Raw genomic sequence first — 72,089 nt, 5'->3', positions numbered from 1 at the left:
CAAATACTGGCATCAAAGGAAAAAGAGTTTATAGGATATGTGATGGCAGAAGATTTGGCTGCAGGGGCAGCCAGCAGCTCTAGCAGACACTGGCCTATTTGACCTCATAATGATGTTTAAAACTAAAAAAAAACCTAAAAAAATCTGACTATAGACTTAAAAAAGAAAAAAAAAAAAAAGATGAAGTAGACCTGAGGGAAGAAGGCTGCCTCAGAGGACACTGGTGGGATTCAGAGAGAAAAATCCACCATTGGTATTTATTCCATGCTTTAAGAAAACAAGGCCACTTCATGTTGTCCCTGGTGGTGATGCAGGAAGATGATCAAGGTGTCAGAGGCAGACCATCGCCTGAGGGCAGGAAAACAAGCAAGAGTCTCCTTGGCAAATTCACTCTAACCTTTAAGGGTTAAGGGAATATCAAATATAGATCTTATTCAAAAAACATCTAAAGGCAGCTGAGGAGAGCAGACATATGACCATTTATGGGGAAAGGGAAATGTCCTCTACTGAATAAATCTAGAGTAGCTTTCCTGATATCTCATTCAAATTAAAGAAAGATAACATATTTATCAAGAAATTGATGTAATTTGGTCTTAAAAACAAATCAATAAAAGACTTGAACACAAAAGAACCTCATCCTTATTTTTTCAGAACTTAAATTTTCATTCTACAAGAGAACAGTGTGTGTGGGTGACTAATAACAATCTAGCCATCTGGACTTCTCTCAGACAAACTCATGTTAATTCAGACTACACAGGCTAAAAAATAAAATATATATTGCCTGCCTCAGAGCATTTGGGAAAGTGTTATGGTCTGCAGAACTGTCATGCACTGTCAGCAAGCAGCAAACTTTAGAGCACCTTTAATGTTACACCACAGTGCTGTTGTAGTTGACAATTAAAATAGTTAATGTGCGAGCCGGCCTTTAAACGTTACACTAATCAAAATAATAGATTGCTTTTGTATGATGACCCCACAGCTGCATCAGCCAGCGCTCACTGGACAAAAAGGAATGTTTTAATAGTGCCCAGTTGTGGCACTTGTAATGGTGTGTTTCTGTGGTGGTAATGAGGAAGGATGGGACTTTTTCCAGGCTCGCTGAGGGCGCGAGCGTGTCGGGGATCTGGGCAGATATTATCTGGGTAAGAGTGACCCCCACAGTGTCATATTCAACCTCATGGCCTTCCAGACCCAGGGGCAGCAGGAGGGATTTGGTCCTTTAGCATTGCCTCATTGCTCCCACAGGCACACAGTGTTTCCAGCCTCTCTTGCTAGAAATATTTCTTGGCTATTTAGAGAAAGAGCCTTCCCCTGTGCCTATGTTTGTGTGGATTTATGGGGCATAAGGAATGATAGGGCTGAACGTCCTGGCCAGTTGTTCAAGGGCAAGTGGGAATTCATGTTTTTCTCCCACTTACCTGTGTTCTCTCCCACTTACATTCAGCAGCACAAATAAATTCAGTTCATTCTCCTTGCCAAGAAATATTAGTATTACCTATGAGTTGGAAACAGGGCAGATTGCATTTCAAGTAATTTTCCCCTTCCCCAATTTTCCCCCTGCCTCCAGCTTTTTATTTTTTTTTAATTATTCAGATTAAAAATGAAATGCAATGGTTACATTATGATAATATCAAACTCATTAACGTTAGTCAGAAAAAATACAGGAGATAGCCTGCCAAAATCTAAACTTCCACTTTTGCATTCATTGACATGGGAATTCATCCCTTTACTCTGGATTAGAATTGAACTCCTGGTGTATTCAAAGAGCTGTACAAGCCACACTGGCTCAGAATATGCTTGTAGAAAAGTAGTATTCAACATAACTGCCTTATTAGAATTTTAGTTCTGTGACCTTATACAGAAAATTCCTTGTTCAAGCTCAAGAGCACCTAAGCAGGAACTTTGTCATGTTTATCAGTGGGTGAGCAGGTGTGCTCCAGCTGACAGAGTCTAGCACTACAGACCATAAACTTGTTAAGAAATATGTTGAAATATCTTATTACCATTTAGTACAACTGCACTACATGTACAAAATCATAGACTGGCTGCTCATTTCCAATCCCCTTTCCAAGACAAATCCCATGGTTCCCCTTGCCTGCCTCTTGCATTTTGTCTGAAAATAGGACTCACCCCCTTATAAATCAGAGCAAAGGACCGTTTTTAGGAAAAAAAAAAACAACAATAACCTTCTAAAGTTATCTTTTTCATACAAGTTTCTATTTCTAGTGTTTAGCATTAATTTTTGCAGAACTTAAAACAACCAGGCAGGATGTGGCTCCCAATTCCAACATTTAATTACAGGGACAAACACTTCCATAAATTATTAAATCTTTACTGGGAACAATTTTTGACCCCATGGACAACAATACTGTCATTTTAGTTATTTCATTATATCGGTCTATATTATTGCCACATATTATTTCCCTTCCAAAATGTTTATATAAAATTTATAATGTGATGAAAAGATCTTCCCCCTAATTTTTGTATGTAAATGTAAAATCTTGTCCATTTCCTCGCAGTATTTGTTCTGTTTAATTGCATTTTAAATGAACATAAAGTAACTACCCCAAAGACATTAGCATGCTTCTGCCAGGACTCTGCAGATTCTGCTGGCACGTGTTGAGAAGCTGCTGCATCTCAGATGTGAGCTGATCTTCACAGATAGCCTGTCCTGAGGGTGGGAGCAGAGCAGTCTTACAGAAAAGCTTTGGAGAGCTTGCCTCCCCTCCTCTTTTCTGATCTGTTTCCAGCATTAGAAAATGTAAAGCCTAGCAATGGTTTGGAGAAAAAGGGGCTTTTTCTGCCATCACCAGTTCCTCCCTCAGCCAAAACAACTTCAAAACATACTGAAGACAGAGTCAGACAGAGTTGGTTTGCTAAAGAAACTGCAGGCTCCAAGAGCCAGTAATATTGAGGGCACTGGCAGCCATTCAGCTGAAATAAATCTCAGAATGAGAGAGAACAGAAGACAGCATAAGTCTGAACTGATTTTCAGAGGTGCTGTGTTTGCAGCAGGGCTACAAGCCCTCATCTCTCAAAGCCACCTGTATTTATTCCCCCAGTGTTTGCCCAGGCTGTCTGTGGGTGAGCAGTGAGTGCCAGCTGTTCTTGGATCTGGCTGCAATGAGGGCAGCAAATCCTACATCCTTTGCTCTTTAATGATCATTAGGAAAATACTTACATTTTCCATTTGTAAAAGCTTTATGTTATGACATAATTTCAGGGAAATAAGTAAATGGTCCTCATTTCGATATTTACAGAACCTTGAAAGATTCCTAGTTTATACACAAATATAAAGGGATTATATACCTCAGGGAAGGCGGACAGTTAAACCAAAAACCACCTTGCCATGAGCAGGTAGGTCATTTGAGGTTGAAGGTGAATTTCTTGGTTAAATAAGATCCCTGAATCTGTCAAAAACCTAAGAAATTCTCTGCAGTTTTGCAGAAGACTAAACATTTGGAGAGCTTTAATAACTGCTGGTAAGAAGAAAGTTCCACACTTTTGAAGTTGGTTTTCTATATGAAATGTATGTAGTGATATTTAAATAAGAGATAAATCTTTTTTAGTAAAAGAGAAGAATAAGAAAAGTACTGAGGAGAATTAGAAAAGTATCAAGGAGATTTTCCAGTGGCTTCTTATCCTGAAAGGGACATTTCTAGTTCTAGTCAAGAAATTAATTTGATCTATAGAACCTTTAAAACTAATTTTAATTCTTCAGAACTTGAAATATATTCAATTATTTAAAATATTAATATATGTTCACTTTTAGCAATATTTGAGATTGTTATCTGTTCCTCTTCTTCAGACTTCCTGGCTTTTTTTTTTTTTTGAACAGTATAAAAGGTTTCAGGCTGGATTTAGCAGGCAGCTTAGAGGTAGAGGGATAAGAAGTATATTCTAGAATGTACAGTCTACAGGAAATAGAGTCTGGGTGGCCAATAAAAAGGCATACTACAATCTTATCTCCTCCAGAGTAATAACCCTTTACAATGTGATTCAGTCCTTCACAGTTAAAAGGGTTAGAAATGTCAAGTATCCTCATTTATGCCAGAGTACCGTCCCCAACATGCAACACTGAGAAAAACCAAACAGCAGAAACTCCAATCACTTAACACGGACTCCTCTAAGTAAAAGTAATGCCAATATTTACCCACTGTATTATCTGGAAAGAAGAGGATCTTAACTCATGCTGCTCAAAGACAAATATTAATAAAGATCAGAATTTCAGGCTCATGGGAAATTTCTGACTTTTCTCCCTGAATCAGGATGAGAAGTTGTTTTCCTTCTTACAGCCTATTTATGTTTAAAATGGAAAACAGAAATTTGGAAATAATGTTTTGGGTTCTTTTTTTTTTTTCCCAAAAAACCAAATATCACATTCCAGCATCAAAATGTTAAGAATCAATTAAGCTAAGCAAAATGGGGTTGTTTCAGTATGAATCTGTGTCATTGTAGTGCTATGTACATCATTAGCACACAAATGGTTTATTATTCCATTTTCCTTTTTCAGGATGACACACCAGAAACCAATATACAAAAAATGGTAACATTAAAATATTGCATTTTAATTTATGTAAGATTGTGTGGTAGTTCAAACTGACAGCTGTGTCAGCTTGATGAAAACCAAATGTTACTGGGTTTTGGTCGTTTTTTTCCCCTCAGTTTTGATCTATTGGACTAATTAGTTTCAAACTATGTATTAATTTTCCTACTAATAAAAAAAAAAATTCTGTAGAATCCCATTTTACTCAGAGAAATGCAGTTCCCCTGAATTACAGAAGAAAACAATTTAAATTAAAAAGATCCCTGGTGACTTCTTTGCATTCACTGCACTTCAGTCCCAATTCTCCTTTCTGCCTCTGACTGTATTTGCCGTGACATGCTAGGACAAAAACTGTGTCGTTCAGTGCCAATTCTGCATGATTTGGAGGCAAAACTGTTAGGTGATACTAGTTTCACACCTACACACTGGATTTACATTTGAGATGCTGCTTTTCCTGGGATCACTCTTACATTTCTTTAAACATTTGATGACATTTTGCATCTCTTTCCTAGAGAAGGTTTCTCAGTTGTCTCCCTGCACAGGGAATACACCAGTGCTTACAGGTGTGTGCAGGCTCTGAAGAGTGAGCCCTGCTGTGTGACCCTCAGGTTGCTTGGAGTATACTCACTTTCATAGCAGATGAGTTTCCAAGAGGGATTTGAGCTTGGCAGCAGCATCACACGAGATTTAGACAACCATATCATAAATCAAGTGTATCTATTTCAACAACCAAACCCATCAAGTCACTCTGATGATGTTTTTTCTTACTGTGTTACAGACATCAATATCACACCCTCAACAGAGCCCAGCTGACGTGTAAAGGTGTCAGATTGCTCAGGTTAAATGGACACGTTTTCATCAGTTTGTTTTCATATTGAAAGCCCCTCTCCTCTGCACAAAGCCAAATTATAAATGATTACCTACAAAAGTAGTGGTAAAGTCAGAGTGGACTGAATGTTAACCACCCTCTGAATCTGAGATCCTCAAAACTTCTGACCTAAATCTCAGCTGATGGGTTGGGAAAGTGTCTGATACTGTTTCCAGAACTGATGGCAGAGTTTCTGATTGCTCAAGAGAGAAGCAAACACAAGGCAGCCAGAGAAAATATTTGCTGAATGAAGGACAGAAATGCTAAGAAAGAAATTGCATTTCCTAGCTCAACCCAAGCCTTGTAAATGCATAAGAAAAAAAAAAAATTAAAGTAGCTCTATCACTTTGTTCTTTTATTTGCTGTCAAGAAGATGCCCCTCTTTTCCCTTTCAGGTCTCTACTTTCTATACTTATGGACATGCCCTTTCTTGTCTTTCAGACTGAACCTCTTGACTCCAGAGCTGCCAGGTCACTGTCTATTTACAAATACTTCCCTCCTGACTTTCCTTTAGACCATTTTATTTCACACACACACTTTTTTATTTTTTTTCCTTGCTGGCACTTATAAAACATGAATATGTTCAAAAGCAAATAAAAAAAGGTGAAAAAGAGGCAGCTAACAGAAAAACTGCAGGTGATAAACCAGATGAGAAGAGGCTGAGCTTTTTGCAGGGTTTGTAAGACTGTAAACTTTGTCTATACAAGGGATCTGATAGAAGATTTATTTATCCCTGACAGATAAAAATTAGTAGAATGGCTAAATATTATCTCACTATAAAACATAACTTTCTATGTCTGAAATGCTTACTGAGAGCTCATTATAGTCAAAACACAGAAATTAGCAGTTCTATAACTGTCTTAAATCTGACCTAACTTACCCTCAAGAGAAGCTAATTTTTGTCTTATTTATTTATCTTATTTATCTTACTCATTTATTCTTTTTAGTTTTAAGTGGAGTATGGTTAGCTAACCCAGGGATGTTATTCCAGAAGTGAAAATTAGACAACATGAAATCTTCTGGAGAAGATTTCTCCAGCCACAGCTGTAACAAAAACAAGGTAGTTTGACAAGGTGTTTTGGAAAGGAGAGGAGGGACATCTAGGCCATCCAGAGATCACTCAAAACACCTCAAAATAATTATTGCAATGCTTAAATCCAGGAGAGAGATATCCACTGGCAGCGAAAACATAAAGGTGTTGGAATGGCAGATCCATCCTGACTTGTGCTTAATATTCTATTTAGCATATGGTTTTGACTTTCTGATTTTAAAATAGAATTTGGCTTCCTCTGTCCACAGGTCAGCACGTGTGGAGGAATAGCATACCATAAGGATCTTGGAGGTGAAGATTAACGGTCAGAAGGTGGTGTGAAAATGATAAGGTCAGAAACTATTTCTCTCTCCTCATGATCTTTTCACTAGATGTAGGAGGTGAGCTGACAGAAATATCTACCCCACAGATCATCTGGAGAACCAATCCAAGCACACAGTCTCCAAGACAGGAGACACAGAAGGAGCCTTCCTGGTGCTTCAGACAAAGATTTCTGTTGCAAGACATTATTGCAAGAGTAAATCCAAAAGAAACTGAGCTGAAACCTACAGGATAACCCAGCTTAAATGACTGGAAATATAAATAAATTCCTAGTAGCCTATTACACATGTACTGGGTGTTAATTTCAATCATAGTGGTTTTTCTTATCAGGAAGATTTATTTCTCTCAGAGTTTGTTATAACTATTTTCTAAAGAACACTTTACAAGAAACATAAATGTTCACTTCATATGGCAAAGGTCTTTTAATTTGGGTTTTTCATTTGTTTTTCTTTATCTTTTCTCTGCCCCCCACTCCTACCCTATCTGCACCCTCCTGAACTGAGAAGCACTGAGCAGTGCAGTGAACCTGCACAATCAACACTGGCAGCTTGTTAAGGTTAAATATGACAATTCAAAACCAATTAGGTGGCATTTGGGAAAGATAGAGGGATGGGAAGTGAATATGTGGAATCAGCTGTGGTGGCTCCTTCTTTAACTCATTCTACAGCGTGTCTTGCATGACTGTGAATGAAACTGTAGTGTCTGTTTTACAGCCCATCTTGGAGCACAAGCCAGGTTAGTATTTGTGGAGCCAACAGTGCATATATGTACAGATGCCATGAATCCAAGCATAAAAATTAGGTTTTTGTTGTAATTCTCCACTGCAAAGGTAAGATAACATATATTGCATTATTCACTACATTTTTCACTTCAAGTGTACTAAACTTATATGGTCCTTATAATTTTCTGATTTTCTGTCTAGTAGCATGTCAAGACTGGCATAAAAGTGTTCAGAGTGAAGGTTATCAGACAAAATAGCAAATCACAGCACGTGTACGTAGCAAGTGCTTTATTCATCTGAGTGCTGGGGAACCAAATATAAACGCTTTTGTGAAGAATGAAGACAACATTTTAAATTTCTCATGCCTGTTGAAACCTTTTCATGCCTTCTGAGCAGACAATAAGAAGCTGACCCATCTTTAAAAAGGCAATTAATTTGAGAAAATGTAGTTCCCTCTTCAACCACATCGAGGTTTCTTTCCTCTGGGGATATCAGACTGCTCTCACATACAGTGCCTGACCTCCAGGAGGTATTTCTCTGCAGTTGTTACCATTTGAAAGACTTTGCCCTGTAGCTTGATTTGGGACAGGTACTTACCCTTCAAGCCAATTTTTTTATGCTTTCCCCTACTTGCAATAACAGCCTTGAGATTTTTGGTTCTGGCCTAACTGCTGATCTGTACCTTCACAGGACTTGGCATCTTAGACACATCACCCCCCTGAATTCACCCCCAGTCCCAAAGCACTTGCCATCTTTCCTCTTGATAAATAGCACTATTACATGAAAAATGTTCCTGACAAACTGTCAAGTGATATACACTGAATAGCTTCTTCCATCCTACATTACAGCTAAGAGGAAGCCCCTGAGAAATCCATGCTGTCTCTACTTCCCTGCAGTACACCCCATAACCCAAAGCCAGACTGATCTCCTCTTCAGCAGGTCTTTATTTACTGGTAGGGATTTGAGTCTTCTCTTTCCAGCCTCCTCAGAGGTTGGTGAGAGTTATACTGCCCACGGGTCCCAGAGCTTTGCAGTTGCTCCCATTTCTTTGAGACAATGAAATGGTGCCCAAGTTGCCTGTTCCTCTCAGGTCAGAATAATCATCCTGAGGCTCCCTGGCTTTCCAGATCAGCAGATCTGATTTTTCGAACCTGACCCTTGACCTCTCCTAAAGCAGCTGGACCTTGCAAGTGAGCCTCCTTCCTTGCAGGCAGGAAGCTCTGCTCTCCACGAATCTCTCCTGCACGCAATTGCTTGGAGCAAGGTCTTCCACATCACAGAGGGGCTGCAGAAAGTCTCCCTGAATTTCAGCTACTTATCTACAGAAACTGATATGTAGCAAAGAAAAAAATAAAGAATGAAGGCAAAGAAGGTAATTAAAGCCCCTCTCCAGAATTATGCAGTCCTAAACATAAGAGCTTATGATGTCCACAGGATAAATGTACCCTCTTTGATGGTGTTTTTTTCTGTCAGCCCATGAAAGGAGCTTCCTATATTTGAACTTTTCTCTACTTCTGCCAGTTTTGTTGTTTTTTTTTTTTTTTCCCAGAAGGAGCCATTTCTAAAATAAATTTTCATGTTCAGCAGAACAGCCACTTTTTCTGAAAAAAAATCACATAAATTAATACACATTTAAAGACTATTTGGAGGAGAAAATCCAACAAAACTCCTGCATTTAAAAACCTACCATTCCTCTACAGACATACAGAAAAGTCAGCAGAACAATTAAATAATGAAATAATTAACTACTTTTTGTTTCTTACTGACAGTAAAAGAATCATTTTCATGAGAAAGGTAGCAAGTGCTACCAAGAAAGGCGCTTGACAAACCAATAGACAAATATCTACAAGTAACATTGTGATTAAGCTATTCATTCACTGTAAAGGCTAAGCATCAATAAACACTTCACATGCATAAAAACTCCAAATGCTAGGTAGTATTTCATAATGATCTATTTACCCATTCAATTTAGTGGGTTTTTCTCCCCTCCTACATTCTAAGACAGTCTGTTACCTTCGATTTATTCAAGTTATTTTCCCCCTTTTTACAGTTTAATAGCAAATGACTCAAAAATATGATAATGTATATTGAATCTCAGTGGCACTGGTTATTTGTGGTCACTCAGCTGTGTGAGGGGAGTCTGTTCTGTGCAGTGAGGCAGGGAGTGAATCTGCACTCTCCCTACAAGCGCCTTCCCATGCAATACATAAACATTTGGCCTTAAAACTTGCCTTCCCATGGGATAGTGCAAAGAAAGGCATTAGCCCAAAGCAACTTCATGCACAACTGAAACAGATACCCATAGGTTTCTTATTTTGGAGTATTCTCTTGTGTTTGGAAAGAAGACTTCTATTGACTGGATACACTGAAAAAGTAGAAGAGTGCATTGCAAAAACCATAGGAGGTAGAAGCTTTCATCAAAAGAATATAAAATGGCAGGAGAGATACTCTTGCTGAGCTATTGGACTGTATAATTGTCCAGGGATTTCTGTACTGAAGCTTACAGAAGTTTTTCCAGTGAAACAGTTTTTCCACCAGAAAATGATAATTTGATACATTTGAAACTGTTCACAGCTGTACATCGATTTCTTGTAAATTCCAGATGGATCATGATTGAGACAACTTGCTGAGCTAGTATTTCCACTTGTTTTAATGTAACAAGAGTTGATACCAAGTGTTTCAAATTTTTATTTCTTGAAGTTTTGTAAGGAACCTAAACATTAAAATTTCAACATTCCTCCTTTCCGAGGGTGAAAGAAAACTTTTTATTGTAGCAGCAGCTGGTGTGGAAGGACCATTGCCCCCTGCCGTGAGGCCTCCTGGTGCTGCTGCAATCTGCTGGGGGCCAAGAGAGAGTTTCCTCTGCAGCTCAGCAGCTCTCACCCCTTCTCCAGTGTTTCCAACTATACCTTTATACCAAATCAGGGGGCACTGTGTGTGTGTGTGAGTGCACACTCTGATGCTTGGATATTTTCTTGATCCCACCTAAGCCAGAAAAACCCATTTCAGCTATTCTGTTACTTCACATACTCCAAGTTTGGGAAAAATTCAAAACTTTGAGACTTCAGAATGTTGCAAATCAGGTAGCTTCCTTCTAATTCCTCCTCATATGCTTATCCACAAGTACAGATAGTGTCCCTGCCCCATAGACTCTTAAAATAAAAAATATAATTTACCTTTTTATGGGACAAAATGTCTAGATTCTTTGTTCCTCTCTTTTCTCTCACAGGTTTTTTGGCTTTCAGATTTGGCAAGTAGCTTACCAAAACAAACACTGCATGAATGCTAAGAGAACTGTATTTGATTAACGGCTGGATGTTAATTGTAACCCAATTTAATTTCTATTTTTAAACAACAGAAAAAAATAATCTCCATTAAAAGACTGACCTTTGAAGGCCACAATGCTTGACTTATCTTGAGATAAATTCTCTGTAGCTAGGCCATGACGCAGCTGGCTCTGAGTGACAAAAATGATTTAAGTTCAAGTAAGATATGGTAAGAACCACTGGTTAAATCATCTCAGGGTTTGTTTAACTTCAGCATTTGGCTTCATTGTTTCTGTTTATATCCAAAAATGAAATACTGAACAACTGTCTGCATGCAGAACCCCTCCACAGCCTGCTCCAAAAACTTTCACGAGCATTCTCTCATGAAATTGAGATGCATACATCTGCAGGTGTGGCCTATATAGTCTAAAACTAGTTTATACTTATTACACTTCCACTGTCAGCTTACCTGAGCAGTGTTAAGGAAAATAACATGCTGTATCACTGCACAGGTCTTGTCAATTAAATGCAGAGAGCACTTCAGTATCTGTATTCATAACCATGAGGCTGAACTGAAAGTACACAGAAAGTCTTAGGAAGGGCATGACTGTATGTGCCTTTACTCTGTGAAATACTTCAATATTGCAATAACATCTGCCAGCTGCAACTTGCTGTGCTTCACACCCTTCACATCAAATCAAATGGCATAAGTGTGTGGAGCCAGGACCAGTGTCAGCTATTTTGTGTCAGTTTTTCCTAAGGGGACATACTGACAGACAATCAAAACTTTTCTTTAATATTTCTTATTGTGTGTCTGCTATTGAGACTATCTGTCATGTAGCAATCATTCCTTGTTTGTGATGAGAAATAAAAATAAAAACGAAAGGACTTGGGTTCCTGTCTCAAATGTTTGGACTGAATGAAGTTTGCTCATGTTTGGGTTAGCTTTGAGCAGTGGGTTGCTGTGGTGTGATTTTAGGTTAGGTTAGTCATTTGGGGAATGACAGACACCCTTAACTCAAAATATAAGACTCCCTTGTAAAAGTCTGACTCTTATAGACACGAACTCTCCTAATGCACCACACTGACTGTGGTGGAAGGATGTCACAGATGGAAACGTTCAGCCTGGATGGGCTGAGCATGCAAAATCTGGGTTTTATTTGAACTATCATTGCAGGGCAATGAAATGTGATAACAAATACTTGTCATACCACATTGGTCAAAGTCTCAGCTTCTCTGGTGTAACAGCAAAAGGAAAGGCAAGCAAGCAAGCAAAGCTCCAAAGCTCAGATGAACCCTTCCCAAAATGTGTGGTTGTACCACATTGTGGTAGAGATGACCTAATGCAGTTGTGTCAGCATTACAGACAGACAGCCTTTGTCCTGGGCAGCAACTAAGGTAAACTTTATACTATTAAACTGATAATACACCATCTGCACTTTGTGTACAAAATTGTGGTCACAGTGTAAATTAGGAATCTTGTAGTTTGAGAATCTCAGATCTATACTCTATGCTCTGGCAAAATACAATTTTTCCTGCAGGGTCTATGATGCAAATTGCTTGTTTTTTTTACCAGAGCTGCTAATATTTATATTACTTTAAACTGAAGTATTTTTGAATCAAACTCACAAGGGTGTTTGTTCAACATGATCTGCGTGATACACAGGATAATTGATCACTTTCTAGTTCATATAATAAAATCCTCTTTTCTTGGCTGCAATTCCACTGTCTGTGCCTCAGACATTTTCTCTTCTCATTCCCTTACATACCCATTACTTTATGTCTCTGATCTGAGTTTCCTCTTCAGTTTTCCAACTTTATCCATTCGACCAATGTTTTCCACCCAAAATAATGGTTTATAGAGGTAGTTCCTTTTCATGCACCATACTATCTTGATCAACTTTAGCCCTTTCTTTGCTCAGGAATTGCCAGGAATACAGCTGGGAAGTCCAGACCAGAGTGCTTGAAACCACCATACAACAGACAAAAAGAAAGAAAGAAAAGCGGTACAAGTTGGAGAAGCAAATGAGGCTCACACCCTGACTTGGGAATGCAGGTGGGCATATAATGTTTTCTGTAAGAACCTGGAAACAATAAAGTTGGTTGATGGGAGGATTAGTCTGGATGAGTAGAAAGAAAGGACAAAGCTTCAGCTTTGTGGAGGGCACTGCACAGAAATGGAAAGAAGGAAAAATACATCAAAGGGCTCAAGTAAGCAGTAAGAAATTTTAGGATTAAGCTTTGCTGATCCAAACTTCTAAACTATTGGAGGTTCAACCATCACTAATCTTGACCCCCTTCATTTATGAGAAAACAGGACCAAATAAAATCAGTTACAGGATTCTGGGCTACAGATATATCAAGTTATATCTCCTGTAACAAGATGCGGTGCACTGGCATGGCCTGCATTTCAGCTGTATTAGCAGTCAGAATTTTCCCCTGAATGTCACATCTTACTATAATTTACTATCTGGAAGACTTGTAATTAAAACCATATGTTTCACTATTTTTTTTTTTTTTCCTTGTACACATGAGGGATTCCACATTTCTATAAACTTTGCCAATTGTAAACTCATCCCTCTCTCTCCACTAACCTGTGGCCCAACTGCATGTAATAAGAGTAATTTGGAGAATTATATTTGGTTACACTCTGTTGCTGTAATTTGCTTCTTCCCTCTAATGGTCTGAAGAGTATTGAGCTAAACCAGTTAATCTGAAATAAGCTAAAACCGAAAGATACATTTTAGGAACAGGCAATTATATTCTTTTAATTAATGCACCATCACTTTGCAGTAACTATTTGGCTTTTCTAACAGCAATGGGCTTTTTAGGACAGATACTGATCTCTTTGGTGATGCAGAGTACATGTAAACCTGTCACACCTGAGGAACTTTGATACAGAGAAATCCCTAATGGGATTAATGCTGACATACCTGGCTGCATGCCACCCTTCTGCCCGCAGGTACATCTTATACAGAGTCACTGCTGGAGTAAAGATGTGTCTGAAACATTCCTGCATTTTGGCTGCTGTCAGCTACCCTCCCAAGCACCCAGCCCTGAGCAGCCTCAGGGACAGGCAGTGCAGCAGTGATGGGCACAGCAGTGGTGGGCACAGCCCTGCTTCCCCAGGCACTGACAACAGAACCAGCTTTTCCTAGCCTGTGTGTTAAAAAGACATGGAACGCCCCAGAAGGACTCACACTTTATCTGTCATTCATTGGACTGTACAAAATAATTTGGGTGTTTTTTCCACACTGAATGACAGCCCCACCAGCTGATTTTTTGGCTGGATTCTAGTCACTTGCAGAGGTTTGGCAGGTTTTTTTGGCCCTTCAGCTTTACACCCTGTAACAGGAGCAGAGAGCTGTCAGATAGGGCAGTGCAGGACACAGACATTGAAGGCATGAGGGTTAGACACCATGACTGAACACATTTTGATGCATCACTGTGGCTAACTCCATCTCTCATCTCTGGACAGCTTTCTGCCAGATGTCTCAATAAAGACACGGCCACATAACACGGCTTTTACCACGCTGTCTGTCAGTCTCTCATCAATAGAGATACCAGAGGAGAGCCCTACAAAGATCACAGCTAAACCTTATGGGTTCAGGACAAAGGCCAGTGGCTCAGTTGATGTAACTGAGCTCCACTCCCTCTGCTCCCCTCTGCTGAGGCCACGCCAGGAGTGCTACATCCCGCTCTGGGGTTGCCAGAGCAGGAAGGACATGGACATGTTGGAAAGGGTCCAGAGGAGGCCATGAAGATGATTAGAGGGATTCCTCCAAGGAGAGGTTGAGATGGGATTGTTCAGTCTTGAGAAGGCTCTGGGGACACCTAAACTGGGCCCATAAGAAAGCTGGAGAGGGACTTTTCACAAGGGCTTGTAGTGACAGGACAAGGGGGAATGGCTTCAAACTGAGATTTGGTTTAGATTAGATCTTAGGAAGCAATTCTTCAATGTGAGGGTGGTGAGGCACTGGAATGGGTTGCCCAGAGAAGGTGTGGGTGCTCCATCCTTGGAAGCATTCAAGGCCAATTGGATGGGGCTTGGAGAATGAATTGCACATGGACTGGACAATTTTTCAAGAGGACACTCTTTACAAGTATGTTTATTGAAAATATTCCTTTCAAAATCTTATTTTTATTGCTTAAAATAGTTTCTAAATTAAAACTTGAAGGGTAAACCCCAAGAGAATGCAACAAAATGCTCAATAAATGAAAGCATTTTTGAGGCGGGGAAGTAAAGATTTTTCTTTCCTGTCCTAAAACCTTTAAAAAAGGAAATGTAGTTTTGTTTTAATTAAAACATTCTCTCCTCCCAAACATTCTCCTATATGGCTGTACTTACCACTACATTCCAAATATCACAGAGTCATGGTCAATGCTGACATGAGGCATGCATTAACCTGTGATGGCATTTTTGTACCAGTTGAATTTGCATGAATCGCAAAAATGGAAAAAGACTAGTGGGAAAATTAAAATTACCAATACAGAGAAAAATCACAAGGGAGACATGTAAACCTGTAAAATAAAAAGTGGGCTTACATTCACTTTTTGAGTAAGAAAAAAGACTGAGTATTACTGAATTTCATCTTTAGGGTTGAGATGTGCTTAGTAGCACTATCCATAATTCCAAAGGAACCTTCTCCTGTCACTCCTCATCCCACTTTGATTCTGCCTGGCTGGGAAGGAGCTGATTGCTAAAGGGCAGCAACCACTCCATAGGGTTCTTCTGTAGACAATAGGAAACAACATATATATATATATATATATATATATATATATATATATATACTGTATAAAATATATATACACACATTATAAACACAAGTGGTGCATTATCATAGGTAAGTGCATTTGCCCCACATTTAGTCTATTACTCTCCAGACCCCACTAAAAGTAATCCATAGTTCATGATAAAAATGTTAGGTACTGAAGTTATAACTCACTGCAGTAATATGCTTTGTCTTGAACAGAATATGAAATCAAACAAATTGTGAAATATGGTGCTATTTTGGGGAATATTCCCTGGGGAAAGCTTTTGGTTGTGTAGGGCAAATGTTTATGCACAGCATCACTGCTGATGGACACTGACTCTCATCAGCTGTGCCAGAACATGGAAACCTGTTATCCTTCTTGCTTGACTGAAAAGTTAATATTCCTTGATGTGTTTTAGAGAGCTTGGCTGATGTGCTCTGTTTTACAATCTCACAAAAAAATTCCCCGCGTACTAACCTGTTTTGCAAAACAGCAGATGACCTTTGCCACAAGAATGTCACCTCTGAAACTGCTTCTGAGTGTCAGAAGATCAGTTTTCCATTTTAAAGTGCACAGCATCTTGTGTGCATGGCGGTAAAAACTGGCTAGGAGGTTAGACAATCTTTCTGGATTATTTTTTTTTATAACTTATTTTTAAGTGAATCTCTAAAATGTCCCAGAATGAGGAAATCACCCCAAAAAGAGAAGGCTGAGAAGGAGATCAAAAAATAGGCTCCTATAAATTTTCAGAGAAAAAGTTTTCCTTCTTCTTTGCCTTTTTAAATATCAAGATGTACAAGATGTACATTAAAGGTCACACCATACATTTGGCTGCATTTTTAAGTTATAGCAAGAGAAGTCCAGGTTACAATTTCAGTGAATTAATCTGATGAAAATTAGGCCTCTCTATACCCCTTCTATGTCCTCAGTATTCATCTTGCATTTGAAACTGAATCACAGTTTCAGACTGGTGTTCAGATGGGAAGAGCAATATTATTTTAAAGTTATTGATCCAGAAGATGGCAAGGAAGAAACTCTGGGTTGTTATGCTGAAAGCAACTGAAATGAGAAACCTGTCACAAGGAAAAGGATTATCTTGTGCTTAAGAGGGATTGGAGCCTGAGGGGCTCATGCACCAAATTCACAAGGACCACAGTCAGAGACATCGCCTATAACTATGCCATTAAAGGTGTCATTGCAGAGTGAGGATCTGTCTTAATCCTGGAAGCTGTGGAGAAGTGGAAATACACAGACCCAGGTGTACAATCAAGACTCCTTAGAGCAGCTGTTGACTAATTTGTGCAATTTAAGTTGTCTTACATGTCACAATTTGTAGCCAGCCTCACCCTTCTCAGACTGTGGCGCTGTGTGAGCACATCATGCGCTTGGTGTTGCGTAGTGGGTCTTAAATTTACTTGGATAACACAGAATCAGAACAGTCAAATTGGTTAAGTAGCCTCGAGAAAGGTACCCTCACAGGTACTGGAAGTTAATTACTTTCTCTTTTAATGTAGCAGAGATATAATGTAATCCTTCAGGGGAGAGAAGATGGTGGGTTATTTTCTTTTTTTGGAGTGGGCACCTGGGATCGCCTCAACATGTGTGGCTACCACCCACACCTTCCTCTGAGCAGCCTTACATCTGCTCTTGGTATATATGTTGCATTTTGCATTCCCCTGAGGCCCATGTTAATACATTTCTTGTATTAGGTGTTATCTGTATATGCAGAGAAAGGACAAGGACAACACAAAACCTATTCCCCTGAGAGGAAATATGGCCAGTATATTGCACTGCCAGAGTTCAGTGCACTGAGCTCTTAAAAATGATGGCAAAGAGTGCATCAGAGAGCAGGACCCAGCTCTGTAAAATACATCAAAAATCTATGTGTTTATTTGGAATAAAAGTTGCTTTAAAATAGACCAACTATCAGCATCAGAAGATTGTGTGTTCTATTTGAGCAGTGAATATTTCAGAAAAAATAAACCTCATTAAAAATATTAATCAGTGACTATGTGACAAGACTTGTCATTTTGCATTAAATGCTACAAATTTTCATTCTCTACCAATAAACATAATCTGTTATGAAACTGCATTATCTTACTGTGCTTAAATTAATTATATTAAAATACTTAGAGCAAGTATTTGTCATATTTGTCACTTTATGAGAAACTGACAGACTAGAAGTCATATTATATAAAGACACTGGTTATGATGGTGGTGAACATGATATTTTCAGACTTTTTAAAAACCCAAAGCATCTAGAGGGCCAGAAAAGTGAAACCAAATCCACCCCCATTACTTTCCCTAGATAATTTGACAAATAGTGGGAGTGAGATGAGTTTAAAGAGGTTTAAAGTGCACGGAAATACATGCTATGAGGGGAAAATAAGAGGTCTGTAGCTGTTAGGGCAATTGGTAAATAGCTGCCCAAAAGCCAGCCAGGCACAACCTCAGTGCACAAGGCCCAAGAGGATTTTGTGCTGCCTCTGAGCCATTCTTACCCCAGACTTGGTACAAGAGGTTCTTTGGGCAGGATAATTGCCACCACTTTTCCACCATGGAAAAATACTAATTGCCTCTTTTGGCACAGCAGCAGGTCTAGTTTCAGAAGAGATCACATGCACAGGGTACAGTCACTAGGGGAAAATCCCCCAAATTTTCATACATCATCTTATATCCAGTGTTAGGAATTGCCACACTCCCGAGCAGCAACTTCTATTCACACACTTCAGAACAAATCAGTGGCAAAAGCAGGAGATGGAACAAACACGTCCTTTGGTGTGGTTATGCAACAGAGACACTTCACAATCAATTATTCTAAAGAGATAAACTTCCAAAAACTGCCTAGAGAAATCCAGCATACAAACCAACATTTAAGTACTGAATATGAGAAAACACCCGGAAAACTGAGAGGAGATATATATATTATATTTGTTGTCGATGTTTTAGTGCTTATGCTCCAGTATCTGAAGCAAAAGTTCACTAGAGGAGGTAGAAAAACATATAGATAGCAGCCAAATGAAACTGTCCATTTTCCTTAGATTTCAATGGAAAACTAGATGTATTCATGCTGTTCAGATGTGTTCTTCAGGTACTTGCCAGATGAGAAAATTGGTTACAACTTCCACTGCAGGCACAGCAGAAGAAGCACTCACACAGCTTTGGTCTAAGCAATATTCATTAAACTGAGCAGCTTAGGCTTCCAGAAGAGAAGTCTGAAGGGACTGTATTGGTATCCAAGATAAACCATTTATGGGGGATGTAGGTTTCTGGTTATGTTCTGTATTTTCCATCAATCAGCTCCATTTAATAAATCTTAAATAAATATTGCAAAACCAAGGCACTTTTAGATATGAGTACTGTAAATGGAAGAGGTTATCCCAAGCACATATGTCCATGAACATATTTACTTTAAGTTTATCCATTTTAATAGATATGGAGGGATTTAGGCCACTGTAAGAGAAAGAAGAACACTTTGATTTTCTCAGATATCTTATCAGGGTAAGAACCCCTTCCATCAGAGTCATAATTGCATGCTAGCAGATATACTAAATATATGCTCCCAGGAAGGATTACTGAGTAAGCATTTACTATTAATGTTGCTGATAAAACATGGCTAAATTATTTTATAGCAAAAGAAACACCTGGGGGCAAGGGGAGAAAACTGCTTTTTAAGTCTCCCATGGCACATTAATGTGGCTTATTTAAGTGAAGTGCTGAGTGGTGATAGAAAGGGAATTTTGATGAAGTGCTCAAGCTCTGTTTACTGTCCTCTCTTGCTTTGGGGACAAGAGAATTACTTAGAGAAAAGGAACTGTTAAGAGCATGAGTAGTAGCAGTATAAAACCTGGAATACTTTTTAAATAAATAAAATAAATGCATCATCCAGCTTGCCAAGAATTAACTACTTCTTTCTACGCTTCCCATCTGTATTATTTCATTCTAAACAGAGATGACCATTGTACTTTGGTTTCTAGATATTGCTTCCTTTGGTGGATGCAAATGTCTTGATTCTTAATTGATGCAGTAAGATTTTGTTCATATTTAAGCTGCTAATGTTCCTTTTTACATCCCTTTGGGAAGCTCAGCATGGACATCAGTTTCCTTGATGATAATCTGCACTGCATGCCTTGTGGATGTACATCATACATAAGTACACACCACCCTATCAGCAGTTCTGAACAAATTAGCTCAACCTGAATATATTCAATTTTCATTGCCACTCCCCACCAAGGAAACCTGCATGAATAACATGTACCACTCTTGTGCTGGCTGCTGCCAACAATGGAGGGATCTGATAGCCAGTGACAAGTATTTAAAACCCACAAAGGCTTCCTCAGGAAGATGGTCTTAATATTAACAAAATGTTCAAAACAAGCAAAAACCTCAATGTATCCTATGTAAGTTTCACATATTGCTGGAAACCTTAAATACCATGGTAAGTGTTCCTTCAAGAAATGAGAACACTGACACTTGGGAGATTACTTAGAAAGTATGTGAACTGATTTAACAGCATTCCAGGAAAAGAGCAGCAGACAACTAACATCAGCCCAAACCTTTGCTTACGAAGACCTTAAGACTTGGACAATTTCAACTTTAGCCAATGAAATCTGAAAAATCTTCAGAATTGATTGTCCAAAACTAAAAGCTATAATTCTCTAGCATACAGACAGGACAATTTAGAAATTTTACAGACAGCTTCATATAAGTCTATTCAATTATAGAAAGCTATTTTTCAAAGAGAAAAAACTCTGTAGTGTGGATTGATATCTACTGTACTTATCACTCTGAGATTGTAGTTTATCTTTTTGTTACATACCTTACAAATACAGAGCAATAGAAAGACCTTCATGGCCAAAAAAATCAAATTCTCATCTATCTGAGAACATAATTCCTGCAGTTTATAGCCTGAAAACTGCTATAAACATACAAATTAAGTGTTTTCCATGTGAGAGAGCTGTTACAGAGCTGTGAGATTAGGGTCTGATGTAATTTATCATTCCATTACAAAATCTCCGTTCTATATTCAGAGTCCTATAGGAACTTGTTTAGCTACAAGTTATTACACCATGACAATGCCCTTAGGAAGGGATGAGAAAGCAATTCCTCTGTGACTCAGGTCCCTTCTCTTTGCTCTTAGAACCTCAAAGAACTCAAGCTGGACCACACTGCCATGCTTTCATTAAAAAAAAAAAAAAAACAAAAAAAAAAAACCCAGTATTTGTCTTGTGCTGGAGACACTACATCAAAGAAATTCTGCTATGGTAAAGTTTTAGTAGAAGCTGCCCAACTTCCCATTGAATGGCACAACTGTGGTGCCACTCACAAGACTGTTCAAGCTCCTTCAGACTCCAGAGGAGCAATTCTCTGCCCCGCTGCATCCACAGGGAGCGCGGAGCACTGGGCTGCTTGGGCCACTGAGGCTGTCAGGGTGAAATGGTGGTGGGGAGGGACACTTGGGCACCCTGTAAACTACTGGAAGAGAAAGTAGCAAGGAGAAGAGTTGAGCGAATAGTTCGGAGAGCAGAGTGTCTGGGCTCTGCCTCAAAGCTTCCCATGCCCTGCGAGGGCCAGTGATGTCTGTGTTTCTGTCACATCTGAGGAAACAGACTTTGTGGAGATTCCTTCCAGCTGGAGGCAGGCTGCACTTGGACATGTGACTGAGATATTCCCTGTTCCCTTGCAAATGCAGGCAAACCTATGTGGCCACAAAGAGTGACTAATTGTCTGGGCCAAAGGAGCAAGGATATAAATGAGCTATTTCTCATTACAGTGCAAGAAAATATTGATTACACATACACAGATGGCAAATACTAGTCATGCTGGTATTCTCAAGTCTCCACACTGAGCTTGTCTGGTATACATTCATTATTTTTACAAGTTCATACTATGAATGTTTTCCCTATTGACAAATATGGGTTAAAAACATAATAAACAGAGTGTATTTGTGTTGGTACTATTAATGAATTGGCAACAACTGTCTCTGTGCCATTCATCTCCCAACATCTGTTTATATTTTATTTTAAATCTGTAAAAACATTGCTCTGTAATCCCTTGATCTGTACAGTAATTTCCTTTTGTTCCAAGCTGTTAGAGGTATCTTTGAACTACTCAGGGGAAAGACAGACAAAAAAACCAACCAAAAAAACCAAAGACTACTCATCTATTCCTTCAAGACAAGACCACTTTCATCATAAAAAATGAACATCATAAAAAATGAACACCAAAATGAAAGCAAAAAAACAAAGGTGGATGAACTCTGTACTGCAATAGGATAAAAGTCAGAATGTTTGTGGAAAACCATCAGTCATTATTGTTTTAAACTGCTCTTGATTTGTGCAAAGGAACAGACCAAGTCAGCCGCGCCCAATCTTTCTTTGGAGTTATCTTGTGCATTTATTTGCTGCTCTCTGGCTCACTAGGAATTCTGCTCACTGTTTGTCACAGCCAGGAACAAGTCTGTTAAGCTCACCCCTTGTTGATAAGTAGGCGTTGTTGCTTATGGATATCCTGTTGCGTTGGCCTCCTGGAGTCCTGGATTTTCTTATTGTTCAAGCCACAGTGATTTCAGGGCAGTGCTCTTTATGAAATACAATGCTACTTGAAAATTTGTCAATATGGGTTCTAAAAATAACTGAGGTATGAGCAAGTACAAATAACCTTCTCTCGATCTGCTGCTCTATAACAACTCTGTAACCGGAAAAAAGAAAAAAAAAATCTTTAAAAACTGGAGTGAGAAGGCAGTGCCTCAGCTTGTGAGTTACTGTATCACTGAAGAGATTAGAGACTATGCCTACTTTTGAAACAATGCACATAGGCAAATGATGTATTTATTACAGCACTGTAAGAGCCAAATAAACCGTGCCCAAAAAGGAAATTATTGTCAGAAAAGAGAATAACATCAAAAGATCCCTAGGCTAGCAAGTCCAAGTCAGAATAGTTCAAATAATACAAAAAAAACCCAAACAAGATTTACAGTTTTCTAAAGTTACAAAATGTCCAAAACTTGTGTTCTGAGGAGAGCATGTGCCTTTAGAAGAGCTTCATAAAGATTATTAAAATACCGATTTAAATTGTAGCATATTAATGCATTTCTTTGATTTGAACATACCTTTTGGTATTTAATGGTCACTTCTAGATATTTGTCCAAATGAGTAATATTGTGTAAGCCTCACACTGCAAAGAACTCAGAGAATTCAAAAAATATGAAATATACCAAATGATGCTTTTAAAAATAAGAATAATTAAAAAATTTCAACCAACCAGACCACTTTTATAGCTCAATATCCTCTTTATTTCCCTGCTCCATGAAGCATATGACATTTAAGAGAAGGCTGGAGAGAGAGACAGATAGAGTAATCTAAAAAGGACAAAAGAAAAACAAGAAGCATTGTTGAGGGAAACAGGGAAAGAAATGAGAGGCTTCGATCTAAACAAAAACAGAGAAAAAGGCTTGGAAAGAATTTCAGCAAAGAGGTATGTTTAATTGCCTACAGCCCCAGGAGAGGTAATTTATGTGCCAAGAAGTTATGGAGGTTTTATGTGCCTATTAGTCTGCTATTCAATTAAAAAATGTGTACTTACCATGGCAACCTCTATGTTTCACAATGCACATGCTAATTCTAAGATATCTCTATAGAGCACCTCCTTAAAGAAATATATACCACAGCACCAGCCATAGTCTAGATTTCCACACTCACTAAGAGGCAGTGAAAGGAACAGCTCATACAAAATTTTGGAATTATAGGCTTGAGAGCAAGATGGGTAATCTTACTGTACTGTTACCAACTCCATATGGGAGCTCAGCAGTGTAATGCATGCGTGCAGTGCATTGCTGCACCTTAGGGCAGCTCACCATACAATCTTGCCAGCACTTCCCTTCTTGCCCACCGAGATAATGCTCTTACACTTTGAAACAGTGCTGCTTTTCCTCTGGGATCTGCTTTGGACTGGCTGACTAATTTCTTAGGCCCCGCTTCCACTGAAGCTGTTTGAGCTTTCAATTGTACTCTCCTGTATTTAAAGCCTGCCAGGACATGCACCTTCCCTTTGTTTCAGCGTTTGCTGTCTGGGAATTCCCTTTCTCACCAGCCCACGTCAGATCTCACTGTTCTCAACAGGCATTGTCCTTCTCCCTCTTCCTTATTTGAACTTCCCTTGACAACAACTATTGGCAAGGCTGATTTTCCGCAGAACAGCTTACTCCTTTTCAGAGCAGCAGCATCTGCTGCCAAAATTCTTGGTCAGACACATGTAATTAATGGATCAAAGCATTTGTCTCATATATGACCTGAGGAATGAACCACCTTCAAAAAAATGTATGTACTGCACCCATAACTTTTAAGTATTAAGGAGAATTTCAGTGCAATCCTTCTGAAAGTAAAGAAAACATTGAGGTGATAACCTACATTTGCAATAGCTTTTATGTAACTAGTTCCTTCTCATCGTCATCATCTTCCTTTCACTGACTAGTGAATGCATATCAGATCGCTCTTCTGATGGCCGTGGAACACAGTGGTCCTCTTTGCTGGTCTGCAGCTCATTTAGGTCTAGTGCTAAAGCACACAGAATACAAAAAAGGAATGCATCACCTTGTGTAAAGTTCTGGATTTGTTGAGGATTAAGCCTCAATCACATTTTAAAGATGTTTTGCTTCTTTCCTTGTGTCATGGTTTAACCTCAGCTGGTGACTAAGCACCACAGAGCACCTTGCACACCACCCCCTGCCCCTCGCTGAGATGGAGGGAGAATCAGAAGGGTAAAAGAGAAAACTTGTGGGATGATATGAAAACAATTTAATAGGGAAAGCAAAAGCCACTTGCACTAGCAAAACAAAAAAAGTTATTCAGTCAGCACTTCCCATAGAGGCAGGGGTTCTTCCATCCCCAAGAAAGCAGGGCCTCATCATGCATGGTTACTTGAAAACACAAAAATACCACCAGTCTGAATGTGCCAGCCCCTTCCTCCTATTTCCCCCACCTTTATATGCTGAATATATTGGAATAATTATGGAATATCCTTGTTGTCAGTTGGGGTCCTGGTTGTATCTTCTCCAGTTCCTTGTGCACCCCCAGCCCCCTCACTGGTGGGTGGTGAGGAGAACAAAAGGCCTTGACAAGTGCAAGCCCTGCTCAGCAATTACTGAAACATCCCTAACATAACACAGAGTTGTGTTATCAACACTGTTTTCAACGTAAATCTCAAACAGAGCCCCACACTAGATGTTATGGAGAAAGTTAACTCTGTCCCATTCTAAACCAGTGCACTTGGCTTTCCCTAGTAAGAAGGAAACAAATAATTTTTTAGTCAGTGTCTTTAAACACAGAATACACACGCTAAAGTTTTGCAGGTTCCAGACTGTGTTCTGCTCACAAGCACTTCAGAGGCATATACTATGAGAAGATGCATGTGAAGTCACCAGCTGAAGTACTTTATAGCCATAAACTGTGTCCCAGAAGTCTTTTTCTTTTGCAACACTTGCAACAGGCCCAGACCCATTCTTTTTGGTAGGAAAATACCTGTTAGGTTTAAGGAAGCACAAAGCAGCATGGCCCTGGGAGAAGCAGCTGCTTTGAACACTACAAATGATGAATACATGGCTGCATTTGATACTTTCACCTGACATCAACAGAGCACAATGAAACAGCAACAAACTAAAATTTCAAATTTATGCAGATTTTTTTTTTATCTGTGAAGAAGAGTAAAGTTTAACTCACATTTCTGAGGTAGTGTCAGGCTCACAACAGTAGCAGCAAAAGCACACCCAATTCACATAGCTCATCCAACGCTCATGAGAGGGATAACAACCCCACTTAAATCTCTGTCCTGAGAGCTTCCCAAGATATGAATAAACAGCAAGCTGTCTGATTTCTCTGGTAGGTAATGAGCCTTGCTGGCCACCTGGCAGCTTAGCACCAGCTTACTCATGTCAACTGTGAGGGTCCAGCACCCACAGTTGGGTTGAAGATTTGCTCACCCAGTAATAAAGTTTTCTCCTCTCCCTCTCCCTTGCCCCATCCCCTCATTCTTTTTCTCCACAGCAGTCTAGACTGCCTAAAATACAGAATAAAATGATGAAGTGTGGGTTGAATTCCAGATAAATGCTGTTGGTCACTTCCTACAAGGTTTACCTCCCCTCAGCGCTTGTCTTGGTGCTTTAAGGTCATCTTCAGAGGAAAGGAAAATGTTTTTCTGACAGATGAGAAATGCACAATTCACTACATAACGCAAACTGTACATTCGGAACTCTAACTAAGGAAAAGTTTTGAAGGTGTTTGGTATGAATGTGCTGTCCTAAAAGTATAGTGCAACTCTTCCCACTCAAGGGAGGAACAGATCTGAGCTGCCTTTTCACATGATGGATGTGAGTGATTTTCATAAGCAAGCTACAGTGTCCTTTTTTTGTGTTACAGCTCCAGGATCCTGAGAGGGGAATGTAGCTAAAAGCATCAATTTTGATACAAATCCTTTATGGTCCTTAAATTGGGCACTGCCACTTTAATAAGCCACACCTGGTTAAGATTCGTGTTCTGCTGAATTCCTCCCTCTGTAATGAGCCCTGAACATCAGGCTGAGGCTGTGATCAAGACAATACAATTAATCACCAGACCGTGCACAATTTCAGTAACATGAAAATTGCACGCAGTTAGATTTTCTAAGTAAAACTAATATTTCATGCAGGGGAAAGGGTGAAGTTTCAGCGCATAACAAAAAAGAATTTCAGAGGTTTAAAAAAACCTGGCAGTCAGCAGGGCCACGTGAAGGTGAATGCATAAATCAAATAACTATACCATCTGTTACAGAAAACTTAACGGGAATTAAGTGGCCCATATTTTCTAAAAATATCTTTCTTCACAGTATGCAGAAGCACTGAATATCTAAGGAGGAATACTGGAATTGGACTTTAATTAGGAAACTTTGAGTTTTGAATACAACATGAGCTTAGTCAAACTATCAGGAAGATAAGCTTATTAGGAGAGAAATAGGAATGAATATTTGCATGGCAAAAAAATAGGTCTTTCCAGTGGGAGGAAGAGGGGGTTGAGATTAAAAACCTGTAGTGGTCCCATTTTCAGTATTTTTTCAGCTGCAGCTTAAGGTGTCACAGAGAGACACAAACGGTGACAGACAGGCCAGGGCCAGCTTCTGGGAGATTTTCTATTATGATGTTATCTAAAATAGACTGGTCATTTCAGCATCTTGAAAATTCACAACCAGAAAGTTTCCCGTGTATTTGAAAGTATATTTCCATGCAGCAGTTGTTTCTGCATAATTGCAGTATTCACCAGAAATCCATTCAAAGTGCAGAGACAAAATGCAATTGCCATCTCTTTCCAGGCTCATCTCCAATGACAGCCAGTGGAAGGCACAACTTCTGCAGAGCACTGATAGCTCCTTTCTTTCTTTCTTTTCCCCATGTGATGGGGAAAACCAGAACATCCCATTAAAAGAAAAGTGTGCTAATTTGTCTTCCCTACCAATAGGTTATATAATCCTCTGGGGCCTTTTTTTCTTTTTCCCCAAGAGTTTGCACATCTCTAATCAAGGAATCTGAAAGTCCTGTCAGCACAAAAATAATAAAGATCAAAACAGCAGGCAAAACTAAACACTTTATAAAGGAGTGGAACAACAAAGACAGACTTCCTTAGAGAGGAGATATATATACTGGTGCAAGAATTGATATAAAAACCTAAGGAGAATAGATTAAATGTGATGGTACAACTAAATGTTTTAGAAAAAACATTTTCATATGATGCAATTGAGAAGGGAGAGAGAAAGTGAAAGAATAAAAGGAATGATACAGAAAAGGCAAAGTGACACACAGACAGACAGTAAACATAATGCATTTTTAAAAGTAGCAAAAAGGCTGATTTTGAGGGAACAACAAACTGAGGTTTAAAAATAAAGCAAAATAAAATAAAAGTTTCCATTTCTTGCTCTGCCGCTTTCTGCTCCACCTTTCAATTTCTTCTGCTCCCCATCCTCAATCTTACCTTCTCTACAGATACTCTCAACTCTCTTGGGAAAGATCTCCTATTATATATTTTTGCAATGTCTAGCAAAATAGAGCTTTTCTCTCAGCTTGTGCCTCTTTATATTACTGTAGCACAAACAGTGAAGAGCAGTAATGGTAATAGTTGGGAAAGCTACTCAATAATTTTTCACCTTAACATTTTTAACAGCAAATGGCAGTTCTGTGACACTGACACAGTTAAACTAGGCCAATGACACTCAATTTTGCTGTCAGGAAAACTGGAAGAGAATACCATGTTAAATCCCAATTCATCCAAAATAAAAATGCTTGCTACCTGAACTGATCCAAAACACTTCAGAAACTGCGTTTCATAACCTGCACATGGATTCACGGGAATTCATCTTTTAAATAGCATAATCCATTTGTCTCTCAGCAGCTTTGGTTTATTTGAAGTCCAGCTAGTCTGTAAGATGCCAAAACAACAACTATTATAGGGCCATCCAGGACTGAGCTGACTTTAAACCCAGTCTTTTCCAATGGAGAAAAATTCCCTACCTTTTAAAATCTATGAAAAAAAAAAAAGAAAATTTTATTTTGCTTCAAGATAACAACCCAAAATGTAGGTATTAGGGATTTTTCACAGAGCAATTAATTTTTGCTAATTGCCATTACTGAGGAGCCATTATTTCATGGTAGCAATACATTTTTTGCTTCCCACATAGAAAATGACAAGGAGTGACCACATACCATGGTAGGGAAGAAAGGAAAGAAGCAGCTCTTCAGAAGTTAGAAAACAATGTTGGAAAGTACTACAAAAAAGGCTGCCAATGAAAGGAATAGGTGAAGAATATTTTAGTACAGTGCAATGGTGTAAAGAGTAAGAAAAGGATATTTTGAGTATACATGCTTCCAGAAATTACTAAAAAATGTTTCTTTGTGTGTGTGTTTCTGGAAATGGAAAATAGCAGGAATAAAATTGTGCTGTAATTAAAATGGCTCAATAAATGGCCCATAAAGCATATGTGGGAAGGGGAAAAAAGGGATTTCATTTTTCTTTAGTTTGCTGGGAGAAAGTCTGTAATATTTTTTAAAATCTAATACAATTCAGAGAAATTTATATTTAAAATATATATAAAAAACTAACATTTATATGAGAGAAATCACAACAATAAACATTTTATTTGTGCATTTTTTTGGAAGTCCTTGTAGCAGCTCTTTGTCATCTCATGCCTCCCTGGGCTCTGACCAGAAGCACTTGGACTTTCCCTCCCTATGAACGATTTCCCAAGAGGTGTCAGAGCCCTGCTGGGTTGCTGTGCTGGGCTGAAGGGGCTGTGTGCTGGAGGTGGGGTGCTGCAGTTCAGCAGCACAGTCTGCACTCCTTGCACCATCCTCAGTGCAGACATAACATCTGGCTCCTTGGAAGGGGATGTTGCCAAGGGCTACACTCAGGGAGTAAAACTAAACATGTTTTCATGACTAAATCAAGGGTGGGTTATAGCCATGCCCCTGGCTCTGAGGCGTGTGCACTCACACACGTTTGTACGTGCACGCAGAGTTTATTTAAAAGTTTTATTGTTAGCATTGTAATTAGGCCCCCAAACATCCCCTGTGTATATATCAAATTAAGCTTCGGTAACCAGGGATTTTCTAGCAATATATGCTACGGTTGAATTCCTGTAATTCTCATATTAAAATCTTTTACCATAACAATCTGTATTTAAATAAATAGCCTGTTACATCGCTCCTGCTTGCTGAGTGTTATTGCTACCTCTTTCCAAGAGAGAGCAGTAGTGAATTGTACTATCATTACACTGGATTGCTTTACTCAAACACACTCAATTTACATTTTCGACTCTGTAACCTTTCAACCTATTGACCATGAAAAATGCTCCAACATAACGTGACACATATAAATGTTTAAAGTCCAAAGGGTAATTATCTATATTCATAGTTAAAACTGTGCCTTGATTTCACAATAGAAACCATATGTTCACTCAAAACACTTTTCAATAGGCTAAATAGCACCCAGATTAACCCCGAGTTAGTTTACTGGTTAAAATAATAGCAGCATCTTCTTCTAATTCAGTAGTTCATTTATCATTTTTGATCAAGGCACTGACTGTGAACTTTCAATATTTGAAAGCCTAACTTGAAAAGTAAACTGCACGGTAGAAACTCAATGATTCTTAAATTTTGTCTTTAATGCTATTTAATGTGCCTGATAACAGTTCAAAATATGTTATTTAGCTCCAAGTAGAATTGTGTGGTGCCTCACATTTAATAGACTAATTTTCTCTCCCAGAAGAAAAGGGCAATGACTTTCTGACTTCTATTTTTTTTTTTCTCTCACAGAACAGTGCTTAACAAAATGCCATTTAGAACAAACCTTGACTATTTTCTTTTATGAAAAACGCCTTTTGCCCGAGTGACTTCCAGGAAGTATGAAAAGCCTAGAGCACAAGCACTGTGATACACGGCCTCTGCAGCAACAGTAAGAAAAGTCTAGCAATGAAAGGTATGCTAAATGGGACCTCATCCAGGTTTTGAAATAAGCAAACTATTAAGATACATATTTTCTTATCTTTTTTCTAGTAAGATAGAAAAAGATTATTTTGAGCCTTTGAAATCACTGCAGCAGAAAATTACAAACAGAAAACAAAATTGTATATTACAGGAGTAATGACAAGTCAAAGGAAAGAGACATACTTAAAAAAAATAGCAAACAGGCAAATGACTTTTCAGTGAGTGCCAACTCTCTGCACATTAAACTGGTTAAAAGCTCCTTTTCTCCCTGCTTGTCATGTCATTGCTCCCTGTCAGGCAGCAGAGAACACCTCCAGCTAGTACATGATATACAGGATGCTGCATCAAAAAAGGTATTCTCCGTCTTTGAATTTGAATTGACATTTTCCTTATGTATATTATAAAAGCCCTGTGGAAATGGCAATGGACTATGGTGCAAAAAAACCCTGTGAATTTTGCAGAAAGCTTACTGGAATGCTGGTCTCATTCCAAAAGGACATTATTACGTGTGGACATGATTGCCTTAAATATGCACAGGTATGGCTATGAAAAAAACCCAGAAAATAAGTCTGTCTTATATATATTCAGCCTTATGCAGTAAAATCGAGTTCTTGTGCATACAAGGTGCTTTGTTACACCTCTCCTGACTTGGAACAAAAAATTATTCTCCTTCAGGGAGAGGCTGAGGCCATGTGTTTGGCTTATTAGAATAAAAGTGTTGTCCCTCATAAATTTGGAATCTTCCCTTGAACTGTTGCCATTCTAAAATGTTGTAATTTTACATCCATCATTGCACGATATGCCCTAAACAAGTCAGTGGAACCATTCACCCTTAGAAAAGCTGGCACTCAACCAATTTACTCACTCTGCAAGGGTCTTTATACAGCTCTCTTGTACACCTTTGCCATCATTTATGCATCATTTACCATAAAGTTAGGAACTTCTAATAAGTCCCTTATACTGGAGGCTGTAAGTAAATCTGAAAGGTCTTTCATATTTAATATCACAACGACTCTGTAGCCTTCATTTTCTCATATTGTAGATTATTTCTGGAAAAGTCCTACTTGTGTCCCAGTGCTATTTATCAGAATTCTTTCTGTGCATCACCATATCAACATACACACTGAGCATTTGTGTTTTTATGGTACCTGTTTTGCAATATCAGTCCAAGTTAATACAGGTACAGGCTACACGGAATTACAATTTGCATTGCATGAACTTTGAAGAGGACTATGGATTTGTCGGAATTGCTTACTGTGTTTGCAGATCTCAGGATTCCAAAGTGCAACTCGAAAAGGTGTTTCTTTTTGCTCAGTGTGCAGTGAGATTGTAGCAGGTGCTCCCAAAGGTGAGATTAGTGGTGCCACTGGAAGAGACTGGGCTGGAGGAATGCAAGAGCCAGGGAGTAGGTGTCCATAATATATATCAATAAATACATCAATACCTGTCTCTTCCCATGGCACACACATTCCTGGTGAGGCCTTGGGAAGAAGGTTGAGCAGGGTACAGAAAGCTCAGAGCTCCCTTTGGAGCCTGAGGTGGCTTTCCTAAAGGCTGGGAGCTGCTGCTATTCATGTTCATTCTTGTGACAGGGATATCTGATCCTGCTGAGCTGAGGAACCTCCTCCTTTGTAAAAGTGAGAGAACATTTTGTGCACTTTTCATTACATTTTAAACTGAGACAAAAGGTGGATAACAAAGCCAGGTGAGGAGTCATTAAATTTCCCTTGTCAGAAACTCATCCAGGTAAAGAATTGGTGATACATTGTTAATGTTCATCAAGTGAAATCACTGCTCTGCAGATTAATTGATTCCTGGCTGTTAATACCTAAAGTCATAAGAAAAGAGAGGCTGTTAGAAAACAAAGGTAACAGTTGCTGTCAAAATAGGCTGGGACCAAATTTTTTTACAGACATAAAGACAGCAGAGAGATTTCAGCACCATTATGGTGTAAATAGTGGAATTACAGTTGTTTTTTTTTTTTAAGTGTGTTTAACTGGCTACTTTCCTTCCTGTTTTTTGCTCTTTTTTACAACTGAATCCTTCTGATCATCTATTTGAGCCTAAATTTAATACACTGAGATACCTAGCAATTCTAACATACATCAAATGCTCTGACGAGTTTGACTCTTTCCAGTTATTCTCTTAAATGTTTGTGCCTGGATAAGAGGTTTATTTATTTCATTACTGTTTAATTTTGTTGTTTTTGTTAGTTTGGTTTGGTTTGGGTTTTTTTGGTAGGCTTGGCCCTCAGAAGGCCCTCTGAATAACTAAATTGAGTCACGACTTCCAGGACAAGAACTTCAGTGATTAATCTAAATAGAAGGTAATTGCTAGGCTTCCTGCAATTTCCTTGTAGACAAACTTCCTCCTTTCTTCCAGTAGCTTTTCAGCAAATATTTGTCAATGATACAAAACATGTTTGTAGACTCTCTTAATATCAGGGGACAATAAGATTAAGAAGGGCTGACTCAGCTGTGTTCAAATCTGAAACTTGCTCTTATCTGCTCTTTTGTAAAAGTCAATTAATAAGAAGCCCTTATTGTTAATTGTTCACATTTATCTTTACTGTCTTCCATTCTTTTTCATTTTTATTATTGTTAAGGGTATATTTTTAAATAATAGTTCATATTGTTACAATTCTGAATTGTTATTAACATAATCTTCCTTTTCCACTGAAAGGACTTTCTTTCTCATTAGAAATTTTAGGAACACTTATCTTTTTTTGTTCTCACAGTCCCTAAACATTTTTTATTATACTTTTATTTTACAACTTTTCCTCTGTTGTTACAGAGTAATCTAATCTAGTTAACTTCTAATTTCAGTAGAATTTTTATGTTGTACCAAACTTCAGGTTCTTTTCTTGTGAAGACACATTGGTTGATTCTTTGATTAAAAGCTGTAGAAAAGAGGGAGATTTAATTATCCCTCATCTGCATCTTCAATGCATTTTATTAATCAGAAATCAAATTCTGGATTCCCTGGAGTCAATGTCAACATTGATATGGACTTTGAAATGGCCAAGAACTTAGGTTAGACGTCTGAATATCAATTTTCCCATTTGTCTTTGTATTCTACAATGTATCCATCATTTGCCATACTTAATTTAAAAAGATTATGGAATTTGGCTCCAGCACATTCCTTTATTTTCATATCCTCAGGCAAATCCATCCTCACAGTAAGAATTAGATCTAGGGCAGTTTTGCCTTTTTTTGCAAATGATGAAATTCTCTCTTTGACACAGCATGCTTGGATATATCTGTTTCCCAACAGATTTATGAGCAGCTAAAATCCCCCATGAAGAAAGTGTCTTCTAGCCAAGAATTTTCTGTACCCTGCTGTCCTTATGTTTGACTGGTTGGTAGCTGATACCCACTACTTTTCAGTTTTGCTTTCTAGCTCCCTGTATCACTGTTGTTGATCACTTGGAGCAAACTTGCAGGGAAAGATGTGTGTGCATTGATTAGCCACGTTGCTGCAAGTAGCACCACCTTGCTGGCTTTACCAGCATAACATACTCTCCAGATTTCTAATGAATGTGCTGGAATTTGAAGGCTTGATCTGTGCTACATTGCTGTGATTTACCATGCTGCCTTTGTGATTGATACGCATTATTGGAAATTTGGAGGATGAAACAGCGCACAGAAATGATGAAAATAGCTGAATAAAATGAATAGCTAGAGAGAATTTCCTGAGCTGCACTTCTACAGATACAGTAATGATGAGACTTTGGCCTGGATTTGAATGGGTTTGATTCCACATGGGCTCCTTAATGTGATATTTCCCATTTGGTGCCCCTGAAAGCCTCAAAGCAGCTAGTAGGGAACACAGGTAGAGGAATCCAGGCTAGCTAAATCTGGATTGCTGTGCACATCCATGTGGCACGTCACACCTGTGTGTTTGCACTAGTAGGACAGCCAAGACCTATCCCCATAGATTCATCCCACTGATGGCCAGGAGAGTGGTCATGTGGTCACCTAAGCAAAAAGTGAAACACCTGTGCACATGGACTCACTCAAATTCCCTTTCTGCTAATGGCAAACAGTGCTTGACATTTTTCATAGCGAAAAAAAATTAAGTGGGACTGGGAAAAGAGGTACTTTGACTAAAGGTCTGACAGGATTGGTTTGAATCCCTTTACACCTCACATGTGTCCAAGTTTCAGTTTGTGACTCTTTAGAAAGTATCACCATTATTATTGTAGACTGTTTCTTGAATAGGATTTTAAAATTTTTGCTGTTGTCTACAAATGGACTTGAAAACAGTGTTTCTCAATCCTTTCTGCCTAAAGCACAAGAAAAATTTTAGTTTTTTGCACATTTCTTCCAGGTTCTTGAATGCTTTTCCATGCATGTTGTTTCTCAGGCAACAGCCCATGAGATATTTAAGACAAATAATTAAATGGAAACTTCTGCTAAATTTTTACTTACCATTTGTTAACAATAAATTGCCATCATTTAAATAGCTGAAAAAACATTTCCTTTCTATAAAGTTTTGAAGAAGAAACAACTGTCTGATCTCTTCTTCTTTAAATAAGTTTATTATTTCAATGTAGCCTCATCTTCATAAACAGTAGTGGATGGATGATGTTACAAAGGATTTACAATCTTTAATGTTTGGTCTTTTTTTTTTCTTTCTTTTCTGGTAATGACTGTGATTTTCAGAAATTGCATTAATAGATAAAAATACTTGAAAATGAATTATTTATTTTCTATCAATGTTTTTTATACAAAGTAAGCAGAAAGCAAGTTGAACACTGCAGCAATGGCTGTGCTTCTTCACTACAATGCTGGCTGCAGGCTGGGTGAAAGTCCGGGGCTGTAGTGCCTGTGGTCTTGGTGGTGATGTTGTCAGATGCTCTGTGCTGAGCCAAGCTCTCTGCTGGGGACTGGCTGAAGGATTTACAGGGCACTTCATGAGCAGGTATGACCTGGGTGCACACTTCAATGGAAGGGCGCACCAGGAACACCAGAAAGTGCTGAAAAGCTGCAGCTCCCTTTAGTAACACTGCAAAGCCTTGCTCAGCCCCTGCTGCAAGGGGTTTAGACACAAATCTGCTCATGCACAGAGCAGCCATGGGGGCTGTGCTCACAGGGGTTCCTGAGCTGCTCCCATGGCCCAGCCAGGGCAGGATGGGGCAGCTGCAGCCCTGGGCAGCTGGCATCTCCCTGGGGTGTGGGCTCATGGCTGGTGGGCACAGCTGGGTCCCCCAGGGGTCTCAGATGGATCCTGGGCCATGGGAGCCCCAGGGAGGCCAGGCAGGAGCTGAAAGGATCCCCTGCAGTAGTGCCGGTTCCCAAGCAAGAACAGCCTTGAGCAGGATAATGCCACAGCTGCCTGCCATGAGGGGCAAGAGGCAGAAAGTCTGCAGGTTTGGGGAAGTTTCAGAGCCTGCTTCTGGTGGCAGAAAAATGCTGAAGAGTTTGGGCTGAGCTCCCTGGGGACCATGGATCTCGGCAGTCTGGCCAAGCATCTTCCCCATGGGGTATCCATGGCCTTTCCTCTCTCCACACCGAGCGCACTCGGCGCAGCGCTGGGCTCTGCGTGCCCCACAGTGCTGGGTCTAGAACCCTCCCAGCTGTCCCTTCACCAGCACAGGCAGCAGACCACAGGCTCCCCACAGGTGTATTTTACTGCTACAGAAGCAGAGAAAATTGTAGTGAATCCTGCTCAGCCCAAGAATAGTACTTGTTTGATGCTGAGGAATCCTTGGAGAGTTTAGCTGCCAAGATCTAGGAATTTTTCACAGTATATGCAAACTGGAATTTTTTTATTATTTTTTCACTTAGGGCATATCTTCAAAGATGGATGCAGACAGATCTTGCAGCAGAATTCTTACCTCAAGCACACTGGATGGTTATATAGTGCTGACCATATCTGGCACATCCCCAGCTAGCTTAGAGAACAGGCTGCCTGTACATTTCCATGTAACCATATTCTTAGGTTCCTCAAATAAATTTTATTACAGAAAATAAATAAATATCATCTCTCTCACACAACCTTTTATATTTTCCCTTTTTATTGCAATTCTTTATAGAATCTCCAAACTGTCACACAATTGAACTTCCCTATTTACGTGCGTGCACAGTATGAAAAAAATATAATGGCTTAAAAACTTGGATTTAATGCAAAACAGCTGACAAATTTAGGCATACTTTTCTAACCCAGCTTTCCCTTATAATAACATTTGATTATTTCTAGAAGTCTACAGTTGAGGTTTTTTTTGTGTATTTGTCTTGCAGAATACTTTTTAGTTAAGGAAAAAATTGCTTCCCTGTGTCTTAGAGTTCTTCTGTAATTTCAATTTACAGTATGTCCTCTTACTGCAATATTTGTTTTAGGGGAAAAATAGTAACCTGGATTGACTATGTCTGCAGCATATTAGATTTTATATATTACAATTAAATCCCCCTCTGAGCCATCTGGTTTACAGATTGCATAGATTTTCAAATTTTAGTTTGCTTTCCCAATTGACCGAGATTAGGACAACCTTTTCTTGTTTCACTCTTCAAATATTCTCTATATTTTAGTTTTCTGGTAAAAATAATGGTTGTTGGCACATGAGGTGGTTAATAATCATGGTTTCAAATATTATCACATGAAGGATATTTGGGCATAGGAGCCCAGAAGTGACCTTTCTGATCTTGCTAATTTTCCACGAGATAGAGGACAACTCACCTGTGTCTGCAATATTTCCTTGCTCTTGGCCTTGCTCAGTATAAATACAACAGTATAAATTCTGCTGTTCTGTATTTAAGTAATTTTTTTGAGGTCGAACTTGTGTACACCTGACTCTGACTCTTTCAGGATTTCAGTGAACAGAGACTGGCTTTAGATCAGATTGAAAGAAAGGATACTCTCGGCAAAACCAAGATGCTGGGTGCAAAATAGCAAAATGCAAAAACCTCAGCAAAACGTCAAGCAGCACTTGAACTGGCTCACATTATGGCTTTGCCCTGCAGGTTCCCGTGCTGTTTGCAGGTCTGCCTCTGCAGAGGTGCTGTCTACCCTGCTTTTGCAGTAGGCACCAAACTGGCTGTCATTCCTGATGCACAGCAGCTGCCTCTGGAAGGCAGGCTTTGATGCAATGCCCTAAGCAAGCACACAGCACACAGCACATAGTACAATTGAAGGTATTTCTTAGATAAGGTGAGTTGGAGTAAAGGCCTTGGGGGCTGTAATTTTAGACCAGCTTAAATCCTGTTTAGTTCCTGGGTCAATTGCTTGATCCTGCCACAACCTATTTCTTCTGAGAAATCGGAGACTAAACCATTGATAGCTTTGGCCTGGGAACTATGTGGATAGTTATTCCATATGCTAGAAGAAAGTCTTGGAAATTATGGCTCCTCTGAATCTTGTGTGACAAGTTGTATTTTAGGAAAGCAGCCTAAGCAAAGGGTAATGTACATTTGGAAATGTGTTCCTTAACTCTCCAGGCAACTATTAAGGTTTTCGTGTTGCTATGCACATTTTTATTAACATTCTCTTGTTAAAGTGCAGAAATACATGACTAGAGCATGTACATGAATATTTTGAAATCATCACAGAGGGGATAGCTGACTAGCAGTGGAGAACAGAGTGATCATACAGTAGGAATACCCTGCAGTGATATTATTACTGTAACTGGAATTAGTGTAGAAGTTTTGGAAATTATGTTCAAAGTGTGATGGTAATTGTCAGTCTTGTAATGACAAAGTACAGCTCTGTGTGTTAAACTTCTTTGTGCACATATCACAAGAGGGTTTCACCTTCCCAAGTTATTTAGAATTATGTATACTGGGATACCACAGTGACTGTTGAGGTAAGTGGTCTTGTCAGGTCACTATGTTGAGGTTCCCAATGTTCCCTATTCATATGGCTGTTGTAGTCTTGCTTCACAGCCCTTCCTTGAAGAGAAGATAATCCTGCATGTGCTCCCTTATATTCCCTTAACTCATGAACTTGGGCAGAAAAGTAGATTTCAATTAGAATTTTTATATAATCTCTGAGCTTTTGTCACAAATTTCTTGAATTGAAACAAAGCTCTCCTTTGCCAGCCAATTGTTCTGGTTACCATGGACAGAATTTCAAACTGCATTTTTTATCTTTTATCTACTTACCATTTCCTATGGCCTGGCTAAATTGTCATGTTAGACTTTTATTTCCAAAAGAGATATTTTCTAATAGGTTTCAAGGAAAATATACTATACTATATTATACTATATTATACTATACTATACTATACTATACTATACTATACTATACTATACTATACTATACTATACTATACTAATTTTCTAATAATCTAATCCATTTTTGTTATAATAATTAGTATATGTTATCCTTAGATTCTTGGGGATGCACCCCTGCATCCCAGAGAAACCGTAGTTTCTTTGCTTAGACCCAGTCTGTTTCTAAAGTACCACCATATTTAACATGCACAGCCATCATCTCATCCAACAAAAGAGGAATATAGCCAAATGCCTTGGAATAAATTAAACATTGAAAAAAATTTTATATGATCCTAGCACACCCACTGTAAGCCTTGATATCAGTCTTGATGTGAAGAAAATTCCAAAAAACATCCTGTTCCATCTAAAAGGGAGATTTTTCTCAAAGATCCTGGTGAGATTTTTGAGTAGGATTAGTTCAAGAAAGAAAAAAAAAAATTGGTTACAACCGTAGAATGCTAAGGTTTGGAGGGAACTCTATGGGAGGCAGAGAGTCTGCAGTGCCCAAAATATCCGTGCTCCCTGGTAAAGTCCTTCAGTGGTATCAATTTATAATTATCAAACAGAGTTCTGAAGGTCTCATGACATTAATAGGCCATAATTCTCAAAATAAGCTGTATTGCAATGTGCTTTTTTTGTTCACCAACCTTAGTTTATAGTTTTCAGCATGAAGGGGCTGACAGTAAAGTACACACCACTAAAAAGAAAAAAAATAAGATTGAAACAAATCTTGATAATATTTACCTGGTAAAACTGTAGAGGAAAGGAGTTTCTTCATAGTAGAATTTCTTAGAAATCAAAAGTGAAAGCAACTGACAGATGAAGAAGGCAATAAGTAACAAAAGCTAAATATTGTCGTGATTAATATTAATACAAATAAAATTTTATGGAATGTGTATCAGACTTTTTACAAGACTGAAATAAAAATGGAACCCTAGGAAATGGGGTAATAAAGAAAAGTTAGGAGAGGTTGAGCCTCAGAGGGAAGCATGTGAAGAAGAATTTTAAGAAAAAACCATTGAAGCAAATGATAGCACATTTCCAGATGTTCTTTTTGAGTTTTAAAGGGCTACAAATATGAAATAACTGCTCAGTAAACTGTGGTACCAAACTTTCTGCTTAAATCAGTGCTCTTGTCAGTATCCACGTTCCAGGTGTGACTTGTACAACTACAGATTTGTTAGCTATATCTGATTTTTTGTGCCAAAGCAAATAACACACAGTTAGTAGGTCTAGGAAGGCCAATAGAAGAAGTCCTGCCTTGTGTAACCAGGGAGAATTAATTGAGAATTCAGTAAGAAAAGGAATGGCCTGCTTATTCTCTTCACAACTGCTCTCTCACAAGAGCTTCCCAAAGAAAATAAGGTGCTATGGAATGGAAAGGAATGTTTTCATATTCTGGTTCAAAGCAGGGAAGTGAGGTGCAGGGGTGCTTTTAATAACAGAGAGAGTTTTCTAAGTGGATCCTCTAGGGACTGATACTGGAACATGAGTTATTCAACAAATTTTTACATGATCTGGAAAGCTGAATGAATTGTGATGCAAAAAATGTTTTCCTGATAATATAATTCAGAAAATGTACTGGAAACTGACTACCAGCAAAGCATTGAATTCATGTAGGAATAAAAGCACCTGAAGTGGACAGTGTTGTGGATGGTTCTTCAAAAATTTCAAAGCTGTACTCATGAGCACTCTGAAAAAAACCATTATGTTAAGAATTATTGGAAGGTTAGGAATTGGAAGGCTACAAGCCAGAAAAGATGGTCATGGCATTTTTACAGGTCTTACTCCTCTCAAATACTGTGTGCCATTTTGGCCATGCTGTGTGCATAAAGAATGTGTGGAATGGAAGATTGCTTGGGTAAAGAAAATAATTATTGAAGGACTGGGTTGATCTCAGTATGAGGAGAAAATTATAAAAATTAGTTTTAGAATTTTCCCTGTAAAATATGACTGAGGTGTCCATACAACAATGCATGGTGAGACTATGAGTAGGAAATAATATTCAATTTTTCTAATTAAATAAGAACAAACAAAATAAATCAATAAGGACAGTACTTTTTTGCATGCCTTGTAATTGTGAATCTCACTAAGACAGGCAGTTGGAGACAGCAAGATTAAAATTAATTCAGAAAGGGATGTGAATTATTTTAAAGACAATCCCTGCTGGTTCCCTTAAGCTTGTTGGATGAGAGACTCAGAAAGACCAAAACCCATTAATTACAATGAAGAAAGCCTTAGTGGAGGGGTAGTTCTTTTTCCAGAAACCTGCATCTGACCACCAGTGGTTGGGAAAATGCCTCTGGCTGATTTGGTCTGATCCTCCTACTCACTGTAGTAACTGGGACCTCTGTTACTATCCTTGGGCCTGTGATTAGCTGATATTTTTTGGAAATACCAACAAAAGCTAGACAATTATTCACTGGCATTTAGCTCTCCTGTGTGTGCATGTGTGTACAAGTTGCCCTGATTTGTTCCAGTTTATTTGTAAATCAGATTCAATTACCTTGGATAGACTCCTGTTACCATTTTTCATATACTGTTGAGTCAGAAAGTGGGCATACTGGATTCAGTTTTACCATGAATAGACCTCTTAAGTATTGCAGGTTTACCCTAAATCATTCTACCTCTGTTTAAAAGCCCTGTTCTAAGTCATGGAAAATGACTTAATCTATTATTGTTGGATCTATTCCATGAATATCCATGACTTTCTTGGTCTCTGTATCATGAATATTTTATTGCATAGTAGAATGCTCTCTACATATTACAGAGCCCATTTTTGTGACTGAACTTGGCAGATGATTGTGCTTTTGCTGTTTCAGTACAGTTATTTTTACTAGTGTTACAATAATGCTCAGAGCCCCCCTGTGGGTTGAACCCCCTTGGTGGTAGATGCTTTAGCAGAACTGAAAGACTCTTTACTGTCTGAAAACACTGGTCATCCAAACAGGTAAAACAGACAAAAGTGAGAAAGGAAAGCATAGTAGAGCAATGAATTGACTTGGTCACCATTACAAGGCATGTTAATGATAGAAATTACAGTAGTTGTAATCTTGGACTTTGTAATTTTGAACTTCAGAAAAGTTTTTGATACCATTTTTCACAGAATCTTTCTGGACAAAATATCCAGTACACAGCTGAATAACCACGGCAGCAGCTTCATTAATGATTTGGATGCAGGACTCAAAGGAATAATAAGTTTGCTTATGACACTAAATTGGGAAGAGCTGTTGACTCTCTCAAAGGAAGGGAGGCCCTGCAGAGACACCTCAACAAATTAGAGATGGGCAATCACCAACCATATGAATTTTAACATGGACAAGTGCCAGATTCAGCACCTGAGCAAGCCTGTACAGACATAGGAATGAGAGGCTGGAGAGCAGCTGTGGGAAGGAACCTGGGGGTCCTGGTTGATGGCAAGTTGAGCCAGCAGTGCCCTGGCAGCCAGCAGGGGCAGCTGTGTCCTGGGGACATCAGGAACAGCATGGTCAGCCGGGCAAGGGAGAGGATTGTCCTGCTCTGCTCTGGGGCAGCCTCACCTCGAGTGCTGGGGGCAGTTTGGGTGCTATAAAGTAAGAAAGACATTAAACTATTAGAGTGTCTAGAGGAGGGCATGAGGATGTTGAAGGGCCTTGAGGGGCAGCTGTGTGAGGAGGGGCTGAGGGCCGTGGGTCTGTTCAGCCTGGAGGAGACTGAGGGCAGAGCTCACTGCAGTCACAACTTCCTCGGGAGGGGAGGGGGAGCGGCAGGCACCGATCTCTGCTCTGTGGTGACAGTGACAGGACCCGAGGGAATGGCCTGAAGCTGAGTCACGGGAGGTTTGGGTTGGATATCAGAAGTTTCTTCCCCCAGAGGGTGGCTGGGCACTGGAACAGCTCCCCAGGGCATCACAGCACCAGCCTGACTCAGGCTGGGTTTGGACAATGCTCTCAGGCACAGGGTGAGACTCCTGGGGCTGTCCTGTGCAAGGCCAGGAGCTGGGCTCAATGACCCCAATAAGATCCTTCCAACACAGCATATTCTATGATTCTGTGATTCTCTAACTCAGCAGCTCTTTTTTTTATTCACCCATTTGATTGAATATACCCAAAGAATGCAGTGTTCATCTTTTAAAACTGGGTTTACAAACTGTATTTATACTTCTTACAGATTATTTTTGTATCAGGTAAAATAAGTTTTGCTGTATCCCCTTTATAGCACACAAGTTGTGCTTACTTACAAAACACCCATGCATAAGAAGACGTTTACACAGTACATTGCAGTTATTATCCCTTTTTTAGAGAATTAGCATCAACACGCTTGCAATATGTTTCGTACTGTAGCCAAAATATGTTGTGTTTTTATCTTTTATGACTACAGATGATGGCAAATCTGTTCTGGTTCAGAAGTATTGCAAAGATTTTTAACACAGAGTCAAGGACTTTAAAAAATATAAATATACATATATGTATATATAAAATACTGTTCTTACATTACCAATTTCTCTGTTATTATATATGCAAAATATTAAAAAGCCTCTGCTGATATAAAACAGTGACAAAGGGTACAAGGTGTCAGTGCCTAGAAAAACATGTTCACAGCAAATGTATCCAATAGCAGTGCTAAAAAAAATCCCTAGAGGCCAAGTTCGATTTTAAATCCCCATGTGAGCCCTGGCATTGCACACAAGGTACTATGAAAATTTCTACAGATGGCTGCTTAATGTGTAAATTAATCTGACTCAGTAAGGATCATGCTAGTCAGTGGCAGTTATAATTATAGATCAGTACAAGATCTTGCTCTACAAATTTGTACAACCACAAAACTACCATACAAACACACGTTTATTTAAATACTTCAATTATTTACTGTCAGGATTTGTGACACATGTATGCTTCAGCTTGCAAACATTAACTAGGAATGATACACTACAGTGTAGCTAGCACAAAAATAAACAAGGTAGCTTGTTTATCTTTAAAATAAAAGACACCCAAATAACCAAACCCCAACCTGTGGGAATGAGGAGTACCAAAATATGTAAAGTAATGCAATCAGACATAGAACATCTCATTGTGTGCCATTGTCCTCAGGATGTCAAGAGAACAATTAAAATGCAACGTTCTAGAGAGAAAGAAAAAATTGTAGATATCCTCAGTTTGGATGTACATTTACAACTTGAGTAGAAGGTTATGAAAATTCAAGGCAACTGGTAGAAGTTTATTTAAAACAAAGATATTTGCAGTTAATGAGATTTGTGTGAATTTTCAACCATTTTTTTTTCCTGAAGAGTTAAGGGAAGCAGCAACCTTGAAAATCTCATCTGTTCTGATTACTCATGGCAGAAAATCCCTTGCTCTCTCTAAATCAATGTGCACCAAAAGAACTCACCATGGCAAATAGGCAGAAATCAACAAATACATGCTTATTTTTTTCTTTTCTTTTTCCCTTTGTAAAAAAACCCAACCCTACTTTAATCCTGTCTGTAGTCAATTTAATGGAAACTAATTAAATGAGTTAATTTGGAAAGGCTCTTCCCTTTACAAAAGAAATAAATAAGAGAAAGAGAGATAAAGAAAAAGAAAAGTAGATGACAAAGATAATTTAGAAGAGCAAATGAAGATCTAGAGAGAGAAAGAAAGAAAAGGAAAATACAGAGTGAATGGAAGGAAGGGGACTGGTGATGTCTATCGGTATTATACCTCAAAGAGATCATAATTTCCTCACTAGTGTATACTTTCAGATAGCACTGCAGCAGCATTTCTGCAAGTTTTGGGAGTGAAGGGTAGTGTTTAAAGTGGACTCTTTGGCATTTGAGAAATGTTCAAACTGTACAGCTGGTTTATAATATATATAATGTGAAAATGGAACCTCAGCTCCATTGCTTTTGTCTGAAATGTTAGACAACTGTAAAAACGAAGAATTGTTTCAGTGATACACTTAAACTTCAAGTACAAGCATTTGGACATTTTTTCTGAAGGGTTCATGCTGTGTCTTGTCTAAGCTCCCCACAACCACTGAATTCTTAAATATGTTTACTTGAAAAGGTCAATAGCTGGTTATCCTGTAAACTTTTCTCTAGGCTAGATAATAACAAAGTATTAGTTTTTGCTCATCTTTAGTTGTCAGCCACTCACTAGGAGGTATCCAGTGTACTCATTTTTCCTCAGATTGTAAATGAGAGGGATGAAAGTGAATCAGAGGCAAGCAGTTGACTGCCTTTATTTATTTTATTTTTTCTTCTAAAAATCCTGAAATAAAACCTTAACAAAAAAAGGAAGAGACATTTAATTAAGTCATAACCTTCTAGAACAGCAGCATAAAGTACATGAAGAAGCAGGCACATTCAGCACACAGACAACAAAAGGAAGAAAAGCTGCTTGTTAAATCAAACAATGCTGTATCTGGGTAGTGTGAGGTTTCCATGAGGCTATCACTGTTATACAGCAAGCACATAAACCCTGTCTCAGTCCAAGGGCTTCTGTGGCAAATCACACTGTTGTGAAGACTGCTTGGAACTCCATGGCAGAAATCTGAATTGTAAGCACTACCAATAGAAAAACCAAACCCAAACCCAAACCAAGAACCCAAACAAGAAAATAAATGGCTTTTCTTGTTTTGTTTTTTTTTTTTTTCTCCCCCCAGAATGTTTTTCCAATCTGGTTTCTATAATGCTTGGTATTTGATCAAAGGTTTCTCAAGAAAATTGTGTTGGTGAATTGGCCAAAGGGTCCAACACTGTTGTGTGTTTTAGTACAAGGTAAAAAGTCATCCCCTAGACAAGATTGAAGCAATAGAGGTTGGCTGGAGGAAATGGCTAAAGCAATACTTGCTCTTTAATTGCATGGATATATTGATCATTGACTTCTCAAGAGTGCCCTAAGGGGTGTGACTGCTACAGTGGAAGGTCAGACAGCAGCAACAAGCAACTCCACAGATATATTTTGTCAATAGACAGGGGTCTGTGATTGCTCTCTCTGGCTAAGAACATCCTTGCTACTTCAAAAATAGAGCTTCTGCAACAATCTCTAGATAAACATTAAGCTTGAAGACTTGAGAAAATAAAATTATTGATAAAGCTAAGATATACTTGATGAGACAACTAACACATTGGAGGTGGGCTCTGAACTTGCTGTCAAGAATTTAAACCACCATCATGTGAAAGAAGCTGTTGTGAAGTGCCTCAGGGAGGCAAAGACTTAGTTTCAGATAAGCATTGTGAAAGGAGAGGAGTGGCTGTAAACCATGTGTGTGAATTTTGACACCCTGTGTTGGGGGATGGGCAGTGTGAGCCCTGGATGAAGTTCCCCCACCCCAAACCCCTTGTGAAGGGCGGCCCAGGGGTTCTGATTGGGTTTGAGTCCCTGGGGGTTTCTCCCTTGCTGTGTTTCTAGTGGTCCCTGATCCTGAACTCCACCCTCAAAGGTGGAGACCCTCAAGAGTTCTGTCCCTCAAAAACCCCTGCTGTGCCTCTGTTCAGGGCTCTCTGTTCTGGACCTGAGTTTATTCCCATGCTGAATAAATGGTTTCATGAACCAGGAGCCCGTCTCATTGGTGTTCTGTGCTGGTCCCCAGAACCCTGAGGCTTCTCTGGACGAGATCCTGAGCTTGCTGACTACAACAAGAAGCTACCAAAAAGAGAGCTTTTTTCCCCCAACCACACTACAGAACATGATTCAGGGGCAGCTCAAGCTAAGAGGAATTATGTACATGGGAATGGCCCCACTGCCTTGGGTGCCCCTTGTTCTGAAGCTGCTTTTCCATCTCTGTTAACCAGGACACCTCTTCCCCAGCTTGGTCCATCATTGCTAGAGTTTTTTCTGCAACACTTTTGAAAGTGGCCAGCAGGTATATAGTTACCTATGGAGTCTACTATGTTCCTTGCAACAGACTGTACACTGCATTTTAGGGAGAGTTGGAAATTATTTGCTATTTGTATATTAGTAACCATACTAAGAATTTTTAGACTATGAATAACTTTTTTTTTTTATTTGACATTTATCTGTATTCAAATAAATGAGGTATATTCTTTTGCCAAATTTTTGCTTCTTAATAATCTCTGACAGCTAAGTAAGCAGAATTTTTCAGTGACCATATATTTTGAATTTAATGATTTCCTATAATAAATTTACAAGTTAAGATTTGAATCTAGTTCAAAACCAGACTTACCATTAGAAAAAATTTAGTTATTTGGACTGATTACATGTATAAGTCAATTGGAATTGATTGTGGTTCCCTTACTAGACGTGAACATTCTGATAAGAATGTTTAAGTATTTCAACATTTGTTTTTTCTGAGGATTCTCCAATGATATGATTATTAGAGAAATTGACAGTATTCTACTGATTAAAAAAAAAGGCCAGGCCTAGTTGAAATTTTCTTTGTCTGAGCCACTGATGAAAGAACAGGTGTTTAAAAATAAAAAGAAACAAACAGTTAGGTGGAAGGAAAGGAAGTCATAATAGAGTATAATATTGATTTTTCCCTTCTCTTAGGCATTTAGTGCTTCATCCAGAGGATTCCTTCCTGATTTTCTGCTGCAAGGCAGTGTGTAGTATACCAGCTATAGTTAATTAGGTGAGCTAAATTGTATGCAGAGTTTAGCATAAAGTACAGTTAACCATGTCTGCCATATGTTCAATTGTACTTTATTGTGAATGTGAAGGAATAATTACATAGTATCTGGCATATTACACTTTTTTCTGTAATTTACATAGTAGTAAAATTATGTTAATAACCTCAGACAAACCCTTTAAAGTAATGAAAGCCACAGGTCAAACCAAAATTTTAATCCTACTTGCAATGGGGATCAAGCCAATGTTCTGAATGCAGCACTTTTCTTGCGTATTTAGACACCACATTCAATCCTTACCTGTGTCCAGTCACACAGCTTTGTTGATTAGGCTCCAGAAATTTTTCCCTTGGGTTCTTTTGGTTGGAGTGGCAACAGGCACCAGTGGCACATGTGGCTTGGCAGGTGAGAGCACAAGACACAGTCAGCGAGTTATGGCTGCAGTGTTTTCTGCAATAATTACAGAGAATTGATTTTGTCAGATGAAATTTTACACATTGGGTATATGGAATATTATTTCCAAGAGGGACCTAGGAATATATTGCAAAAGAGACAGCCCCCACCATTACCCAAAACCTAGAAAAGATACAGAGAAAGCAAAGTGAGGTGAAAACTCTAAAAGCCATTGCAAATGTGGTTGCCACAGTAGATAAAGTTAAAAGCTTTGAAATCTTCAGGGTGAAAGTTTGATTAACTTTCTGATGCTCCAGACATCCTCTTTGAATTTATTTTCTTCTGGCTAAATTTTTCTCTTGCATCTCAGTTAATATTTTCAGGTATTTCTTAATATGAATTTTCCTTGAAAGACCAGGAAAAATTAGAATATGCATGTATAAAAGGTTTTTAAAAGGCCAAATCCATCTGGTCAAAACAAAAACAGCCATATGAAATTCAAGAAACTGGTTGATCTATGTGCAAATTAATTTTATTATTTATGGAAAAACATTAATATGGCATCCACTCATTCTCTTCACTGCAACCATTGTATTTCTGGTACTTTATACCTTGTAGAAAGGCATTATAAGCACTTAACATCCCACAGCTTCTGAGTCATTGTACTGCTACAGAATCACATTTTTAGTATTGTGTTCTTAGTCCCCAAGCAAAAGCTAGAACACTTGTTGTCATCAATAGAGCTAAAATCTGAGTGCTGATAGAAAACTCTAATGTCTCTAATTCTGTGTACTTTTCTGGATGGATGGGAGGTTCCTTTTTTTTTTTTTTTTTAATACCAGTGGGGAAAATGGAAAAAAAAGAAGAGAAACAAAATCTGATTAGATTTGAGATGCTTTTATTTGCTCTTCTGCTGGCTTCTAAATAGGAAAAAATAAATGTTATGCAATCTTTCCCACTTTGTTTCTGAGCTGTACCTTTTCTTCAACATCTTTGAATTTTCAGTATGTATCAGGCAGCCTTGCATAAGTAGAAACACAAGAATCCAGTTTTAAAGTTAGAGTAAGTTCACATTGCTTGGTTTTACTTTTTTTTTTCACTTGACAATTCTGAGAAAAGCGTTCAGTGGAATGACTGTTGAAATACTTCTCAAAATAATTGCAGTGCAACCCAGGATAATTTTAGATGATTCTCTGTCCTACACTGCTTTACAACAACCTTCCTCAAAATTCCTACCAAAAACTCTAGGGATAGGCACTGGGAGGAAGGACCTTTCATGGAACATCATGGAGCATCAAAATCCCGATCCCTCCTTTCCTGTGCCTCTCAGACAGGTAAGCACAGAGCCAGGTACAAGGCAGGCTCAAAGCAGAGATGAGTTGAAGGAAAACTGCAAAATGATGTTCTGTCCTGCTCTGTTGCTTGCACTGGTCAAGTGCAAAGTACAAAATAGGATTCTGAAGAAAATACACCAATTTAATATAAATCACTGCTGGTCCATTGTCATGGATAGGCACAGACCCTTAAATGGGACTGTGGTATAAGCATTAGGTTTCTTTTATAGGTCTTGGAGTAGAAGTGGCCTTTGCTTTATCAGCAAATATATGTGTAATTCTTTCCACTGAGGCAATTATGCACAATATTGAACATATAAAAGTACTAAAATATTTTTAGAAGTGACGGCATGTGCTGTGCTAGGAGTGCAGAATTGTAATTTACTACATACAAAAAAGAACATAGTAAATGTTGCCTCACGTTCTCAACTTCTCAAGTTTATATACTGCATTTAAACATTCTGCATTTTATTGAAACTATTTGGCACCAAATCTTACATGCAATAAACCAAGTATGAACTTATACTGTTTCCTCATTTCTGCTGTAATATCAGTGCTAATCTCTAACCTGTGCATGGCTCCTCCTTTCAGCTATTTGTGGTTTTAGAGATTTTTCTAAGTTTCCAGTAATGCTGAATAGCTGTTTATAAAATTTCAAATCCTCCAAGGCCTTTTTTGAATTAGTTCTTCAAGGTACTATGCTTAGATGGTTCCATCCACTTTCATATATATTATGTGGTAAAATAAACCACTGATTTTTTTCTCATCTTTCTTATAAAAAAGGCATTAAATTATTTTATTTTTCTTTTCCTTTTTCCCCCCACAATCCATTTTTCTCATTACACCTGAATTCTACTTCAAGTCCTTCAACCCACTGTTAATTTTTTTTCTTTTGATAAGATGGAACATATTTGCCTCAGTCTCATCTGGGGTTTTCAGAGAGAGGGGGACTCTCTGTACAAGAATTTTCCAATATAAGTGGAAAGTAAATTCTTTAAACCTTTTACTTGCTCCTCCCAGAATGCTGATTGACAAAAAATAGTTCAGAACCAGCCTTCTCTTATTTATTTCCTTGTTGCACACCTAAAGCCTTGCTGCCACTTGGATACCTGGTGTTTCACTGGGGCTCAGAGCTGTGCAGCATTATGAAACAAATGCTGTATTCTTCAGCAGCTCCCAAGAATGTTTGGAATGACTGTTTGATTAAGTAACACAGCCCATTAAACCTCTTTGTCTCTTCTTCCTCCAGATTTTGCTTTTTCTTCATATTCCTTTCTTAGCTCACATTTAAATTCTGTTTCATGTCTTTTTGTGTCTTCCATCAACCTTTCATTTCCTATTTTCAGTTCTAATATTTCACTGCCAGATTTCCGCATTTCACACTCCTTTTCTGTTTACCTTAAAATATCTCCTGAGATTTTTTTAACCTCTAATTTTAGTTTTCTTTCACTGTCCCAGATCAACTAAAATTCTGGATGCCAGACTTTCTGTATATGAAAAAAGAAAATATATTTTCCTGCATTTCATAAGTGTCTCCCCTGTGAGAGAGGAGTGAGGGCTGAAATAAGGGAAAGAGAAAGTCAAAAAGAACTAAGCTTTACTGCACTTAAATTTAGTAGTCAGAGGAAAACTCTGAAAGAAAAGTGACACCAGGCTGATACAGACTGTAATGAAATTAGCCTGTGGAATCTTGTACCTTTCACAGACTAACCATGAACCACTTCTTTCCCCCATTAATGCAAGGAAAGGGAAGTGCAATAGATTCAGTACTTGACATGGTTCTGATTAGAATTTACTGCAAAGCTGGCTCCAGAGCTCTCAGCAGCTTGGCAGATGACTCAAGGAAAACTATGTGAAACCAGTGAGAAATCGCTACAGGAAATCTATATTAAGCCAGATAACCTGACTAGGCTTTTAATGAAAGGAGCGACTGAGTTCTGGTTGTTTTTTTGCCACAATATTTATGATTCTTGTAGTTTGAATCAGGATGAAAATGTAAATATGGATAGTGAATTACTTGCCTGGTTCCTGGCCTTCATTTATGATGGCATAAATATATTTCAGAACTATTTTTCCTCTGACATTTAAATGAAATAAAAATTCCTTTTTTTTTGTAAAAAAAAAATAATGCTTGTCTTGTACTTAACCAAATTCTGCTCAGTTTAGGCCCATGTGTTATTAAAACTCAGTTGTATTTTGTAGATATCATTGTACTTTTTTATAAATAGGAATGGCTTTGATGTTTTCAAAAATTGCTCAGGGAATTTGGATGATCAATTAACGTTCACTTTCATGGGAGCTAGACAACTGTTTAATATATTTTTACATAATGCTTTAAAAAGCTTCAGTGCATATATTTAGCTGTAATCTGTAAGAAATGGCATCTAATACAGTTCCAAACCTCACACATAATATCTAAGTCCTTATTGCATTTTGTGCACCCTCCTAGACACACATGGCTCAAAACAGACACTAAGAAATCTTTCCATGGGTCACTAAAGTAACTTTTACTTGATCATGGTGTCTATCATTATTGATGGTTCAGTTTTTTCTGCTTAGGAGATGGATTTTAAAGAACATCTAAAGGGGGTCTCAAATTGCTTTTCTCTAGAATGGTTGAAGTGTACTTACTGAGTCCCTTTGGTAGTTAGCTATAGCCAAAACAAACAAATGGACTTATGCAAACCTGGTCTTCATTAATGGGGGAGAGAAAAAAAAGGAAGGGATAGAGTTATTCAATAAGCAGTAGCACCAATGATGTCTCTTTTCTTACATATATCTTACATTTTTCAGTGACTTTGTATTTTCCATATTCAGAACATCTCTTCAAAACGGTTTTCTGTCTGTCAGTACTCTGGATTTCCTCTTTATTGGTTAGACTGGAGACAGTCTACCTTTTTCATCACTTCAAGCTGAACATGTGCCTATCATGGTGATTCTGATTTTGTTAGAACACCAAATAGAGCAACTTTTCCTGTAGAGGAATAATGTGGGTCTTGCTTACTTTTATACTAGTAGGAACTTAAAAAGGTTTTCTCTTTGTTAAACATCACAGAAATCAGCCTGTAAGTTCTATAACTATTGGGAATCTGAAGGAGTGCTGGTGAAAACATTATCCCAATGCACAGCACTCCTTTTTCAATGAGCAGGACTAAAAATCTCACTGTTAGCACCATTACTGCTGTGTTTCTGAGTTTGTAACTCCAAAAGAATCATCTAATATTATTTTTAAATGTATTTGCATACTGCTGATGCTTTAACATTTATAATCATTATTTTGTAGTGGTTTTAAGTTTAATTTCTACTCCAAATATTTCAAATACATGTTAAAAAATAAGAAAGAGGGAAACAAAATCCCTTATTGGGAAGTTTAAATTTAAAGTGTTTTCCAGAAATGGCCATCAGCCAGTTTCAAGCCTGTAGGAAAAGATGCTCAAAGAACTCACAGTTCACTACCACAAGAATTAACAGCAATGCTGATTAGGACTTTCTTTCCTTCTACATTGCAGTGGGCTGTGATGATCCACAGTCATTCTAGTACTAAGAATTCCCAAATGGTCTCAGTTTAAATCATTTGCCTATCCTGAGCAAAATGCTACTGCCTTTATTAAAAGAGATCAGTCATGCTTGCCACAAGTAGAGATAAACCAAAAGGAAAGAAGGGGAAAAATGAAAGAAGAAAAACACGTTAAATCTTAAAATATTCTGACTATCTTTTTGTGTTTTTTTTTCCCTTTGATGTCTTTTCTAAGAAACAATGCAAATATTGGTTTATAATATATGATTAATTGTGAGACTCTAGAAATGTGGTCATACACTGAACATTGAGGAGTTTACTGCTGCTGCACTGCCTGTCTCAGACACACAGTAGGTTGCCCACTTTTCAGCACAGAGCAGTTACATTTTCTCAGCTGGGAGCACAACATTATATGCAAGACATTTCTCAGAAGTCCATTTCCTGGGTTTAGGCACTGTGGACCTCATCACTTCTGTATTAGGAACACATGATAAGGTATAACCTGGACATGACCATCCAAATCCCCTCTTTTTATCAGTAATGTTAACTTATCTCACTGCCAAAAATGCCAAGTAGAGCAGCAACAACAGGAACAGTCATTTACTTTTGGAGGGAGGTGACATTTCTACTCTTTTGGTACATTAGCTCCTTTTGAAATGCCACAGAACATGCACAGAACTCGTGAAATTTAATAAAAAAATTACTTATGCAAAATAGAACATAAAAAAGACAGAGAAAGTTACAGTAGGAAGTTAAGAGAAGTTAAAAAATATATATATCAGTTTTGGGAAGCATCTAATAAAATAAAAAACCAAAAAATGAAAATAGGTTTTCTCTGGAAGAAATAGAAACTGATAGCAATACTTTAGTCAGACCAATTCTATTCAAGTGAAATAACAGGGAACATCTTCATGGGTGGCCAAGATACAAAGACCTGTCCTTCAGTCCAACAAATGGCTGAGAATCCTAAACAGGAAAGCATAGTAGAAAATAAACAACTTGTGAACGTGAGCAGTAGCAGCTGGAATCAGGCTGTTCCCAACCCTTTAAAAAAATCCAAGATGTAAATAGCTCAGAGGAATAAATCTCTAAAGCAGGAGTGATTAGTACGTGGTTAGTACTTGAATTACCAAGGTACCACACAACAATTTAAGGCACAGCAAGCAAGCATGGGCAGTTTGGGACACTGACAACAGGGAAAACTTGAGGAATATGTGCTAAAAGAATTATCCCAATACTGTTATCCCAGTACTTTCCTGGAATGAGTGAGGGGTTCAGAGGAAGCTAAAGCCACCAGGATACTGCTAGAAAAGCACCAGCCAATTGATGAGAGATACTCCTTTTTCCTTACTGGCAGTCACAGAGACTTACTGGGGTTGAGTGTCTCTTGATATTAATGGTTTTTTTTCTTTTTTTTTTCCAGTTTTCTGAAATAAGCTGGAAAAAGCTTCACTAAATTTTATTTTTAAAAAATAAAAAACTCTCTGCTTTCAAAAGCTTGGAATTTAAGAATTTTGCATGATTTGCTACAGGATAACATAATGGGTTTATGTCTACCATAAATGACTCATGATTTAAGCTCCGTCATATGAAGATGTGAAGTGCTGCCTTCAGAGGTGCCATAACACATTTCCAGTACCTTTCCTCATCCTAAATTAAGAGGTTCTGCTCCCATAGAGGTTGGGAATAAGCAGCAAGGAGGAAGATCTGACTCCTCCCCCTGCCAGTCCCAAACCAGCCTGAGAGTCAGAAAAAACCTTTCTAGTGCCTGCTCTATAAACCACTGATCTTGTGACTAAAATTATGGTCACCTGTATCAACTGAAGCAGAAGTAAGCTCTTGATAGCTGTTTGATTTCTTGACAAGTGACATTGAAACTCTTTGCAAATACTTAACAAGGGACTTACAAACTTTATTTGAGCATTATAAAGAAATTACTTTGTGTGGAAAATTTATTCATGCAACTATATGTTAAAAGGAAAAACCCACAAACAAACCTGGAAATATATCAGTCCAATGTAAAATGGGGTCTGTGTGACCATCCTCTCTCATTACTCCATAAACTAACAACTCTAGAAAATAACACTTTTGGGAACTTGCTCAGTCTCAGAAATGGACATTTCCAGATTCCTGAAGTGATACTTAGAAAAAGTGAAATGGAAAAGCATCAGAGAACTTGGTGTAGAATGTTAGGTGCAAGATTCATCCAATCCATCTATAGTAATTTTCATTTACTGTAATCAGTCTGTCAATCCCACTGTAATTCAGACACTGTTTTTATTGGAAGAAGAGAGAGACTATTGAGCTTAACATTACATAAACCATTAGCACTTTTAAAGGATGGAGGAACTTAAAAATTATTTAAAATATTGATAACAAGTAAGTAAGTTTTAATTAATTGTGATAAAATAGAAAAACATGAACTGCAAATGTAATAGAATCATAGACTATGTTGAGTTGGAAGGGACCCATCAGGATCACTGAGTCCAATTCCCATGCACAGGACACCCCAAGAGTCACACCATATCCCTGAGAGCATTGTCAAACACTTCTTGAGCTGTCAGGCTGGTGCTGTGACCACTGCCCTGGGGGCTGTTCCACTGCCCAAACACCCTCTGGGTGAGGAACCTTGTCCTGATATCCAACCTCACAGGAGGAAAGGGATTGATGCTTGTGCCTCCTCTTCACCTCACAAGGAAATTGTAACTGCAGTGAGGTCCCCCCTCAGACTCCTCCAGGCTGAACAAACCCAATGATTTCAGCTGCTCCCCATATGGCTTCTCTTTCCAGAACCTTCACCATCCTTGTGTCCTTCCTTTGGATGCCTCTAAGAGCTTAATATTTTCAGTTATTCTCTTTTCTAGTTAGATTAAAAAGTCATAGTCGAGAGGAGCTGAGGGCTTCATTTATATGAATTATTATAATCTAAAAAACAACCTTTGATGTCAAGATGTTCATATTTGTACAGTGGCCCTGGCTAGAAGTAGAAAGCAAAGTGGGAAAATGAAAAACAAGTCAGTGAGGTACAAAGCTCTTTTGAAATTTGTGGGGAAATTAGGAGAAAAGAGATTTACTGTAAGCTTTTAGTGGCAATTTAGATTCTGCCCTTATTTTAACTAAAGCCATTCAGCCATCTGACATTGGAAAGTGATTTTTTCAGGATGAATAGTAGAACACACCTGCAAGGAACAATTCTGCCCTTTTTGTAATGCTAAGAAACATTTTATGAGTGATTAGGGTTCAGTTAGTAACTATTCAACCTAGGCTTTTTGGTTAACTGAAGCAGATTGACAATTTGAGTTTCTCAGAAATGCAGATGGACAAGGTCAGCACATCTCTGTTTTTCACCCAGGCAGAAAGGTAGAAAATTAACCAACTGAACTCCATAACTCCATCTGTCTTTTAAAATTTTTTTACATTTAATTTTTAAAATTTTTCCCCTTCTCTCATAATTGGGCTTGTGGATAAACTTCCAGCTTACTTTTACTGTTATTTCAGCCTTTATCTGCAGGCTGATATTGTCCTATCATAGCATCCACAAGCCTCTGTGCTTTTTGCACCACTGGTTACAGACTTTAAATTGAAGTCATTAAGTTGTTGTGCAATTTTTAGACATATGACCACCAATGTAAAGGTCAGGTCACCCATTTCTAAGATAAACTGCTGAGTTATATTTTAGTGATTATAAGCCTGCATAGACCTTGCTTGAAATTCTTCAGTTGGAAACATCCCTACATTGACACAAAGTGTGGAGTTCGATGAATTTAAATGTATCAGCCATAAATAGAAAAAGGACTTTCTTTTTCTGGCACTATACTGGGACCAGAATATATGATATACAGCAGTGACATGACTCATGTGAGACTGAAAAATTGAAGTGTAGTTCCTGATTTAAACAGATAAAGACATTGAATCATTATGTCCCACGGGAATTTTCAAACTATTTTGAGTAACTGCCATTTTTTGGTTCTTAACAGTTTTTTCTCTCCTACTTCTCTGTTTCTCCTGCCTTGTCTTGATTTCATTCTAATACAGAATTGCATTTTTTCTTATATGTCATATTTAATATGGAAACCTTGATACTAAGAATGTTAATATCTCCACCCACAGATATTCTATCAGGCATCATGTTTTAAGCAAATCTTATATTAAGTACCATCTCCACTGCAAAGGGACAGACATTTCCCAGTGGAAATCATCATACTTGGCACTGATGAGGCCACACCTTGAATCCTGTCTTCAGTTCTGGGCCCTCACTGCCACACAGACTTTGAGGATCTGGAGTCCAGAGAAGGGGAACAGAGCTGGTGAAGGGTCTGGAGCCCAATTCCCGTGGGGAACAGCTGGGGGAGCTGGGGGTGTTCAGCCTGGAGCAAAGGAGGCTCAGGAGGGACTTTTCACCCTCTGCAACACCCTGAAAGGAGGCTGCAGCCAGGTGGGTGCTGGCCTCCTCCAGGTAACAGCTGATGGGAGAGAGGAAATGGCCTCAAATTGCACTGTGGGAGGTTTAGATTGGATATTAGGTAAAATTTCATCACCAAAAGGCTTTCAAGCACTGGAACAGGCTGCCCAGGGAAGTGGTTGATCACCATCCTTGGAAGTGTTTAAAGGGTAGAAGGTGTCCTGGATTAAGGGTTAGACTTCGTGATTGTGGGGGTCTTTTCCAGCTGAAATGACTCTGAATTTAAAGCTATTGTAGGGATAATATTTTCTGTCTTCAGGGTGTGGTGCCATGGATTCCTTCAATAATAAATTTTATGTTAGTTATTACAGCTTCTTAAGAATCTGCATGTAGGTAGCCCCATCTATTTCTCTAGCAACACTCCCCATTTGGACTACTTCTTTTTAATGGGCTATGTCATGCTTTCTCATCAAAATATTCAAATATCCAAAATGGATGATGGAAAATCGAGAAATATCACTAAACCACCACCCATTTCTGAGCTGTAGTTCAGAAAATAACACTGAACAGAGTATAAGTATTAAATACAGAGAATGGGACAGTAGTAATCAAATTAATCACTTCACAATTTATCATAAGGGTATAGCACAAAATAGCACAAAAGCTATAATTTTTCTGGTAATATGAGATCTTTTAGTGACAATTTTTTTTTTGCTGTGTACCTCTTCTGAAGGAGAGAAATTAACACCATACTTAATAAATGCAATAAAACCCTATGAAACATGATGGCAGCAGTTTCTCACTACTGTTTTAGGGAGAAGCAACTTCCCACTTTAATTTAAATTGAAACACATTTTTAAAGTTCCTGACCCCTAATGTCAAAGTTGTAATTGTTCTACACTTATACAGGGTAAGGAAGTAGTCAAGAAAAAAGAAACTAAATGAGATCTAAAATAAATTCTGTGCATCAAAAATGTATTTTCAGAGTGCAATGTACTCAGTGGTAATGATGCTTTTCAGAGGTGGAAGGATGCCATTTTAAACCTGCAGGGTTTTAAGATAAAGAGGCTTTAGATCATCCCACAGCATAATCTGCTTCTGGCCTTGAATATGCACACATTTTTCCAAGATTTCAAATTTGTGGAAAAGATGGAGAAAGACACTGATTGAGTTGTTTTTAGAAGTAACTTTAAAGTGATAAGAAGTTGCAATATTACAATAAGTTCCAGGAGAATTGGGTTGACACAGGGACTAGATCAGGAGGCTAGGATGAATAAAAAATTATTTGCAACATTTTATGTCATGCTATATAATTTCTGACATGATTAATTTCACCACTGTGTAATATGACTGTTATTACCCTTTACACTCATCTACACACAACATCATATGTGCTGTTGAAAGAAAAAGGTGTCCCAGTCTCAGGGTGAAAGTCAGCACTATTTGCTAATTAGATGAGCCAATACAGTTCTTATTCACCAGAAACATCCATGCTTCTTCGGCTCTCTGCTGAGGAACGTCAGAAAAATCAGCCAGACCCTTCTGCCTGAGGATTTATAGAATTATCAGTTCAACTGAGCCGCAAATTTGCAAGTGTGTTTGTCTTTCTAGCCAAATACGCTGCCTTATTATCCTGCTAAAATGTATAAAAATTCAGAGTGGCAAGAGGAATCCAGGCACAACAGGTATCTTGTTTCACAGGAGGAAATGCTGTAAAGTGAGAGGGAATTATGTTCTCTATGGTATGTTTCAGCTGTTCTTGATCTGTACATTACACACAAAACTTTGTCAATGCTTCTGTGAAAGAACCAGGGCAAAGGTTTCTGCTTGCCTCTGCAATGCATGCAGACGACCCCAGTGTATTTGTTTATCACAAAACACAAAACCATGGCAAGGACACTGCTCCATACTGGCTGATGAACTGATGTTTAGGTTTAAGTTGTTACAAAATCCCAGTTTTGAAAATGTGACTGGGACAGCAGCTATATATCATGTCTTTGGATGAATCCAGATGGAGATGGAATAGAAACTGGTAAGTAATGTCTCTCCTTTTTCTGAATTTAATTAAAGAATATTTTTGGACATTTATGAGTTTAGATTATTTTTAGGGGCATAATTTAAAGACAGTATTGCTAAATTCACCAAATGCAATAAATGTGAATTTTTCATTACTATGAAAGGAGAACCAGCAATGCTTTTCTTTCCATTTGGACTATTAATGCAACTCTGGGATTCTGATATCAGAAATCGTGTTTTCAGAAAGTGAGTTGAATTGCCTTGCTGAAGATTACTATTTAAAAATATCAGGTTGCTCACCAAAAAACATGGGAAAAGCACAGATAATGCAATATTATTTTACAAATACATTAATCACAAAGTATATATCTTAATCTACTGAGTGTTCTTCAGACTGGATGTTCAGCACCATCTTTCTCCTTCTGATGAAACACAGTTGTCTTTTATATCAACTTTTATATCAATTTTATATCTATGGCAGTGAAGAAGAACATTTGAAAATTTATTATAGGATAGAAAAAAAATTACCCAAGCCTGTCAGTATGGCTCTATGATGGTTTTGTCTGCTCTGCATTTTTTAAAGATCAAACTTTTTGCTGTCCTTACACAGTTGTGCATAAATTTACTCAGATAAAAACGGAAGCAATGTAATTATTTGAAAGATTAATTTCTATTACAAATTTAAGCAAAGCTCAGTGTTTTTTGGGTGTGGGGTTTTTTTGGTTTTTTTTTTTTAGTGTAAATGTATTGCATAAAAACAGAAATGGAAAATTAGAAATATTGAAGGTGAATTGGACTTATCAAGCTATCCAAAGTATTTTTACTGAGGTGATGTCAATTTCTATTTTATTATAAGTTCCATTTTTAAAGACAAGCTCTATTATTTTCACCTGTAATTCCAAAATTTAGGGGGGCAACTTCCCACTGAATCAATATTTCAAATTATCAGGCTACTCAGCAAGCTCACAGTTCAGCAATCTCACATTCTGCTTCAATCTGCAAAAGCAGCACTAAACTGGACTTATTTTAACTCTGCTTTAGCATGGTATCTTCTGGATGAGGAGATAGAAATTTGGCTCAGCTCTTGAGTTTACATCTAATCTGAGAATTTTAAGATACATACTTTATTCCATCACTATCCTGAAAAAAAAATCACGTACAAAAAAGGAATATAAACTATTTGTCCAATTAATATGAATTTCAAACTGATTCTGAAGCTACTGAAATGTCTGTAACTATCTGTGTTTTCTGAATTGTGCATTAATAAAAAAACTGTGAAATTGATGGGTTTGTTGTACGTGGGACACGGAATGTTATAATTTGGGTTTTGACAGTGAAATGCTCTGGGTAGCTTATTTTGGAGAACACAAGAAATCTTTGATTACAATACAGATGAAAAATCACATTTAAAACGTTCCATTTTAAAAGTCTGAATGTATTTATAAGGAAACATCAGCTATTATCAGAATCCTCTGAAGCCCTACAAAACAGTCTAATACATGAAAGTCAACATTTAATATGCTATAGTCTCATGTTTCCGTGTGGTAGCTCCAAGGAAATCAATTTTTCAGCTCGAGGGTGTTTTGATTTGGTGCAGTTCTGTAACATTCGTAAATGTTATCCAGAACGCCTTCAAAAATAACACAATTTAATAATCACAAGTGTTCCTACTCTGTCTTCATAACACCGTTAAAATATCATGACAATGAGATTTATCAGATTTCATGGTACTACAACGTGCATTGAGCTATTTTTGGCAAGGTTTTAATATGACTGAAAGTGAATGAACTCAATTGGAAACTTTTAGAAAACTTTGCATTAAAGTTTTGTGATATTTTCAAAAGAAATGCTACCCTCTTCACAGCTGAGATAGGATCAAATTACAATCATGTGATAAATTCTGTATTTGTGCTCCAGGATATTGAAATTTTAAAGTGTTCTCCTGGATCTGGCTGAGGGATGAAACGCTACAGCATAGGAAGCATCCTGGGATGTTCCAAATGGTAGTGGCTACAGTTGCTCTGAAAAGACTTTTGCAGTTAATGTGTTGAGATGATTTCTCCCTTAAGCCTCATCATACTGAACATAGGTAGGTATAGCTTAAACTTCAAGCTCCTAAATTAGCAATTTGCCACAGTGTGCCACTAAAATCACAGTGAGTAAAAAACTAAAAAAAACACTAAAAACACGGTGAAGATGTTATCAAGGGCTTCAGATTGCATTCTCTGGATTTGAATGGATCTGTGGAAGCATCCATGTCTCCTCACTGACTGCAAGGATAGTAATGACACCGAAAACAGGCTCAGTTCAGAGGCTAAACACAGCTCTGATGGGCCTTTGCCCTACAGTTTAATAGGGAGAGATTTCCTTGTCCTTTATTCTGCTAAAGCAGTGCTGCAGGCAGGCAAAAGGTTGATAATCTGTCCCCAAAAGTCCTAACAATCAATAAATAAGAGGGAGCTTTGTTTTAAAGTATGAATCAAAAGCTGTACGAGGAAGTATATGTTATGTTTTAAGCTTTGCTTTGTGGGATGGTGAAGTCAATGATGGTCACAGATTCTGGGACATCAAGATTCTCCCTTAAGTGCCTGGAGGCAGAAGGTGCCTTGAAGGTAAAAATAGAAAAGTAATGACTGACAGTAAAAAACAATCCCAGAACAGAGGCATTTACCATAAGACACTCTAGCTCTCTGTCTACAGGTCTGTGCTTTAACTACACATTGAATAAGCAAGGTCAGCCTACATTGTCTGCATCCTCTGCTCATTCTTGTCACAGAAATAGATCCCTCCAATCTTCTTTCTACTTAAATGAAAGCCTTTTACATTTTCTTTTTTTAATTATTTTGTAATGTTTCAGGAGCCACAGTTCTGTGCTTGGAGAAATTGAAGTTAGAAAACAGGAATCCAAATGATAAAAGGAAAAAGCCACATATAATACAGTATTAATTTCCATAAGCCTTTAGAATGAATTCCATGGAAAAGCTTTTAGTGAATTTACTATGATGTTTTGAATTGCCTGAAAACATTGAAATAATGTGAGGTAACTTGTACATGATTTTTTGTTAACTTGTCTTTTTTATTCAGCATTTTGAAAATGTAAGTAATGATATAAAATTAAAGTTGTTTCAAAGATCACAGGTTTTAACCAGACTATTGCATATCTTGCCTTTGACAAGGAACTGAGCATTTTCCATGCTGTGTATTTGCTATATACTTATAGCACAATTATCTGTAGAGAATTCTGATTTTTGAGTAGCATGAGAAAACAAAATATATTGTATGACTTTAAGTGTAGTATTCTGTGACTTTTGTCACTCGTGTATTACACAAAAGCTATGAATATACAAAAATACTTTTAAGTGTTGCTGTTTGATTCACTCAGCCTAAGCTGTGGTGTAGAGAGCTCATAAATTTCTGGGTCCACATAAACCATCCCAGCTGTTTTAACTGCAGAGGGGACTGAGACATCGACCATTGCCTGTCTGCCACACCATGGCTTGCCTTCAACAGGGAATGCAGAAATACAAACCATCAAGCAGCCATGGCTCTCTTCAGTAGGTTTATTTGTCTGGGCTGTTGAGACACTGGGATAGAGAATTACTAGAAAGAATTACCTGACTTGCAGTATATTGTCAGAGCTAAATAATCTAGGATTTTTAAAAGAAAGTGTGGGGCACTTCCCCCTAAAGTAATTTTCAAAGCAGTATTAACAATATTTTTACAATATTTTAAAAATTAAACTTGTTTTCATTGTCTTCTATTTGCACCTTTGTCTTACTCTCAAATGTTGTGGGGTTGTTTGGGTTTTTTTTTTTCCACAATGATAAAATATGGAATTTAGAACTTTTCTTTCAAATTCACTGACTGCTTTTCCTAAATAACCTGACCCAAAAGCCTTTCTCTGGAGAACATTTGCAAAAGCCTTAAATTGACAAACACTTTTTTGCTTGTACTGTTTCTACCTGTGAAATTTAGTAAACCTACCGTTTGGACACAGGCTCTTGTAAACAGCAACTTCACCTTTGAAATTATATCATCTGTCCAAAGCATAACTAAAGATAAAATGCTTTGAGCACTCTTGTTTCTTTGAAGCTGTAATTTTGATAGTCTTCTAGAAGCAGATTAGTATCCTGTGTACCCCTGTGTATATCTCAGTGTGTCTCTCTTAAACACCAACAGCACAATTCCTAATTTAGGGACATTTATTTGAGCATTTAGATTGGAACTGAGCCTTTGTGGTGTTTAATGTCTAAGTACCAATCGCTCTTGTGTTGTGTGTGCAGCTTGGTTACTTTCTGGAATTTTTGTGTTGAGACTTTGGAGTAAGATGCTTCAGTCTGAAAACACTGTCCCAACAGCCACTTACCAGAGTGTAAGGAATCTATATTACACTGTATATGCCATTGGTATAGACCCCTTTGTGTCTAAAAGGAGGTATAACCTCTGATGTAAGGTGGTATAACCACTGATGTAGGAAGGTGGGTAGATAGCACAGTATTTGAAAAGAGGTCTTATGGTGAGACTGATTCCTAACTAATAGACAGCAGGTAAATGATATTTTTTTGCACAGTGAGACTTCAGTGGCACATGAATGACTGACAGTGGCCATGTTCTTACACTGGCAGTATGCTCTGGATCAAAACTCTCCTCCCAGGCACATATAAAAGGCTGATTAAATGCCATATTTAGTTAGAGGAGAATATTTTGGTAAAGAGAAGAAAGTAAACTCTTGTCTGTCTGTAGGAACTGGTGATCAGGAAATATGACTTACTATCAGTCATTAAAGGAAATTATCCCTCAGTGCAGCTGCTAGAGGATTTTCTACTGAGGTAAATTCAATCAGTACTGCTAACGCAACCACCACTGAGACACCTCAGCTGCCTCTGCTTGTAAGGCTGGATTCAAAGAATGCTGAATAAATGGGAAAACCTTGCTCAGAAGTCTCAGGCAAGTGGTTATAAAATATCAAAATGCACAGCTCAGATTCTAGTCATTGCACTGGCAGAGCCCTCAGCAGACAAGTGTGGTCTCCACAAGTTATACACAAGTGCCAGGTCCTTGAGGACAGCAGGGAAAAAGGTTGCTACTGCACTGTGTGTACAGACTTCATTTAGACCTTCTGTAGAAATGGTATTTGACCTTCTAAATGCAGAAAAAAATCTATGTCTAGGGTGCAGAGTTTACATTAAATCCTAGCACAAATTGCCTGACAGAGTTCAAGAAGCATTTGGACAATGGTTTCAGATACATGGTGTAGCTCTTGGGAATGGTGCAGGGCCAGGAGCTGGACTCTGTGATCCCTGTGGGCCCCTTCTAGCTCAGCTTATTCTGTGATCCTGTGAAGTTCAGTGGTGATCAACACATGCTGTCGGTCGTTGTGCCTCTCTGCCTTTTAATCCGCCTAATTGTACACAAACTGCAGACCACACTGCCCACGCTGCATATCACTTACTGATACAGTGAAACAAAGCAGCTGTCATAAACAGCACAACAGTTTGCAGAAAGGAAATGAAAATAAGAAAAGGAAAAGTAAGAAGATACTAATTACCACTGTTGCAATTTTATCATGAGGAAGAGGCTGTTTATTTTCTAGATAGATGGCAGAGGTTCAATGAACAAACTCGTGAATATTTTTTAATCATCAAAAAAAAAAGCAACCAAAATGAACCTTTTCTTTTCTATGTTGGAGCAGCAGTTAGGTTTTGTCAGAGTGAAATGTCTCACGATCACCCAATATTTTCTTGAATGTATAGTGTCTTATTAACAGTGTATGTTATCTGTGTTTTGTTTTGTAACTTCTGTCTCTCCTTTATCCACATTGTGCCTGCTCAGCCCTCCCATCCTGCTCACACCAGCCTGCCAAAACATCACTAGTTTGCTTTGCCCTTGCTCTTTTAGTGATATTCTTTTTCTCTGTCTGTGTTAATTCCTTCCCAATTCTAGCTGCCTGCAGTGCGATGAGTTCACAGTGCTGGGGTGTTCCAGGAGAGGAATGTTGCAGCCTGTGAGCTTGATCCAAGTTTAGCCATGAACACTTTCAAATGGTTCTTCTGCAAAGAGACTTCACTGATTTTGTTAAGGTTGGAGACAGAGATCTCTAAGTTACAGAGAGTAGTCATAATTCTCAGACTCATAATTTGACAAAAGGAAGTTTGCTTCATCTAGGTCCCATTTCATTGATAGATACTGGCAGTTCTTCTATATGGGATGAACACTTTATGTAAATTCAATGGCTGAGACTCGTGAGTGAGCACAGAAAAATGATCAATCTAGTATTGAAAGCATCACCTTTTTGGGGAGGATCCAGTGACAAGTATCATTCAATAAAACATTATATTAAAAAATGGGGGACCACTCCTACTCACAAATGCTAGCATGGCCTCACTATTTGTACAAGAAAAGAGCAGCAATTTTCATTTTGCTTATCTCTACTTTAAATACAGCATATTGCATGGGACCCATTATTTCCAGTCATTTTCAAGTTTTCTTCCAGTCTTCTCTGCTTCTAATTCTACACCAGACATCCACTTGAACGATATAAGCCATCTGTAGTTTATAAAACACCTTTAAGCTATTGTTTTAAAGTTTTATACCTTTTAATGTTTTCCTATTTATTTCCTGCTGATATCAACACATATGCTGCCAAAAGCAATCTTTAGTGGATACTAACATATTCATATTGAACACTTGATCCAGAAATTTTGCAGATAATAGGCAGAGGGAACATCTGTGAGAAGGAGATAATTTTTAATATTTATGGATAGCTCATTTCCATGTTGTAATCCGTAAGATGGGAACGGCTTTGTAAGGCTCTGTGCAATGCAAGACATTTTTCTATATACCCATCATGGTTAGGTAATGAAGGGAGAAGTGGTTCTGAAGAGGGAACTCCAGCAAGTTTATTAATTAATGATGGAGAAAAGATCTCTACCATTACTTGAATGAAATACAGAATAATTGTGCAAAAAGAAAGATATTCAACATTTTAATACTCAGGATAATTTTTCAAACTGGACAGTGTAATCTGGAAGCCTGGTCAACATAGTGAGAATAATTAACTATTTTCTGAACTTCTAAATAGACTCAGTTTTTATTTTACAAACTTTAATGGCCAGCAATATGCTTGAAGCATTACCTCAGCATTTATAATGATTTACAAATTTTGCTTCTTCACTGAGAATTGTCAGTAGGTTAAGCCCTTTCCTTGTCAATGGCTTGAAATTCTATACTATTATTTCACTTGATATAGAAAAATCACCCACCTGAGACAAAAACACTTTCATACTGAATTTTATTCCTACAGCCATGAATGTGAAACTGAAGATTCAGAAACCTGGCTTATGAAGGTAGTGAAGATGTGTAAAAGTGGAACTAGATTTCTAGTCCTTATTTATTGTCACATTAATTTTGTGTGGGTTTGCAAACACTGTAAATCATGAGTGCCTCACCTACTATTTTTTTATTCCTGCTTTCAACAACCAAAAGTACACCTGATGTAAATCCCTTCCTTTTCACTTAGAGGCTTAAAAATTGTTTTACCTTTGATACTTAAACGTTTCACTAATAGGAGTAACAACTTGTCTAGTATGTTATCTCTTAACAAAAGTGAAGAACAAATGAAAAACTGAGATGAAAATCCTATTTTGGGGCAGCTCCCTGTAGGTCCCTATGTTAATCAAACAAGTTTAATTTAAAATTTAATTTAATTTCATTTAAACTTGATAAACTTTACATTTTTCTGATAAAAAGAAGCAGAATCAGACTGTCATGTTTGTCTGTTTACCTTGGCAATTCAGGATGGGTTTTTGTGCTTAGGGCATGTCTGTGATCTTTTGCAAGCCACATTACAGAGCAGGCCAAGTATCCAAAGATCAAATCTGTCAGTTTTAGCATAGATTAAAAAATTCACATGCCTACCAACTGGAACAAAGAGGTAATTTTTTTTTATAAGCAGTTTTCTGATGGATTTTTCAGTACAATCAACACATCCATATTTGAAATTGCATATAGGTGAAATTCTTGTCGATGAAAGTGAAACCAGGTGTCTTGTACTCCAGTGCATTCTCTGTTTAACAACAGTGAAAATGACTTCACAAACTCAAGGCTTCTCATTTCCCTTTACTGTACCCAAGTCTTCTTTTTTGAAACACTGTTCTTTAAAATAGTTCTTAGCCTGAAAGATTTAATAAAACATATGGATATTAACAAAGCACAAAAAGCAAAATCAGTTTCACTGAAACAACCATGCTCTGTGGTATAAAGTTCACACACCCATATGAAAACTTGTGGAAAGGCTGTGAAATCTGATCCTCACTGAACCATCCTATGGCCAAATATACATATTGCTTTATAGAGAGGTACTGTCTTTTCTGAAAATTGGAAGGATGGAGTTGAATCTTTTTATTTTAAGAAATATTTCATTGCTTGTAGAAATGAAGAGGCTGAAGTACATATAGGGAAGAATTCCAGCTTGTACAAACAAGCTCATTGACCAAATATCTCCTCCAAGAGGCATTTGCAAAGGGCTGTGACTTAGAAATACTAAGAATGCAATTAGAGCGCAATGGTGAGGATCCAAACTGGAATGAACAAAGGCTGAGAGGCAGGAGAAAGTTTCTATCACCATTTAAGGGTTGCTTCTCACACTCTTAACAGCTGCCTTGTCACTCACATGAAGTCTGAGTGGATTAGAAGGATTATCGAATGCAGTATGCCGTCTAATTCTGCTTCAAAGCTAATCAAAATTGGGTACACATGCAGTTATCCAATGCCAGCATCAATCAGAGTGTGACTAACACTGACACTCCCTGAACTAACTCCAGGATGTTGCCCTCCTGAACACAGAACTAAGCATCTCAAAATTCCCACTCCCATGAGACTCACCTGGACAAAAAAAACCACTCTAGCTATTCAAATTCAGATCAGTTTTTTAAAATATATGACCAAAGCCAAGTTCAATTTTCAGCAAGAATGGCACATACTGAAATATGCCACTTCCAACAAACAGCTGAGATTTCCCAGGGACACCATCTTTTCACACACCAGCCTAACTGGATATTGCTTATCTTAGGGGATCAAATGAGATTCTGCTCCTGGTGTTATATCTCCAAGTAAACATGTGGTAAACAAAGGAAAAAATAAACAAAGGCACCAGACCTTTGACTGAGACTGCTGCAGAATACATGGAGCCTGGTACATGCATATGAATGTGTTTAGAATGTGTTTCAGCCTTGGCTTCATTTCAAGTTTATTCAGAATTTCTTCCGAACTTTTAATTCAGTAGCAGTATCAACAGCTCCTCTCTACTTTTTCCTTTCAGAAAGATCTCAAAAACCAGACTGAATCTTTAGAAATATATTCTGACCCCAGCCTTTAGTGGGAAACAGGAAGGCGTGCATCCATTTAAACAGTGACAATGAAACACGGAATTATCATTAAAAGAACGGGGCAACAAAACACCTCACATTAAAGGACAAAATCCTTATGACATTGAGAGAGCCCACAATAAAAGTTAAATTCTCAAAAAAACTCCACACCTTCACAAAAATAGCAAAGCCTATGAAATATTGTTTATAGTTGTGAATAATATGAAGAAAATCAAGTAAATAAGAAATGTTTTTAATAAATATTGAAGTCAATCAACATGTAGCTGACATCAGTGATTCAGGCACCAGGAAAAGCTACCTGAACTAAAAACTGTAATGCAAACCCAAAAAACATTAACAATTACCAGAATATATCAAACAAGAAATCCATTGACAAATGTGATGCTAAAATGTATTAAACTAAGCAGATTTCTAAAGTGTCTACAAATGTCAGCTGCTCAGTGTTGTTGCATTTGTCACTAGTACAGTTGTCTTGGCAATGAAGATTATATTTTTTTCCTTCATTATAGAATTTAAAGGTATTACTGGAGAAATTTCCCTAGATAAATGTTTATCCCTGTTTGTGTCTTAAATATGTATCTAGGAATCATCCAAGATAATGATCCCATTGGTGCAGTGTTGTCATGTAGCAAATGTGATCCAAAAGTCATACACAAGGTAAAAGTAGCAAAGCTTTATTTCCTTTTTAGGTAAGGTACTGGAACTGGCTCTTGTAAGATCTCAAAAAACTAGTTCACAAGGCAGGTAAACATCCTAGAAAGAACTTAAAAAAGAGTTACCAAAATGATCCTGAAACGAAAATAAATTTTGCTATGCAAGACTAAGTTTGATGTATTCAGTTGGTTAAAAAATATATCTCAGGCAATAAGATTACTTTTTATATGTAGTTACAGAAGGAGAAGATTTCCAGTAATTGAGAGCTATCTATCTTTAATGATCAAGATGTAACAAAAGCCAAGGATTAGAGGTTGAAACTGGGCCTTTATTTTTTGTTTTGCTTCCTTCAGCACCTCTTATCAAGCTTATTTTCTAGGCTCATCCAGGCATATTTCACCTAATTAATTTCCTACCATTGCAAGGGCATTGGGGATTAGTTCCAGTCTTTGCCTATAGCATAGTTAAACCTCATGAGGTCTAAAATTCTTTGTTCTAATCAACACCTTTAAGTCTAGAATAAAGCCTTGGTAAACCTTAATGACCTGGTAGAGACGATCTGAGGATCCCTTCTGGCTTCAAACACCAGGAAACTTTGCAATCATTTCAGAAATCATATTTATTAACCTATGCTGTGCTTGATATATAAGCCACCCAGCACAGGTGATCAAAGAGAGATGTCCCCCTTGAGCCAAGAGAATATTTTAGAGAAGAGAATAAGAAATAAGTGGTAGTTAACTGAAAGCACTCCCTAAATCCCTGAATCATGAAACACTCCATTAAAATGTTACTTTGAATCTCTAACAAGCTTCAATCAAGGCAGGCTGTATTCTTAGCCCTAGTTCTGTAAGCACCTAATCCTACAGGAGTTCCACATGGGTGCTCCTCAGCCTTTGGCCTGAAGTGTGAAAGATCTCATTATTAGTGCTGGGGCTACCAGGAGAGAAGCCAAGTCTGCTCTCACTCCTGAAACTCACCACCCTGGGAGCTGAGGGAACGAATGCACTCTGTTACACACAGCCTGCTACTCCTCTCCAGCAAGGAAGTAATGAGCTTTTCTTTTACAACTTGTAAATAAGAACTAAGCCCTCTTAAAAAAAAAATAGGCTTTGTGTTCCAGAAAAAAGGAATGGGTTATAGGGACGACATGGCATGAGAAAGAACAGGATCTCAGAGAATGGACCTGAAAAATTCTAGGGTCAATCTGCTATATTTACTCTCCACATTTGCAAGAAAATATTTTTGCAAAAACCAGTTTTATCCAGTAAATTGCATTCAACATTTATGCTTGACTGAGGTTTATTCAAACTTGGACTTACAGAACTTTTATTTTTATGGATAACTCATCTAAAATCACCAGTCTTTTCCTGGTGTGAATTTGAGGAGGCTCAAGATGAAGATTACAGGTTATTTGCAATATTGGTTTCTCCTCTATATTGACACAGATATTTATAAACTTATAAGAAAGTTGTTGTAATTCTTTGTGCTGAATACAGTCTCTCAAATAATTTAATTTTTCATTGAGACAGCACCCTTATATTGAATACTAAGTGATTAGCAATATTAAATAAACTACTTACTGATGATAAGTGGCTATATAACAGACACATATCAATGTGATGGGTTCAAAATATCATTTAATATATTTCAGGAATTCAGTTGATTGTTAACCAATACTGCACCACGTATCTGTTTGAAATATCAGTTCTAAGGTTTTTGAGCTGGTGAAAAGCATAAAAATTGCAGCAACTCTTTTAAATACATAACCCCCAAGGTGTTACAGCATGTACTTAACATTAAAATCTATGTAATAAATAACCTACTTTGACTTTCACAGGTGTTAAATAGATACAATTTTATTATTTGCCATGCAATCAGGAGAGATTAAATATATTAATAAGATTCAATTAAAATCATCAGATATTTATGATACTCATTGTAAAGGTTCATAAAAAATAACCTGCCACTATTTATAGCTCTCCTCAGATGACAATGTTTCTGAAACAGACTGAACCATCACTGCCACTAGCAACAATCTAAGAACAGGATTATTTAATTCACGAGAAAGTAAAGTACAAAAGTGAACTCTGCTAAATGGTCAGTGAATCAATTATTGGTTGGGTAACCAAGTGAAATTCAGTGGAAAGCAAAACTCTGCTACCTTCTCCCAGCAACAAGAAATTCTGCCCTAATACATACTAACCCATCTTATTATCAGTTATCCAAACAGATGTGCGTGTGTAAAGACCTCCACTGATGAAAATTATTACAGCACCATAGAGGGGCATTTGCAGAATGCAATTTTTGTGATCTTTTGTCTTTGTAGTATTGATTAAATGAAGATGATAGCCTCTTAGTATGAAGCGTACCTGTGCTTTTCAGTCCTCGTTTCAAAGACTCATATTGTATAAATTATAATTGGGAGGTAACTGAGAACCACGGTTTCTTACGAATCTGTCAGTTCCGAGAGAAATTTGAACTTCAAAAATTCCTTTCTTCTGTGTTTATTGTATATGTGGATCAAAAAAAGAGCTGTCTGGGAACAAGCACTCTTTGAGTAAGTCAGCATGAATTCTCTCTTACACACAAGCCACCCACCCAACATTAGAAACCTATGAAAAGATTAATAGAAGCATATTAGACCTTTATATCCAACAGCTTTTCTGTAGGGAATCTAAGGTTTAAAAATAGATATTGAGATAAATATGTAAAGAAGAGAAATAGCATGTGAGGAAAATAACGTGTGAGAAACGTTTGTGCAATCTACGAAAATACCTTTTTTCTGCTTTGTTTATTTCATAAAGTTATCATTTCACAATACCCACAGCAACATTAGCTGATTGAAGAGGATTTACATTATCATAGAACCTCCCAGGATGGAAGGGACCATCAAGAATCACTGAGTCCAACTCCCAGCCCTGCACAGGACATCCCCAAGAGTCACACCACGTGCCTCAGAGCTTTGTCCAAATGCTTCTTGAGCTCTGACAAGCTTGGTGCCTAGCTGATAAGGGCCTGAGCATCACCAAATGAATCATTAGCATTAAAAAAAAAACAACCCTCACTATCAAGAAAATATTATAACTGTTGCACAGAAAATTGATATTCTGGCTAATTATCACCAACAGAAAGACTTTATTTATTTGTTTATTAATTTATTTATCCTCCTAAGAGTGAGGAGCAGCTGTTCTGAGAGTCATGAGTGCTGTAGTGTAAGCAGTGCGTGGTTCTGTCACCAGCAGGACCTGGTGCTGTTGCTGTGACCTGTTGACACCAAGTGAGAGATAATGTGAGTTAGCAGTGGCGTGAATGGATGTCTTGGGGTTTGCACTTCAAAACCTTCATGACCAAATTGCTATTTTGAGGGCTCAGAAAAGGAGAAAGCATGCCTTCAGCAAAGGTATGGCATTGCTTTAGAGGAATTCATACCAGCACAAACTTTCCCTTTCAGTAACTATATTTCTCAGATCCTTTGTGGGTTTGTGCACATACAGTTACTTAAGAAAGGACAGAGACAAGGAAGCAAGGTCATTATGAGACATAATATGGTCAAAAGTAATCTGTAATTCTCTCCTTGTCTGCTCTGCTGCAGAATGGG

Source organism: Poecile atricapillus, chromosome 7, assembly GCF_030490865.1.
Source record: "Poecile atricapillus isolate bPoeAtr1 chromosome 7, bPoeAtr1.hap1, whole genome shotgun sequence".
Taxonomy (NCBI): Eukaryota; Metazoa; Chordata; class Aves; order Passeriformes; family Paridae; genus Poecile; species Poecile atricapillus.
The sequence above is the reverse complement of the archived record's forward strand: the minus strand, read 5'-3'. Positions refer to the sequence as shown.